The following is a 52,997-nucleotide window of genomic DNA, read 5'->3' on the forward strand; positions in this document are numbered from 1 at the left end:
GCTGGTGGGCACGCTGCAGGGGACGTACCAGGTACAGTGTGCAGCCGACCGGCATTTGACAACATGTAAAATGAAATATTACAACCGACAACGACACCCTGATTATAATCAAGGCTGTGCAGATGTTCACAGACTGAAAGACAGAAGCAATGTATAGGAACACGAAGCAAATAAACCTGAGAGAGAATTTAAACAGAATTATCAGCATCAGCCTCTGAAGCAAATAGAGTAATGAAATAAACAACATGTTGGATAGCTTAAACATTTGGTTTTCATAGTAAATCATTGTCTTCTCCCTTTGTGTGAACATTTTCTTCATCTTTATCTTTATCTTTATCGCTGTGAACATCAGTGAAACTCCTCTGTTAACTTCTTCGATATCGATTCAGCCTGTCGATCTCTGCCATAGTCTGAAAAGACAATGTTAAAAACTGGCTGAAAAAACAATAAAATACATTTCACATTATGCGCAGTGAAAAATGATGATATCAATATAAAACGCACACACTGCTCAAGCACACAAACGTCTTAGAGGTAAACACATATGTTGCATTATGCCTGAAAGGGTTAATGGTGCCCATGGATCTATTCTCCATGTTTAGCTCCTGCCCATCACACACCACATGTAATGTGAGATCTCAGGCATAGGGGGCCTCAGTCCGACTCACAGTTCATCCCTTTTAACACAACTCCACACAGGACAGCTTTGTTCTCTCAGGTTTAAAGCAACAACAAATAAAAGCTGCTCTCGCTCAAATTGGCGAAGTGTGTTTACTGACCGACCTTCAAACGAGCTGTTCTCTCCTCTACAAACTGATTTCAGCATCACAAATTATTCACAAGCCAGTTATCCCGAGATATTGACTGAAGATCTATGAAATATGGAGTGGATCCTGTTAACTGCAGCTTACCTCGCGATAGCCCCAAAGTCCTGGGGACACGTCTAAGAATCGCACACAGGCCACGGAAGATACAAAACTGAAATGTGCACAGTTCATTCAAACTGCCGGAGTCGGTGCAAAAACTTTAGGAGATCAAGTTTGGATGGTACAAAGATAACCACTGGGAAATCTCTCTATCTGCACCATGGATTCTGGATGTTTAAAATGTGATCAAAGTGCAGCCTCGCTTGAATCATCAATTTCTGAAAGCATGGAGTCTGCCATCTATCTGCTCATCACCAGTGTCAGTCTGGTACGAGTGAGATGTTCCCTCTGATACACTCCACAGACGAGTCCTTTGCTGTGTTGTAAAGGAAACCAGACCCCCCCCCCCCCCCCCTCCACCTCCTGCAGCAATCGAATGGGGACACGTCCCAGTAGCCCCCCGCCGCCAACACAGTAACAGAACCATCCGCTACACAACGCGGCCGGGGAGACACACACTCCAGCAATCACCAAAGAGCCTCTCAGGCTAATGGTGGCACCTTTGCCTTCCTGCGCTTAATTAGCACAATGTCCTCAGGAGAAGTGATATCGGCCCGGCACTAAATGTCGGATTTTCACTTTCCGTCCCCCGTTATAATATTGTCCACTGAACAAATAGACGAAATTCTTCTGCACAGCTCATTGACTTCGGAGAATTGATTTGATTCTGTTTGACTTGAGGGACCGGGTTCTGCTGGTAAATGGAGGCCGGTGTTGGAAGTGAATTTTGCGTTACATTGGAGGGGATAAAAAAAAAAAACACCACAACTGTGTAGCCTCGAATAATGTCCTGCAGTGTGTGTGTGCTTGTGTGTGTGGTTGTTTCTCAGTCCGCGTGTGAGACCATTAACAAGGGAGTGCATCTACAGAGGAGCCCCGCGCTCAGTATGCATGTCATGTGCTTGTGTTTCTGCTCGGCGACCAGGATTTAACTGTGTGTGTGTTTTCTCCCCCGTCAAAGAACCTGAACACCACTGTGGCCCAGGACTGGTGCCTGGCTCTGCAGAGGCTCATTCGCATGAAAGAGGAGCAGATCCAGAGCGCCAACAAGTGTCGCCTGCGCCTGCAGGTGCCCGGCAGGCCAGACAAGTGAGTGCTAGCATCTCACACTCAGACACAAAGAAAGAGGTGAAATCGGCTGCGAGTGTTTGGCCAAGACACAAATGAGCAGAGAAGCAAAAACACAAAAAGTTAACAACTACAACACGAAAAAACATTTCCCTGTGCGCGTAACTTCCTTTAGAAACAAATCTGACTATTATTTTGAGCCCTTAAACTAAAATAGAGAAATAAAAAACACTCATCTCTCATCGTTGTACAATCAGAATCAAAAACTGACTTTTAAGAAATGTTTTCAAACTACTCAAAACTCAAATCTCCTCCAAGGCTGAACAGTCCTCTTATGAAACCACTTTTTAAATTCACTCCATCCAAATTTTTTATTGGATCTGCAACAAATTGCACATCTGACTATTATCTTAGAAATGAATGAAATTGTTGAAGAAATCAGAAAAAGGAAAAACACTTGAACTGAATCCGCATCAAAATGTGATGGGTTCTTCAAGGTCACATCCTTTTACCTTGAATACGTTTGTGATATTTCTGGGATAGAAATCTGTTTCTGAAACTAAGCCCTGCCATAGAGGGAGCAGCTCAGAGGAACAGGCACAGATCTGGGGACAGCTACAGAAAGATCCCGCTGCACTGAGGCTTCCCGAGAGCACAGTTCTCCTGATGGTCTCACTGGCTGAGCTCCAGAGATCCTGGTTAGAAAAGGCCGAACCTTCCAAAGAGGACGGCCCTCAGTGAAGTGCCTCACTCCCTGGATCAGGGCTTCACGGCCGAGCACATGAAATATCCTGAAGGACTCTCACTGTGAGAATCAAGATCCTCCGCTCTGATGAAACCACGACTGAACTGTCTGGCCTCAATTCTAAGAGTCGTGTCCGGGGGGGGGACATGAGACATGAAGCCTGGGACTGGTCTCAGTCAGGACACGGGATCTCTGGAGCTCAGACAAAGTGAGGTTCTTGGTCACTCGTCTGTCTGAGTCCTGGTTGGTCCAGACTTCTTCCATTTCAGGATTATGGAGCCCACTGTGCTCTTGGGAAACTTCAATACCACAGATTTCATTTGCAGATCTGTGCCTCGACACAATGTCCTCTCTGAGCTCTGATGTTGGATCAGTGGAAAGTAGAGAAGGTCGACTCCGATCCGGGTTTAGAAACATCTCAAAGATGACGAGAAGAACTGAGAGAGATCAAAGCACAATCTTAAGTGGGTGTGGTATTCTAGTAATGGGTTATTCTGTGTAGACTAATCAGGAAAACGATTTAATAATGTATTTTGGCAGAAAGCTGCAATCAAACAAGACGCCAGGCTTTTTAAATGCAATGTATACATAAAAAAAAACATGTTCTTACTGTTTTGGTATTTTGCCTTTTTTAGACAGTGGAAAAAATAGTACAATGAAATATAGGAGAAGGGGAATTAAAGTCCAGGACACTGTGGTTATATACATGCACTTCTATCACTGGTCCTACAGGACACCCTGACCTTTAGCAAATCAGAGGCGAGGACAGTTTATTCTGTCACGAGCCGGTAATTACCCCGACTCAAATAATTCATTTCCCTTCCGTCCATGGATGGAATAATTATCACCGCTCAGAAAATGTTCCTTTGGCTGGATTCAGATGAGACACACGTTGTTCCATTGTGTTTCTGAACCGCTCGACTTTGATCCTTATAGTTTCACCTGTACTATTGAACAATAAAGCATTTTGTCCTCTTTACTACACAAGAGAAACTTTAGATAAATAAGTTATTTGTTAATAGTTCTCTGTCATTCATAAGGCTGTACCTGGAATAAGCAATCACTTAATTCAGAGGTGTTGTTTTCTGACTGTTGCGTTATGTCGAGTTTTCACAGCATTTCCTGGATTTGAAGTAACGTAATGTTGACATGAGACATAATCAGACATCTGCTCTGTAACATTGAAATCAGAATATTGATGGAATATTCTACCAGAAGCTCATGATTTACTAATGTCTAAACAGAAATGCAGTCTATAGTCAGAATATTGCTGTTCATGTAAACATAGTCCAAACTAAAGAAGCTGGAGTGTTTCTCAGCTTCTCACATAATTACTGTTCAGGCAGGTGAGGCCTTCAGGCTGAGGATGTTAAAGTGCTCATCTTCACATGCTGAAGTGGATCCTGGTGGGTAAAGAGACTGAACACATACTCCAGAGGAACAAAGATGGAGAGAGGAGAGCGGAGAGCACCTCAGAGTACTCGGCTGGTACTGGAAATTGTAAATAATGGTAAATTATAATGGATCCCATTTTGCGGCTTCTGGTGTGGAGGGGATAAGAGAGAGAGAGAGGCAGGGGAGGACAAAAGAACGGGGACAGAAATAAGCCCGAGTCCTGCTGAGAGCCTGAGCAGGAGAAGGAGAGGATAAAAAAGAAAGAGAGTGAGGGTGATGATGGAGCTCCCCCATGAAAGAGCTGGCTCGGTGCCGGCAGGGCAGCGGCAGTCAGAGGAGTTGGCCTAATGCTTCAGAGCCAGGGAGAATCTGACGGTGCCAAGCCAAGCCAAAGTGACAGCTTGAGCAGCAGAGCTGTGCAGATCACTTCTCCCACATCTCCCAGCTTCCTCCTCGGCTGTCACACCGGGCCTGCAGGACCGATCTGCTTACTCAGATGTTTGGTGGAGCCAGATGTCCTGCTCACGTGAAAGTCCCCAAATTCCCCCTTCGAGGGGTACCCTGTTAGTTGGGTTTCTGTGATAATGTCATTAGCAGTGACAGGGGGGGGGTTCCGAGCCCCCTACGTCCAGGCAAAGATTTAAAAGTCAAATAATGCAGAGCAGCTTCTGTGGTGAAATCAGACTTGGAGATGAGGGTTTTTTTTCGTGGAGAGGTGAGCGATAACAATGTCAGCTGAGAGAGAGAAGGCTCCTGCAGGGACAATGAGTCAATCCTGCTCCTCGTGTGAGAGGAATCTAATTGAGGCCGGGCCCGGGAGTCGGGGGGGGGGGGGGGCTGACAGGTGGCACAGCGGGCGCCCAAACCATTCTGACACTACCCAGGGTGAAGAGGTGGCCGATTGAAGGAGAGATCAGCGGGCGGACTGGCTCCGGCGCTCTCAGCAACACACACAGACAAAAGCGAACACACAAACACACACTGGCCATCGTTCTCTGTTGTGTTACAAACATCAGTAAGTAGTGAATTGACGAGGGCACACGGGAGCTTCCACAAAGCCCAATGTGCACGTTACATGTTGTCACACATGCTTCGTGCTGACATCCACCTGCACATGAGTAAACATGCATTTCAGACAAAGAGGAAACACACACACACACACAGGCGAGCACACAAACACACACTGGCCATCGTTCTCTGTTGTGTTACAAACATCAGTAAGTAGTGAATTGTCGAGGGCACAAGGAGCTTCCACAAACCCCAATGTGCACGTTAAAAATAGTCACACATGTTTCGTGCTGACATCCATCTGCACATGAGTGAACATGCATCGCAGACAAAGAGGAAAACACACACAGACACACACACACAGACCCACACACACACACACTGATCTGAGCCTTTGCCCTGCCTGTGCGAGTGGGACCGCAGCAGGGACCCCCAGCACTGAGTCGCTCCTCTCCTGTCTGGCCCTGAGCGACTCTCTGCAGTCAGGCAGCACATCACAGCCTCCACTCTGCACACACACTGGATACGTGGGGGGAATCCTGACTGCTGCCTCAAAGGCACCGGCCCCCGTGTGACAGCAGTTCATTAACATCCTCTCTCACTGCGTCTCCTGGAGCAGCCACGAACACACGGGGCCACACCAGCAAGTGATAGATACACAGTTCAAATTTCATAGTTTAACCAAATGTGTGTTGTTGCTTCATCCTCGTCTCACACTAGCACGGCACACATGAAGGGACAGGGTTGTGAGCCTGGAGCCTGGAGCCTTGTTTTGTTTTTTTGTGCCCGGCCTTTTCCACGGAGCCTGCGAGGCGAATGGCAACCATTAAAGTTTCAGTGGTACGACTGGTTTGGAATCCGTTTCTGGTTTTGTTCTGATGAAGAGTCCAAACAGACGTGCTCCCTGAGCCGCTCCGGAGAATCCCTATGACCTCAGGTCAGTGCCTGGACTGCAGAGGGGCTTCTCTGATCATCACTTATGTATGAGCAGGGCTGTGCTGTGGACAGGTGCATGGTGGGATACCACTTCAAAGGTTGGTCCTCCCGAAATCAGGGAGAAATGATTTCCTGCGATGTCCAGCCATGCACACAGTTGTCTGGTTGTGTTACCTCCACCCAGGAGGTTGTGTTTCCCCCGCCCTTGTCAGTTTGTGTATTTGTGGTCAAGATTGCACAAAAAGAACTGGACGGATCAGCAGGAAACTGGCAAAGCTAGATACGTTTCCTTTTGACAATTTAAAAGAACTCTCTGACACTTGCATTCCACATCTTCTCACGGTGGGACTGCAAAGTGCTCTTCTCAAGAAGTTCCTTATAACATCCATCACATTCTGGTGCTGTAGTCTCTGTGATATGCATCTGAATAGCACTGGGTACCCCCCCCCCCCCCCACCCCCACCTTAACACCACCTATATCTCTCAGACTTGGTGTTTTCTTTGTGCTCTCACGTTCCTCGACTTTTACCCAATTCTCAGGTGCAGTGAGCCTGAGACTGAACGGCACCCGCGACACATTTCCTTTGGTCGACTGGAAAAGTTTGTGTTCCTGCTCCAGGAATCAAAACTAATTGGGAAACTCAGCCCCTTTAGTTTGTTCACTGAGGAGGTGTATAATGGTATATCCCTACATGCTGTTGTCCCTATATTCATTTTAATACAGCGAGCTGATTTATGGTTATGTCCTCTTTCTGTCTGTCTGTAGGGTGCCGATACTCTGAACCTCATAAAGCAAAATAGAATAAAAATAAACCTTTGTACTTTGAATTTAATGGAATTATTTTTTTTTTTTTTACTGCACTTTGTTTTTTACAAGACCACAAAAAAAAACAAGCCCGGGTCAAAACCTTGTAGAGGTGCTAGAGTGTTAATGGACGATGTGTGGAATGGAGGAGGTAGTTGAAAACTCTCGACTCTCTTGAACAGAAAGACTTTCACCTTCTCTCACATGAGGAACACAGCGGGGGGGGCGGGGGGGGCGGGGGGGGGTCCACCGGGTCAGACCGACTGCAGCACATGTCTGAAAGCAGCTTATGTTGCCAGATTAACTGCTGGTGGCGTTTTTTTTGTGAGGAAAAAGTTGCTAACGATGTTTGCAAAGATGGTGAAAGTATCGACGGAGATGCTGAGTTTACATTACTTATCTGTTGAGGCCCCTGATGTCCTTATAGAAGATGTTCATGGGGTATTTATGAACGATACTGCAGCCGGCCACCAGGGGGCGATCAAGACACTTCTGGGAAGCAGTCATGTCATCCATCTTTATCTGTATCAGTGAGTCTGTGTTTGTGTAGCGGTTCAGTCTTGTGTTATTTCCAGGGCTCGTTGTTGTGCCACCTGAGGAGATCCTTGTTTGTTCCCTCCATGAATCAAACTCAGTCCTGAATCCACTTTAGCTCCGTCACCTGTGACATTTGTCAAATCTGTCCGGGACGGGACGACCAAACTCTCAGAGGAGACGCCGAAGTGTGTCCTTCACCTCGTCTCACTTTTCTGCAGAGCACTCGTTTGCTTGTGCCGAGGGTTGGAGGTTGAGCCGGAGGATGAGATGCTTGACAGGCTGCCACTCAGCGCTCGCTGCTGGATCTGCCTCGTCCTTGTGCATTAGCGTGACGCGTGTTCTACTCGGCACTGACCCGCTCGCGTTTCTCAACCGGGGGCCTGGCTCCTCGCTTCGCCTCCTTGTCCCTTTCTGCCCTTTCTCCTCCTACCTCCTTCCCTCACTCGTTACAATCCCTCCTTTACTCTCGTCTCTCCTCGTCTCCCCTCTGCCAGCCAGTCTAGTTCACCACACCACACCTGCACTGCGGCTGTCAGTCAGCGGACGGGGGGGAGGGTGGTGGACGGGGGGGGGGTTCCTCTGTCTTCGGCAAATTGCCTCTGCTTATATTTAAGCAGTGAATGGTTTGAATTACACCTCTTTGAGAAATCCACACTTTTTCAGCACGTCAAGGAAGTTTGAGATCTTACTTTATTCTGTTCCTGTCAGCAATCCCTCTCTCTCTCTCTCTCCCGCTCTCCCTCTCTCTTTTGCTCTCTCTCTCTCTCTCTCTTTTCTCTCTCTCTCTCTCTCTCTCTCTCTCTCTCTCTCTCTCTCTCTCTCCCCCTCCCTCCCTCTCTCTCTCCCTCCCTCTCTCCCTCTCTCCCTCCCTCTCTCCCTCTCTCGCTCTCTCTCTCTCTCTCTCTCTCTCTCTCTCTCTCTCTCTCCCCCTCCTTCCCTCTCTCTCCCTCCCTCCCTCTCTCCCTCTCTCTCTCTGTGTGTCTGTCTCAGCCGTTTTCTTTTTCTTCCTCCATGAAAGGAAAATGAATTTGCAGTGGCAGAACTCCAGGCTGTTCAGCGCTCTCCGTCTCAGTTACCTTCTAATGATGTCTGATGAGGTCTGATTGTTACGTACATACATTACATGTGTCTGCAGACCCCCCCCCCCCCTTCCCTTCGACTTCCCTTGTCTCTCTACTACCCCCCCCTTGAATCCCCGCGGAACAGGTGACTGAGAAATGGCCGTTATTTCAGAAAGCTACTTAGTGCTTGAAGAGGACAGCTCGTCCTTGACTCGACAGCTTGCTGGTAGTTCCGATGGAGGCTGATCAATCCGGACAGCGGAGTGCTGCTGTCGATGCAGAGACACCGGCTGAGTCACCGCTGACGCCGGGGCCACGCTGCCCGTCTCACTTTAGCCTGTTAATCTTTAAGAGGTTATTTTTTTACTTCAGTCGACAGCAGAGAGTCAGATATTTAAACACCGCTGGTCGAACGAGGCGACTCACAGCCGGCAAATGTTGAGACAAGGATTTAACAAGCAGGACATTGGTTTATATGTTTCTATATAGCCTCTTTCTAGGCAACTTAACCCAAGCATCTGTTCTTGCTCTATGTATCTGTGGTGACCGGGTGTGATCTCCACTGAGAAGTGTGTAACAGATTCCTGCAACAGGTTGGACACACGACCTGCACAAACCGTTGTGTAACGGGTAAAATACAAAAGGGTACAATTGAGTAAACCTAAAATGGACAAAAACTTTCTGTAGTTAATATATTTTCAGTAGCTTTTACTTCTTAAAAAAAGTATTAACTTTTGAAAAACCCCAAGCTGGGCACGTCGCTGAGTTAAATACAATGTTTATCTCCAGGAAACATTTCAAATAATAAGAATTCTGAACAAAGTTTGGTAAAATTTGTTGCAGCAGCCGCTCTTTTTTGTTCAGGCAGCCGAGGATCATGGGTAATTTCCACCTTTCAGTTGTGTTTCACAGTGGGACGATGCAGTCAGAGCTCTGCACGATGCATTGAAAGGCTTTTTATATTCTCTACATGAAAGCCAAGCAATCACTCACAGCACCCATTAGAATTACAGGTATACTGGTGTTTCATTAAAAGTTACACAGTGATGCTTCAACAGAGTCTTGTTGGTTTAAAGTGACGGCTGAGACCTTGAATTCTTAGACCCTTTAATTATTGACTCTGGTATTGGTGGAAGTTGAGTTTTTATTTTGTGTCTCATGTAACACTTTATGTGTTGGCCATCCCTTGTGATATTCAGGTTGTGTAACCTTTTCTTGAAGAATAACTGTAAGAGCTGGTTGGATCTTTATTATAGGAATTTATTAGACAGGAATTTATTAGACAGGAAATAAGACAAAATAATAATTGCAGAGGAAATAGCATTGGATTTGACCTGAGTACTGTCACATATGAACAAACAAATAAACCAATAGCTTGTTTGTACACAAAAAAATGTATTCGCTCATCAATGCATCACAAATATTGTCTCACAGATTTTGTGCTTCACAGCAGCAGCGTTGGCCAAGTCTCATTTCATGTTGGCACGTAGTGAGACCTGAGCTAAATCTGTCTCAGACAGCTGAGTGTTTGAGGAGGGGGGGGGGGGCTGCTTGGAAGGATCAGGCTATAAAAACACACTGTGTGTGTGTGTGTGTGTGTGTGTGTGACATTTATTTGTTTACATCTTGGCTTTGTGGCCCAGCACCGGTTACTGAGGGGATGAAGTAGACACAACACCCGGTGGCCTGTGATAGATTCCGTGAGCCAATCACAGTTGATTGTGTGCTTCTCTAACGAACAGTCTGGGCCAATGAAGTCACTCGTATCTGGAAATTGATTTAATAATTGACTGAACTGTCAAAACCCTGAAGAATATCTGAACAATTATCAGTTAACGATAAATCACCTTGACTTAAAAAACATTCAATTAAAAATGTCAATAATTCTGATAGAAGTGAACGGAAGTCTCTGGTCAGTTTTATATTCAAATCAATTTTATTTTATATTCTTTATTACTTCACATCCTGAATGAATACACGCCAAAAATGAATTAGATATTGTTCTGAGGCTTTATGCACAAATAAAAACATCAACAAAGGTAAAATCATTTTCAGTTGTTTTCAATAGTTTTAATTGTTCAGTTCACGATTAGAAACAAATCAACACTTTTGTTTAATTTTTGTGACACATTTTCTACACAAGCTGGAACAAAGAAACAATCATTAATACACAACATAGGGGAAAATGCTAATCCCAGCACCGAGATGTGTGATCCAACATGTTGTAAGGCCTTGAGCAAACTGTGTTCCCTTCATGATTTACATTGAAGAGGACGGATACCCCCCCCCCCCCCCCCCCCGGTGAAACAATAACTCACTGGATCGTGATGGAAACACAAGCATAGATTAATCAGTGTGAATGAAACAACATCTGTCTTTTGAGAACTGTAACAGGTAACCTGTTAAGTTGTATTTATATTAGTTTGATTATGGTTAATGCATGAATCAATATTTCAGAATATCAGACATCACGGATTATCAGGAGCAGTGGGATTGAACTGGTGGCTTTTTGCACTGGATCCCAGTTTCTAGCTGGAGAAGGTTCACAGAAAGTTTTCACGTAATCTCACACTTCTCTCTCTGTGTTTGATATTTATCAAGAACTTTCTCAGGTCTTGTCAACACTGTTATTCACAACATAAGCCAATAAGTTTTGACCATTACAGGGGGACTCAACCCTCCCTGAGGCCTGCTAGTTCACCCAGTAGAGGCTCGAGTCCTCCTGCAGCAGCCACTGGTTCTGCTTCCTGGTAACCGCCTCAACCACTGACCCACAAATCTACTTTTTCCCCGACTGAGAGCACTGCTTTTGTCGCTAAATGGACAAAAAATCCATAACTACTGTCTTCTTGTTACCAATGATGATGCTTTACACACACACACACACACACACACACACACACACACACACACGCTCAGTTCTGTCCTCCCACTCTGTCTGAGCTCGAACCAGCATAGGAAAGCTCTCACTTATCAGAGCCTGTACTGTTTGTGCCTGATCCCAGCAGAACTCGCACATTAGTGGCATTCTAAGCATGGGAGCCCATCAAGAAGCAATTTGCTGTGACCCCGCTGTGTAATCATCACAACCCACCGACGTACGGGCTGGAATCACAAAGCCTCGGATTAGAACACTGAACCTCGGTGAGGCTACCAGCAGACAGGACCCTGGTCTGACGGAGGACGTCTTGCTGGTTGAAGAGGAAGCGTTCTCCTCCCTGTTGGTTCCCAGCTTGTCTGACGGTTGTGTACTCTTTTGTTTTAATGCAGCACATCCAGAGTTTGTGTCAGAAATACAATTTTCCTTTTGTGTGTGGCTGGACTGCAACAGCAAGACCTAGAAACATGTGTGAGACTGAGTGAGTGATGGAGTTTCCTCAGTTGTCAGTTAGTTGGTTGATTGTCGGTCGATCAGTGTCAGTAGCCGCTGATTCGGCTCAAACACTTTCTATGACATCATCATGGAGCGTTTACCATGGAGCATTAATTAAGATGGACGATGTGACTGCTCCCCTGAAGTGAAGCCAAAGCATCTTGATCGCCACCTGGTGGCCGGCTGCAGTATAGCTCGTAAATCCTGCCTCAAATTTGTCTTTGGTTTTAATTTGTTATTTGCCAGAAAAACCTCATGATTGACAGCTCAGACTGACTCACGATTGGTCAAGCAAGCGTCTCAGCAGGACCTCGCTACCATAGCTCCGCCCCCCCCATTGTTACAGCGCAGACACTGGCTCCAAACGTGCAAGATGGCAGCATTTGTATCACGATATTTCGGCTTCATTGCTGGCTAATGGGAACGGGAAGGGGTGGAGCTCCGTTATATATCTGTGTGTACAGTTCCTCGGTAGAGTTGTTGCTAGTTTGCCAAATTTCAGAACTTTTTCTTTTCTACTTTCTGAAGAAGAACATCACCAACACCGCCCCCCCCCCCCCCCCTCCATCCTCCCTGTTGATAGAGAAGTCAATGAGCTTCCAAACTTCCTTCACTCCTTCATTTAAAGTAAATAAAACCAAAACCGTGGTCGCTGTTTTTAATACCTGTTGCGAATGAATATAAAAACATAAATGTGAGGAGTGGAGAAGGAAACAAATAAGATAACGAGGAGGAATAATAGAGATACGGCTCAATGACGTACTGAATATGATAATAAACATATTACATGATCTAATGACATGTGCTGACCTTTCCAGCAGGTTTTTTCCACAATGATCCGAACAATGACCATAAACACTGCAGCAGTACACTCATTACCAACCATTTTGATTCTCTGGACTCTATCTGCAGACACAGGAGCAGAGACGGGAGAAGTTTTAATATGAAAACTTGCAGGAGAGAAAGAACTGCAGCCTGGACGTAGAGTTCTGAGTTTCTGTTCCAGTGAGCAGGGCGGACTGAGGTTTACCTGAGTCCAGCTGATCTCCTAATGACGGAGCTCAGCAGGCAGGCAGTCAAACTACTGCGGTTTCCAATCCAGACGTCTGATAAAGAGTTGGGCTGGAAGTGTCAGAGCAGGGCGGCGGGGGGGGTGCACGGACTTTAAGAATTGCAGGAAAAGAAAAAAGAGACCCGGTGAAGTAGAATCTATCATAAGAGGCAAGAGGCAGAGAGCAGCCGCATTGCTGGGACCACAGACTGTGACTGGGCGACCTGGGGGAACTGGTGGGTTGAACCGGGGTCACACGGTGAATCAGGCTTGTTGATTGGAATGGAAGCTGAGTCACAGGTGTGTGTGTGTGTGTGTGTGAGTCGTCCTGAAGCCGCGTCCAGCCAGGAAGACACACACATGCTGTTGACTCATTCAGACTGGTGTCCTCTCCGGCTGATATCAGAACAGTGGTGTCCTTGTAAATGTTTCTGTTGATTCACTCATGAAAACCAGTTCTGTAAAATGCCACAATCACACTTTAACATTCTCCATTCAAATAGAAATCACCTGTAATGAATAAACACATAATTATCTGACCCTGAAATATAAGACAAAAAGAAAAAAACATTATTATTATTATAATAAACGTATTATTATCTTTTACTCGCGTCCTTCCTCTTCAAATCATGGAAACTCCAGTGTTCTCTTCATCTCCTCTGATTTGTGTTGAATCCTCTGACCTGTTGAAACACGTGTTGTGTGTTTGCACCTGATCCTGAGTGTGTTTGTGTTTCCATCGGTGTTTACCTGCAGGTCAGGGCGTCCTGTTAGTTTCATGATGGTCTTCAACACTCCCAACCCCCTGAGTAAGATCTCCTGGGTCAACCGGCTGCACCTGACCAAGATCGCACTACGTAAGTACACACACACACACATACAACAGAAACACACACACACACACATTCACACCCAGAGAGGATAACCAAGTGTTTTTCTATTTAAACAGCCTGATGTAACGCAGTGAAACACAATAACAATGTTTAAGTGAGAGGCTCAGACACGTCATCGCTGTTTGCTTCACCATTCATCTGTTCCACCTTTTATATAATCTCAATGGAGCAGAAACTCTCAACTGGGTCACGTGGAGTTGATGCGCTGGAGAAAGAGGCAAAAAAAAAAAAACTGTGTTGAATTAATAACCTCGAGTCTCTGATGTGTGAAAACAAACTTAACATTCAGGAAAACTCGAGTTGCGTCACAGACGAGGTCGTCAGTTCAATACCTTCACTCACTCGGCCTCAGCAGCCTCACCCAGTTCATCATGGAGGAGGTGGAAGTGGCCAGACGCTGCCCAGCAGGGAGCAGCACAGTTCTCTTTACTATCCGCCCCCCCCCCCCCCCCCCCCCCCGCCCTGCTCCGCCCGGGCCTCAGTCTGACCACGCTGCAGCACGGGAGGTCGTCCTCTCCTGGGCTCATCAATGCACGCTGTCATCCCGTGGCGAGAAGCAGAGACGGCACAACCGAGGACATTCATCTGCTGATTCGGCCATGATGGCACGCACACTCAGCCCCCCCCTCACCCCACCCCGGCCCCCTTTCCCCCATCCCTTTGCCTCTCCCTGTGTCGCCTGGAGCCCTCTTCCTTGTCACACACATTTTATTCTGGGTTTGTTGTTCATGCACTATAGGTCTCTCAACGCTGCGCTTGTGTGTGTGTGTGTGTGCAGCTCCTAGTTGTGTTGTTGTGGCTCTTTGCATCCCAGAGGCCATCGACGAGAGCAGCAGCGCAGAAACATTCGATATCTCACAGGAAGTTATTGTAGTAGATTAAAGGACACAATTAAATGTTTGTGTATGTCTTTGAACACTCGAGCTCAACCCGGAGAACCTCAAGGAGGTTTTAAGCGTTTCAGGCATTAAAGAACATTTTCCTTATACATTTGCCCAATGCAGATATATTTCCCCCACTGTCCTCACAGAATTTGTATCTCGAGGATCTCTATCCCTGCACGCTACTGTAAGAGAGGAAGACAAACAATGTGTTCTTCCCCCCCCCCCCCCCCGCTCTGTGTTTACCAGCTAGGTCACAGAGGTGTGTGAAGCATTCAGTGCATCTGTCGAGTCTTCAATAGAGAACGCTGTATACGGTGTGTGTGTGTGTGTGTGTGTGTGTGTGTGTGTGTGTGTGTGTGTCACTTTCTTACCACATTACACATGTGGAAAACATTTATCACCTTAAGACACGGGTTAAAATTCTGCTAAAGTTTAGATCAGAGGTCTTCAACAGGGGGTCCGCGACCCCTAGGGGGTCCGCAGAGGTACTGCAGGGGGGTCGCAAAATGTTTGGTTGATTAGACAAATTTTTGATTTATTTTCTAACAAATTTAAATGTCTTTCAATACACATTAAAATGCATCCAACATATTGAGAGGCTGATTTGACCCCCTGCCTGACAACCTCCATCCGTCCAAGGTTAGATAAGTTGTGTGAAACCCATCAGGGTCCGACATCTCACTAATGTGGGAGCATATGTGTCATCCACAGATGGCTTGAGGATTCACCGTCTCTTCTACATGTATGTTTAAAATTAAAACATGAATATATGAACCCGTATTATATTTGAATAGCTTAGTATTGAATGCACAATAACAGGGTAGCTATGAGAGAAAACCAACAGAAATCATATCCTGCAATTCCTTCATCAACATCATGATGAGCAGCAAAGCGTGAGGAGAGCAAACTTTGAGGTGCGAAGAAAGGTGATAAAATAAAGAAACACAACGAGAACTGTCAGAAGAAATAGAGAGAAGAGTTTGAGGGGAAGTGAAGCGAAAGAGAGGAAGAGGGGAGAGATCACAGAGAAACACCCACTGTAGCCAGGACATAAATAATTTCTATACATTCACAGGAATCCAGAGGCTTTGCTCCTGTTGGGTTCGGACCTGACACTTTGCTGTGTGTCTCCAGCAAATCAACAAATGCTGCTGAGAGAATAAGAACCATCTTTACCCTTTTAATCTTTGTTAGAATGATGGACAGCGTGTATTTAAACGTGGAGATGTTTCTGTTAAATCTGGATTATGTGGACCAATTGAATATCAAAGTTCGTTTTAGAGTGAAATCCCAGAGGAAAGATATTTAAACATGTATTGCATGATAGAGTGAAATTCATTATTTGCCAGTCCTACGTCTACACAATATTAAAACATGAAAAACACATAAATAAGTTTAAAGAAATCGAGATTTAAATGAATCGAAGTACAGAGAATTTAAGTATCGATCACAACACACACATGTATTCATCTAACGCACCAAACAGTAGAATATGTAGACGTGGAGCAGCAGCAGTCATAAAAGGAGCAGGTGCATAAAAGTAATTCACACACTCTCACAACAGGTTACCAGTGTAAGAAATGGCAATAAAGAGTAAATAGAGCTTTAAAATGAATACCTGCCTCTTTAACGTCCTCACAGTTACTTCCCAGCTGCCAAGGCAGGTGTAGAGCTCCACTTCACACCAGTACACAGTCAAATCATGAGTACACAAAGGGGATTTTCTGTATCCCCCCCCCCCCCACCACCAGTATCTTCTGTGAGGAGGAGACGGGAAAGATTAAAAAAAGCAAACAAACAAAGTCCCACAGCGAGAGCAGCTAATGGTCTACTGGTGTTCTAGTGGAATAAAAACACCAATATTTAAAATAAATACCAATTAAATGATTAAAACTACACGACTAATATTTAATATACAAACCGCTGCTGTCTACAGGGAAACTGGGAAACGCAGCTTCTGTTTTCACACCCCCACGTTCTCTCTACTGGTTCACAGGGGAGCTGACGTCCCAGCATGCATTGGGAAAGGGACCTCATACAGTGGTTAATGCAAATAATAGATTATGATGTCAAATTTGACAACTGCTCTCGTTAAAATATTGATAATCAATTACACATAAACTTCATTACAGCTTGTGGGACGATATAATTCACACTGGAAGTTTGATTCATATCTTCAATCCCAATTTTAAATGCGTCAGATCATTATGGCAGTTTTTTTGTCAAACACGTCTTTTGTAATAACATTTTTGTGATAAGATATTTTGTGTATTTGATGGGTTTGACAGACTTTGTTTGTGTTTTAAACAGCTTTAATAGAGTCAGGGCATTCAAAGAGAAGAGACATTAATTTAATAAAATTAAATATTGCAGATGAACTGGGTGCAGGCGCCTACACATCCCATTTAAAATACAGGTTTTAAAATTAAATGATTGCATAATGGGACTTGTAGTAAATGTGATAAACTTTGCTCTGTTCCACAATATTTAACTTCAATATCCGCTCCAATTTAAATGATTTTCCTGAAAATACAGTAAAAAACATATTCATATTCAGTCTTCAACCATCATCACGTGTTACTCTGCGGTCGCGGCTGCACGGTGACACCACCACCATGCCACCATCACCACACCACAGTACTCTGTGATCCATTTAAAACCAAGTGGGAGAGATGAGGGCGTCCTGATGGATCTGGTTGAATCCCCGGGGAAAACAGATCAGCACCAACCTGGTCAGGATGACAATTACATGTTAATTGTTTTACACCCACACTTTGCCTTCCCATTTAACCAAATGTAATTACAATAAGGGAGTTGTTGATTTAATTTCACGCATGGCGTGCCGTCGCGGAGGTTTCCTCGTCGGTGCAGGCGGGGGCGGGCCTGCCCTGTGTGTGTGTGTGTGTGGGGGGGGGACCCACAGCCGAGTCAGCATTTCCAACGCACCCGACCGTGGCCTTGTTTGGTTTGAAATGGGTGCCGCGCTCCCGAAATGTCCCTAAATGGTGGACGGCACAAATAGCTAATGTACTCATGCATGATTTACTGAGTGATTAGACATTACAGAGCTCATTTTCCAGACTCATCTTCACACCAGTGTTTATCCTGCATGTGCCCTCGGTTCAGGGGAAACACAGATATGTCTCTGTGCTGGAGTTCGGCCCCGTGTGTGAATATCAGGATCAGATGAGACGTGTGCTCTGTCTGCGTTTCCTCCCTCTGGTGTGTTTTATAGATTTGTATGTTTTCATGTTCGTCCATATGTATGTTTGTAGGTCTGTTTCTCTTCCTGTGTGTGTACGTCACATTCTCATGAACATGATGACTCAAGAATGCTTTGAAGGAATTTTCCCCAAATTTGGTTCAAACGTCAAGTTGGACTCAAAGATCCACTGATTGGATTTCGGTGGTCGAAGGTCAAGGTCACTGTGACCTTATGCACACATGTTGGATCTTTAGGAAAGCAACAGCTCCGGAACACTTTGAGGAAAGTTTGCTGGTCAAAGGTCACGGTCACAGGGAACTCATGTTTTTGATAACGCGCTGTAGTTTGAACCCACAAAGGGAATTTCATTACACGGCACAAGCATTCACTTGGACTCAAGGATGACGTGATTAGATTTGGAGGTCAAAGGTCACTGTGAACTTACTAAAGTATGGTGAAAGTCACGATGGATTCACAAAACATATTTATAGCCTTTTGAACGTGATATCTAAAGTCTGCCTCTGGGGAACTTCTTAAAAATGTTGAACTGTTGTCACTCGGACTCAAAGATGAACTGATTACATGTCAGGGGTCAAACGTCAAAGTGACCTCACCTTGAGATCAGTAAGAGGAACATTCCCTCCTCAAGTCATCACACAAAATGAAAAAGAAGAACCTGAATACGAGCTCCTCCTTCAGCAAAATACTGAAGCTGCACTGGTTTACATCATTCCATACGATAGCCAAGCCCAGTGAGGCATGTTTCCAGTAAATAGCATGTGTCACTGTGTGAGTGGACGTGTTGGTCACAAGGCCTCGACACAGAGAGGGAGAATCAGCCCTCAGCGGTGCTCTGCCAGGAGTCCTGGGGTCCATTAATAACCCGGTGTGCCGGTGCATCTTTTATGTCTCTCCGAGTGGCCCTACCGCTTGTGAAGGCTCTTTCGTGCAATAGCCAGAAGCGATGGCTAATTAATGGGGCTTTCTGGCCGTGGAATTAATTGCTTCCTACCATGCAGTCCCAGCGCCTTCACACGGGGTTACGGCTCTGGACTTTGATGGCCCCTCACAAGAAGAGCGGGGGGGGCCGTCCAATCGTGAGAGATGGCCGCCCGAGACCGAGGAGGGAATGAGCCGCGGCGAGAGAGAGAGAGAGAGAGGCGGATGTCGAGGGGTGTGTGGGAGTGTGTGTCTATACGAGTGTGTGTTTGTGTGGGAGTGATGGTGGTGGAGGGATGGAGGGAGGTGGGTGGGGGTAGGGGGGTGAAAGGATGATTGAGACAAGCAATCAGTCCCACTGCAGGGAACAGAGGGCAGGCGGGGGGGCTGCTGCCTGCGGTTACACTGCTAAGTGTGCCGCTCTCTCGCTCACCCCCCCCCAACCACCCCCCCCCCACCCACCCCATTCCCTCACTCCCCCCCCGACCCTCGCACACGGATCAATAGATGAGTGGAGTGCGGCTTCAGGGAAGTTCTGGCACACACTCTGACACGTCTTCTTAATCCACTGTGTGATAACCTGTGCCATGATGATGTGCGCCACACAAAAGGCATCAAACAGGCCGGGGGGGAGGGGAGGGGGTGTGGTGGGGGTTGCGGGTGCTGCATTTTTATTAAGCCACGGATTCCGATTGTTTGGTTGCAATGCTGACTGATTTCTCTGCCTCCGTTAGCTTCACCTCACGTTCAGGTGTTTATCTCTTGAGTTGTGTGTCGTTGAGATGTTTAATACACACACACAAACACACACATTCACTCCCAATGTGCTTTTGATTTTCCCCTTAGTCCCTTAAAATGAATCTGTCATTCTGTCGGACAGTGGAGATCATCTGCCCGTCTCTCTCCGTGCTCAAACATGGGAGATGTTTATGATGAGTAAACATTATCTCAGATTTAATTAACAGATCCCACGCTCGCATTGATCCGTGGGAAATATAAATTGCACTGGTGTATTTAATTAGTTTATATCTGTGCCCCTGCGTGTCACCGGGGGTGGATGGAGCGCCCTGCTCTGCAAATTAATCTTCATCTGTAAAAAAAAAGAGACTTGAAACAAAAGCATGATTGGAATGAGGAGAGCGAGGAGCGGAGTCCGCCCACTTGTTATCCTGACCCCCCCCCCCCCCCCCCCACAGTTCAGACGCAGTCATCGTACAGTAGCTGCGATTTGAGTTCACAGATTTGTAGATGGAACCCGACCTTCACCTTTGACCCCGGAGGAATCTCATCTTTCATATTGATTGCCTCTAATTAACACTGCGGATGAATAAACCGCGGCTCGGGCGGAACTCACCACGTCGGGGGGGGGGTTATTATTTACAACATTAAAAACAGTCTTAACTGTCGGGATCTGACCTGCTTCTGGACTTTGTGGACTTTCTGCTTGGCCTTGTTTTTTTTTTTTTAAATGTGTTTTTGATTTCTACATTTGCATTTCAGTTCTTTGGACTTTGGCCTCGTTCTGTTTTCATCGTGTTTGGTCTTTGATTTGGATTTTTCAATTTAAGCCTTGGCTCCGGTTTGTCTTTGTCTGTTAAACATTCAATCGCACAACATTTGACACCATTTTTCCATGTTTACCAATTTGAATGACGTTGACCTTTTTTGCTTGAATCCTTCTGCGCCGGGCTTCGATTCATAATTCATCTCGTTTGGTGGGTGTGGCCTATCAGTGTGTATTTGAACCCAGTCGTATTTAACGCTGACGCTTTTGTCCAAAGCCATTTACAATTGGTACACTCAACATCTATGAGGGGCCAGTTAGGGGTTCAGTATCTTGCCAAGGACACTTCGGCATGCCGATGGGGAAGAGTGGGGATTGAACTGGCAACCTCTTGTTGGAGAACGACCACTCTACCCCCTAGGCCACACCGCCCAACATCAGGTCAGGAGATTAATTCGTTGGGAACATTGATGCTGAAAAGACCACAGCTCTGGATTAGTGGGAATCTCACTCCCTGTTTGTCCACTGGCGTTTGTTTCTGAGGCAAAAAACTGATCCTGGAACTGTTGATGCGTAACTTCTGTCTCTACTCTGATGGTTTGGCACATTGTCAACAGCACTGATACCACATGGGCCGACACCACTTTTAGCTTTAGCACTTTCTGCTATTTCAGCCTCTCCACTTTCCCGCTGATGAGTTTTCATGCCCTCTTCAACCTGAACGGTGTGTTCAGGTGCTGCAGCTCACTCAGACTGGGATTATCATATCTGGTAGTTTACCTCTCGCCAATTAGAAACAGTGCCTGTGCGTTCGTTTTGCTCTTCAACACAATTAAGTGGATGTAAAAAAAAAAAAGAGTTAACTTTTACAAAATAAGTTATAGTTTTTATTTTTCCAGCTGAGTTGCTTTACAGCCCTTTTTCCCCTGGCAGCTGCAGAAGCACCTCGGGGGGAAACATACACCTCCGGCTTGGAGGCGCTGCACTAATCTACTCGTCGGTCGTTCTCGTGCAATGCATCCATGCAGCAACTGGTATTCCCTCAGTGTAGATCCACTTTTATTAGGCAAGGCTAACAAACTGTGGAAGTTGGAAGTGGATCCTAACTCGCCGGACTCTTCTCCCGTGGACCTCCAGGGGGGGAAAGGGGCTGGTTGAGCATGTTCTTAGAGAGCTCTGCACATACCAGCAGTTACATGCAGGCAAGTGTGATTCAATGTTTACCTCAGTGTGCAGGATTCCCAGGTGATGTCGTGTTGAAGCCAAGCTGACGTGTGTGTGCCTGTGGGAATGTGTGTGTGTGTCCGTGTGTGTGTCCGTGTGTGTGTGAGAGCATTTGTCCATAAACAGTGAAATGACAGCAGCATTCCCAGTCACGTTCATCGAGTGGTTTTTCCGATCGATGTGTCCAGGTGTGTCTCTCGCTGCGGAGGATCAGGTTCACCGGTCAATAGGGATGTGTTTTTGTTTACTCGGCTACAGCGAGGCCAGCCGTTGCACATGACTCAGGACATGACAGGGGTTGAGTGAAGCTGTGGACGGCTGGAGGTGAACTGGTTGTGGGGGGGGGTCGAGCAGGTTAACAGGCAAACGTGAGGTGTTCCTGGAGCTTAAGAAAAATTGTTGAATGGCACCAGGTGAAGCACATCTCTCTATTAAAGATGAATATTAACTGTTGATGAATCTAGATTATCTCATTGGCACATTGGTGGCATTTACTGGTTTCTATTCCCACTCGATACCGTGCAGTGGCTGAAAGGATCTTTTCCCAGTATGAAACCACATTTGGATCCACTAAATCCGTAATTACATTTTTGTTATCTTGCATCAAATTGCTCTCAATCGTCGATGTCAATATCAAGAGCCATGAATTATTTGTGAAAAAATGCAAAGTTCAAGACGTGGAATATTAAAAACTCCCGGATCTGCACCAACATTTGAATCGGTTAATTCCCGGTTCATGTTTTGTGAAAATCCATTCAGCAGTTTTTGTGTCATCCTGCTGACAAACAAATAAACCAACAAACAAACAGACAGTGGTGATTACAAATCCCCTTTTAACTACCCCATGATGTAACTGATGATGTCCTTCCATCGGTCCAATGCTTTATAAATCAAATGTTACACAACTGCCCCGGTTTTGCGATTATTTCTAATACGCTGTCATAGATTAAAGTATAAAATACATGTTGAATCCATATTCCTACTTTTTATTTCCATAATAAACCAATGATATGTAAGAATAACCAGTTCCCTGCATCTGTAATATAGCGATTTAATGATAACGTGGTTTTGATTCTTATTAAGTCGGACTGGCTGCTGGCTCCTGTGACCTCCCTGCACTCTGCTGCCGGCCATGTGACACTAATTGGTGGATATCGGAAGCCACAGCAAGTCGCATGTCCTCGGCCCCTGCTTGTAATCACCATTATGCAGCTGACGTGAACCCCTGGCCTGTGTAAGTCCTGTTAGTGGTAAATGCAACACGATGTGAATCTTGTATGAATCACAGCTCGCCGGGCCACGAGACCAGGGAGAAACTCGGAGTATACACAGGAAATAGAAATGTTGTCGGTGAGATCTTCGTTTTTTTTACCACAGTCACTTTAACGTCATCAAAATGAAAGAGTGATGGATTCAACTTCTATATCAGGAAGAGAGGAGCCCGTGCACCTGAGTCAACGTCATAAATATCACGTTTTTTTGTTATTTTCGGGAAAGTTACGACTGAAAAATAACCTGGAGAGTGATGGATCCTTCTGACATAGATGAGGAATGTGGTTTATTTACACCTCCTGAATGTTATGGCTCCTGTGTTTAGAGGTGCAAAGGACGCAAACACATTCATAAATGAGATGTGTGTGTGTGTGTGTGTGTGTGTGTCCCAATTTGATGCCGGTTTCAATTTAGATCCGTGCTTATCATTTGTTCATTGTTATTCATCATCACGACTCGGTGGCAGAGACTGAAGGTGAAGAAGGCCAGTGTGTGTCCTCTCATCCTTCCATCTCCCCACGCGTCTGATTCTTTTATTAAACCCAGCATTCCCGAGCGGAACATTATTTTAGCTAATGTATTAATTAACTGATGAAAGTTGATCGGGTGTAAAAGGAAACCGCTACACCTCCCGTTCCCCACCTGCAGCGATCTGGCTGCGATTCAAGTCTTTTAGTTTTAGTCAGTGACCTCACAACCTCCCTTATATCCTCGCAGGGAATCACTGAGGGGTGGTCAGCCCACTGGGCCAAAACTCCACCGCCCCACCACGCCCCCCCCACCTCCTCAAAAGTAATTATTAAAGAACACGCCGCACCTCTACATGGCTGAATAATATAAATGACCGTTTTTTAAAAAAAACATATAATTATCTGCCCCCTTCTCCGCAGTGACCTTCCTCTGAGCAGGACTGTGTTAGTCACGATGTTGAGCCAGAGATGGAGTTTGTGTACTTAAGTGTATTTTTCATATATCCGTACTTTGTTTCCAGGTACATTTCAGTTTTACTATATGACATGTATCAGCAAAAATCAGTGCATTCTACAGCAAATACTTTTAATACTTCAAACCAGGTATCTTCTTACTCGAACTAAGGTAGAAAAGGTAATGTTGTACTTTAACTTGAGTATGTGTATTTATTTGTTCTTGAACTTAGATTCACTGCATAAATTATGCAATATCCAGCCATTTTATGAATTTCATATAAATCAGATTAAGTATCTCTTGAAAAATGTCTTACATCTCGTCCTGAAAAACATATTTTCCTCAAATGTATTATTCTCCTCTATTCTATTGGTGAATACAAAATCAAAATATAATTTTTTATTTCCTGCATCTCGACTGGTGTAGGCACGCAGACACTTGGATTTGTTTACCAATGCTTGGAGGATACAATGGAGGTGGTGCTCACAAGGTTAAAAAACAGATGTGAGAGAAAATCAACAGCAAACCATCACAGAAAGGAAAAAGTCATTGAAAGTTCTGAAAAGAAGCAGCGCTCTCATTCCTGTCCTTGATCACTGTTGCAGCAGCTCCTGTATTTTATTCAAATGTACTCAAGCTTTGAGAGCGATGACACTTTTTTATAATTTCACTAATTCAATAAGGAGCTGCTTAAATTGTTAAGATGCATTTATCTGTGTGGCCAAAACCGGATGAATGGAATCATTCAATTAACCTCTGGTGTCAACCAACATTGTTCCTTTGTGAAAAACAGACTCTGAAATAAACCAATGCAAATACATCTGACATGACAGTGATGCCTGGGAGACACAGCGCAGGTAACAGGCAGCTGGTGCCAATGGAAACGTATGCAGGCAATTTTTTTTTGCAAGCTGTTGAATTTCATGCACAATTTACTCTCTTTGTAAATTGAAATTGATGATGATCGCAAAATTACACAGTGGGGTTCGGTTTGGTGAGATTTGCCCGGTGCCTTGTCGGGGGGGGTGCACCTGTTGTAGAGCCCACGAGATGTTTTGCAGCAAACAGCCGGACCCATTATTACAACTCAAATCCAGCAGTTGTGTGTTTTTCCTGCCGGGACCGAGTCTCACTGTTGATTAAGTGCAGGTTTCATCACTGCCGAGGACCCGTGTTGGCAGCACAGCCTGGCCTTGCCTCCTACATCAGGGGAATAGGCCTCCAGCTGATTATATTATTCACATGCTAATAACGCTGTTCATTTCACATAATAGAGGTAGAGAAATGTCCTTCCTCTTTTTCCCTTGGATTCCGACTTGTTGAAGGAGAGTGTACAGCCGATGTGAGCTTCATTCAGTCGGTGTGTGTCAATAAAACAAGCCGCTGAAGGATAACGACATTAACATAGATCCACCTTCCAGAGAGGAAATGAAAAAGTCTCTCTTTTCTCTCTCTCTCTCTCTCTCAGGTGAGGAGAATTCACCGGGCTGGCTGTACGGAGAAGACGAGGGGAAGACGAAGGCCCCGCTCTGGTGTCCGCTGCTGTCCTGTCACATGCCCGTCTTCGCCACGAAGTCACCGGAGAGAAAGGTAAAAAAACAAACTGTGACAGACATCTGTTCTTATAGAGCACAGGTTTTAACTGGGTTCTATGTACGTGTAAGAGGGGGCGAGGATTAAAGGTGAAAGGGATCTATAGGTAGAAATTGAATATAAAATATATTTTTTAACCTGTGTGGCTCATAGCTTCTTTACAAGCTCATTAATCTTTGACACTACATCTGGTCTCAGCTCGGATCAAAACATCACAGGAGAAATATTAGTTTATACGTGAAATGCAAAACCAAAGTGTATCCTTTGAAGGCATAAACAAAAGTCAATATGTAAGTATAAAAACAAACAATGTCAACTCATGACATAAAACATGACTCCCCGTGGTGAAGTACAAAGGAATGTAGCTTTTTAATTTTTTATTAAATCATGAATTATTATTGGAGAAATCAAACCGGGTGCACAAGACATTATACTTCCTCTTTCTTATGAGGATATATGATTATGATAATAATAGTTTTCACTAGAACATAAGTTGTAATTGATTAAGAGGAATAATGTTGAGCTTTTTCAATGTTTATGGGTGTTTTGAATTGATTTTGGTGGTAAAAGGCCAAAGGTCAAGGTCACAGTGACCTTGTGTTCTTGTGAATATGATATCTCAGTAACACACACAGGGGATTTCATTACAGCTGGGACAACAATACACAAGGACACAAAGCTGACCTGATTCTACTTTGAAGGTCACAGGTCAAAACCGTTGTTTGCCTGTTGAACGTGTTCTAAACCTTCTCAAGTAATAACCCCATTAAGTATTATGAATAACATGTCTCTTTTAAACAGAACATTTTAATTACTGCATCTTTTCTAACTTGAACCTCGTCTGTGTTCGATGTTTACAAACTGGCAGTGTTGATGCTCAGGAAGCCAAGTGCCTCCCTGAGAGTCGGAGCAATTTGACTTTCACTGCTGCTAACTTCTCCTTCGCCCACAGCAAAGTCGGAATCTTTATTTTCACAGAGATTCGTGTCGACAGATCATTTTGCCAATTACTGCCGTGGTTTTTTTTCTTCAATTAAATGCAATCAAAGTGCTGATGCTTTGCCCCCGCGGCTAAAAATACATTGTCTCGGTGATGATCTCACTCAAAAGTAACCCCCAGACTATTAGAATTACAAGGTGACACCGGAGCATCCCCTCAAGATGCCGGAGGAAGGATCCGGATCGATACGAGCTGTTAAGTTCTGGAAGCCTCTGATAGATCAGGTGGTCAGCGAAGGTGAGAGAACGACTAAAAGGGTTTATTCAGAGGAAATGGTTTGAGATCAATCTGCGAGGGGTTGAGAGATAATATTTCCAACCGCATTTTATAACACCGTAATGTGGTTACGGGTCCTTCTGAGCCAGGCTGGTGGAGTGAGGTGGAGGGGGGGGGGGGAGCCAAATTATGAGGGTGTTATAAAGTGATCATGCAATTATCTTAATGGCTGTGGGACACCCAAGCATAAATCAATGCTCCCGACATTAGATTAAGACCTATACGCCATTCCCGGAGTCTGCCAGCCGTGTGGACGAGTCGGCGAGGGGGGGGGGGAGAGAGAGAGGCAGCAGTGGGAGGTGCAGGAAAGTGAAGCTCCGACACGGCAGGTGGGGATTTCCCTGAAGATCTCGCCCCGAAAGTTCTGGAGCGTTCTGCAAAAGTGTGTTACACCTGGCTGGAAGCGGAGCCAAGTCAATTAATATATTTAGAGGCGGTGGGAGCCTGAGGTGTCTCCGAGGAGCCGCTCGTATTCTCCACCTCTCGCACACAAACAAATGAGGCACCTGAGCACAGGGGCGGGGGGGGGGCGGGGGGGCACGACGGCCGTGTCAGTCACAAATGTGGTTCGCCATGAAAATTGTTTCACGTGGCTTGTGTGCATGTGTGTTACTGCTGTTAATGTTCAGGCTAATGTGAGAGAGGGAAACATTCATTGCTCTCATTGCTGTGGGGTTTTCTTAAAGTCTGTTTCAGACATGAGCTCCAGAAAATATCTGGAAAAACTGGCCCCTGGACATTTTCTGGAGCTTGCCTTGCACATATGAAGAATGCAGCAGTAGGGCGTGAGGGTCACACATGTTCAAGAGGAGCTGGAGGCCGGACATGATCTATAAATTCAAAAAACAGCATCGGACCTCATTGTGAAATGCTCTCGAATCTCCTATTTCAAAGTTGAAGTGTCTTTTAAATGTATAACACCTCTTTTTTTTCATATATTCATATTCTTAAATCAGATTTTTGGGTGATTTGCGTCTGTCGACATTAATACGCCCCCCCCCCCCTCCACCTCGTTCACTGTGAATTTTCCTGACATCGCTTTATCCTCACACGGGCTCACCTTGGATATTTTAACAGGGAGCTGGAAGGAAAAGTTCAGGAGCAACTAACTTAGACGTTTGCAGCCCTTCTGGAAAACTCCGGGAAAAGGTCCAGACTTCAGCTCTGCAGCTTATGTATGTGCTTGGTTTGCACGTTTCCCTGTATTTGTTTGTGATTACTTTAATGCATCGTATGAAATGTTGCGTGATAGGAACCGGGGCCTAGGTTTCAGAAAGCCGAGGAGGTAAGCAGGAGTATTTCTCTCCCCGTTTTTTTGGGGACTAAAGAGAAGGTAGCATTAAATGGAGTGACTTTAAGTCCTTCATGCAGAGCAGACTGTGATTAGGGGCTTAGCTCGGCAGCAGCCCTTCTCCCTCTCTGTGTCTCCATCTTCGCCTCAGCCGCCGCCTCTGGGACACACACGCCTCTCTGTGCCAAAGCTCCGCAGCTTCTCTTTCTCCAGCTCCCGCAGCTTCTCTTGGCAGTCTGAGTTACAGTGAGTAGAAAGGATGAAGAAAAGGAGGCGAGAAAAAAAAATAAAAAAAATACCCGAAATCCCAGATTAAAAAAGATGTGGCCGAAGGGGGCCGACGCCATCTCCTGCAGGAAATAAAGTTCTAAAGCGGCGTAGCATGAGCAACATGTGCAGGTCACCTGAAGGGAGCTCAACCCCACAGCTGGTCCCGGTCCACTCAGGAGCCGGGCCGGGGCTACTGGGCGAACTCGTTAGGCACCGGAGATAAACCTTATCACAAGTCCGCTGAGAGAGAACAGCGGGGCAGACTGACTCCCCTCAATTTATCTCTTTCATTTTCTCCCTCTCTCTCTCACACACAGACACACACACACACACACACACACACACACACACACACAATCCTGGGCTATCGTGGTCAATAGACAATCCACGTCTCGATGGCCCGTTGTTTAAAGAGTCAGCGCACACCCTGTCTGTTGGAAGATGAAACAGGGCAGGTCTGCCAGTCGGCCCCCTAGGGACCGTGTGAGGTGCTGGAGTTAACGGATTAATATGATGCTTTAGCAGATGAACCACATTTCCATACGGGAGAATCAGCTGTTAAATGGCACGGCTAATGACTGAATACGAAGATGGACGATGTGTCTCTACTTCCTCCACATGTGCAGATTTGAAGCCGAGATATCACAGAAGCTGGTGCAGCCATCTTGAGTCTGCACAGTGGTGATTGTGGAGTGGAGCCGCCCATCAAAAAATGAATCAATACCAAACGTACCAGAACTTCCTCATATGACAGAAACTCATTTTACACATGCTCTGTTTGATAACATGGAGGAGGCAAGGGTTATGACCTATACTGCAGCCAGCCACAAGGGGGCGATTGAGATATTTGGGCTTCACGTTCAGGGAGCTGTCGTGTCGTCCATCTTTAAACCTTTAAGGAGAAACAATAGAAAGCTTGTGTCATCCAGCTTGTATGACACTGAACTGTCCCCAAGGTAATACCTGAATTGAGGAATATTTAAATTAATTTACATCCCAAAAACGTGTTAGCATGGATTGTTACCTTTTGATTTATATAATGTAATTTCTATTATGCCCTTAAACCTTATATAAAGGTATTCAATCAGCATGGATAGCAGATGTTGATGGTTTTTCCACTGAGTGATATCTGGAACTCAGTTCTTCCTCCATCTCCCTGTGTGACTCTGAGCCTCACCGAGTTTATCAGCCATTTATTTTCAAGTCCGTCCCGCAGGCCTTGTTCGCCTGAAGCCTGCCGACCAGTAATGGATGTATTTATGAAACGCTATAATGTGACAGCTCAGCGCGCTGTATAACAACCGCGTCACACAGTGCATTGAGAACTGAACGACTTGAACTACGTGCTTTTCTCAATGTAGGACACATTTATTCTCCGTGCACTGTGTTGCTCCACAACTGCTCGTTCAGCAAAGCTCAGAAGGCGATCGATGCCGGGTTCCTTCCCCCGATCCAGCCGCTGTGAACGAGGTGCTCGTGCATACTGTGTGTGCAGGGTCTCTACAGTGCAGGGACTGGAATCCCTCGGCTGCATAATGACTCACAAACGCCTCATATCTCCGTCTTCTCCTTCCTCTGCAACTCTAAAAGGTTCTTAAAGATCCAGGACTACAAAGACGTTAGAAATGGTAAAGGGACATGTTTCCAGACTCCATTTATGAGGCATTAGGGCTAGGACAGGTTTGAGGATGGCTGCTCTGCCAGAGCTCTTATAATACCTTGGGGGATTTCATCATGTATGCTTTGAAGTGCAGAATGACAAACTGGGGATGGGGGTTCGGGCTGCGTCGGGGGGGTTAGCTTCCCTTCTCTTTCTCTGAGAGGATTAGCTTCTGTGTCTCCGCTCGTGGGGAAAAAAACGGCAACGCTTGCACACGTCTTACTCCTAATACACAGCACTAGTTTACACAGATCACACAGATCATCATAATTCCATATTTACTTCATTTTGAAGGTGTTAACGTGTTTTTTTTTCCTTTTTGAAAAGTCTTGTTATTCAGTCTGGAAATCCATCAAACCCGTTGTAGGTCATCTCTGTCTGTCATCCAGTACAATTACACTGTACTGGGGGTCACTGGGGTCCGTGCTTGTTTACTGGACTGGCTGGTGCTTTTTGGGACATGTTGTGCGTTTCCCTTTCACTCGCGTGGTCATCCATCTTCCCCCGCTGATGGAGTGATAAGAGAGCAGGACTGTGTGTATTCAGTTTGCCACATGAAAGTGAGGAAAATGTGGAGCAGCCTCCCTGGCAGCGGCGAGCAGGCTACTTGTTGTCTGGTGAATGACTGATTTACAGACATAATGACTCCGAGCTCCCACAGCCAAGACGAGGGAGCGGGTTCAGTGTGAAGGCTGCCGGGACGCCATGTTATGAAATATGGATTAAAAAGGGAGAAGGACAAAAAGGGTGGCCTTCCCCCTGATGATTTATTTCCTCTCCCTCCTTTAGACTGTTTATGTTATCGCTTTTTTAAAAGGCAAGTCATCAAATTAACACCTTTCCGAATATACCCTCGCCGTTAGTTTTTTTTTAATTCTTCTTCTTGAAGGTTGTTTGCCACACTTTCAGACGAGCAGCCACCTCTCTGATTTGTGGAGACAAGATGCCACAGCATGGATTAAAAGGTCGTCCTGGCCACATGTCCACCCGAGGTGCGGCAGCTCTTCTTTCCCACTCTGCAGTAATATCCTTCTGGCAGACGGAAAAACACAAACAGCTGGATGCACGATGGCTTGAGAGGAGAGCACATGATTCTCCTCCCTGACCTGATCGTCATCAAGACCAGTTTTCTTCCCCCCCCCCCCCCCCCTCCACCCCCCCCAGGGATGCTTATTAGAAATAGTAATCTACAGCACGCAGGCTTTTCTGTGACTATCAGGGCCAAATGAATCACGATGATGACCGACTGTACGGGGGTGCTCCGTCGCTCTATTTGGCTGCGTTCGCTTCATTATCGTTTTCCACAAATGATGCTGGAATATGCCATCAGTGGCAGCCCACCAGCTTCTTAATTTGGGAGTCGTGGCAAAAAAAAAAAAAAACGTGATGTCTAGCTCCCTTCAATTTGGACCCCGCAAAGTACCGCATGTCCATGAACGCAGCACGAGCTCCAGCCTGGTGGTTGATTTGCTTTGTTTTTTTACAGCACATTTTAATGCATTGGAAGCTCAACAAATATCCAGTTTTTCAGAACGTGAAGCAGAAGCGAATGTGGCATCTACATTAAATCCAAAAATCAACAGCTGCTGTCGGTAATATCAAATGCATGGAAACCAGCACATTTCAATGTTCTGTCAAATCGTTCTGCTGGTTTCTTTTAAAGCGTCCATCTGCAGAGACGTGGTTATTGTGGAAATTCAGTATACCATGCCCCCCCCCCCCCCCGATCAATTTGTATTTATTGAACTGTGTTTGTTTGAAGAGTTTCACTCAGAGGAAAATAACTCGCCTCGAATTCAGTTGTAAATTTCGGAGGCACTTGAGAGCTCGGTAAACACGTCAGCCCAGTTCCCTCCAGAATACAGACCCACTGCTGCTTGTCATCCGAGTTCCAAGCTCGTGGCGTGCAGGATGCTGTGATGCAGGAGGAGGTGTCAATCGAATCTCTCTGTTTTTTGAAAGCCTGGAAGCTTCTGGCTGTCGCGGCTCGGCTCAGAAAAGCCCAAATCCAGACGCACCGGACGTGTCACTGTCACAAACACAGGGGGCAGTGACAGCACACGAGCTCTGAGTGCTCAAGGCTGCGGATCAGAGAGGGACCTCGCTCAGAGGTCAGGGCACGAGTCAAACTTTTAGCATTCGCGCAGAACAACTCTGAGAGACTCGTGACGCTCTCCAACATTTGGGCTAATGTTCCAGGAGTGTGTTCTGGGGTCTGACCCTCTCTGTAGATCCTGATCTGCACTCTGCCGGGCGATAGAGGCCCCAGCAGGCGGGTTTATTGAATTTAAGCGATAAATTTAAGTTCGATGTCGGAAGCAAAACAAAGATGCACGACCCACAGAGGCAGAAGAGAAGATGTGGTGGGTGGACACTGCTGGTGTGAATATTGACCACATCCTAACAGGAGGTGGAATCTTCGACTTGTTTTTCATAATTTTTAACAAACTGCCGGAGAAGAAAATGTAGGGTTCAGAGATTATTAGTCATATTTTATTTTATTACGGATTTCTGTTCTAATCTTTTATGAAACAGAAGTCGTGTTGTTCCAATTGGCCTGAAGTGTTCCTAACAGCGTGAGAGTGTGGAGGTACATTATGAATGGATGTCATGCTTGCCAATAGTACAGCCTTTTATCCCTGCACCGCATTGGCCAAGACAGGAACACTGGATTTGCTGCCAGCTTAGGCTCACAAAGTTGTTTCTGTGTGTGTGTGTGTTTGTGTGTGTGTGTAGTGAAGTGAAAATATACGAGCATTAATAAAATAACTATTCAGGGGGGAAATGCTAATCGAGTGAAGTCGTCATTACTTCCTGTCTGCCTCGGCTTTTAATGAATTTAATAAACAGCTGTGTTGTTTAAAAAAGGGTTTGGGAATTTTAATTTGTGTCTTAACGAACAAGATCCAGGCGGCACGGTGGTGCAGCGGGCGAGCACTGTGGCAGTAACAAGGTTCTGGGAGTCTGCATGTGTGTGTGAGTGTTTTCTCAGCTCCTCTCTCACAGTCCAAAGACTTGCAGGTAATTGGTATCTATGTATAAGCCCTGTAGGTGTGAATGTGAGCGTGGAGGGTTGTCGGCCCCGTGATGGACTGGCGACAAGTCCAGGCTGTACGCCGCCTCTCACCCAATGTCAGCTGGGATTAGCTCCAGTCGCCTGTGACCCTCAGAGGATGGATGGATGGATGACAGGATCAAGGTGGTGGATTTCTGTAACCCAGAGTCTGGTTTTCACAGCAAACGTCTACAGAAACTTCCCCAGTCTGGTTATTTTCTAACATAAATGTCTTGTTGTACAATTCCTCTCGTCTTCATCGCTCTCCCCGCCACTAGAGGGCAGTGTGACGCCCTGATACGCATAAACGGGGGTCGCCACACCCACAGCTTGACAGCGAGGTCATTTGCAGAGGGCTCTGATGGGTTGCTGTGACAGTTAACATACTAATTACAGGGAATCACAGACACTCGAGCACAGCCCCAGACTCGAGTTCTCCTCTGGCCCTGGGTTTCTTTTTTTCTTTCTTCACTCACTCTGTACTTGTCAAGATAGCATGCAGAAACAAATTATGCACCCAGAGGGGGAAATCCTGCAGATCTGCTAAATGCGGTAATTCGGTCGCATTCTCCCGCTGTGACTATACATCAATGTGGAGAGGGCGATAGGCAAAAAAACAGCATTAACTCAGAGGAAAGGGGGAGGAAAGCTCTCTCTCTCTCTCTCTCTCTCTCGCTCTCTCTCTCTCTCTCTCTCTCTCTCTCTTCTTTGATTTCCTATTGTGCCGAACCAGTCGTTTCTGTTGCAGTGAAACGTCCTCTCTGTATTTTTCCACCTATACCACTCTGGATGCTCCCTCTCTTTACTGCTCCTGGCCACTTTTCCGATATTTAAGGACAGTAAATCTCTACCTCCTGCTCTAATTTAAAATTGGTGCAAATGTTAACTTTCCATTCAGCTCTCATGCAATTCAGAAAAAAAGTGTCTCCACTCAGTTTAATTGCTGTATTTTTTCCAGATCGGTCATGAAAGACAAAAAATTCTTCGATTGATCCATAAAAGACGTTTAAATCATGTCCAACGTTTAAAAATGGTGATAAACAGGCTTGAGACGAGGGCCCGGGAACGTGGCATCTGAATAACCAGATTAGTATTTGTGAACAGTTGTGATTCGCGCTCGTCTCATGTTGTGCCAAACAGGCCACCGCACAAGAAGGATCCAAGGATTGTGAGGGGCAGATTCAGAATTCGGGAGGTGCTCCTTGATGTGCAGAGTTTCCACTGGCACGAGCCGAGCTGGCACCGGCGCCGCCTTTGTTCTGCTTGTTCCTGCCATCTGATATTAAGCATTGTGGGAAGTCTGGTCTACTCCCGTGCCCAGGGTTTCATCTCAGACCCCATGTTGACAAACAGTTGTGTTACTTTGTGTCTCTGAGGTGGGCAGGGATGGCTCATCCGAAGCTTGTCGGTGCCGTGTACAGATGTCTGGCAACAGAGGAGGGAAGATGGAGGAAGTGATTGACTACACAGAGAAGTTTTGGCCCCTAGTCCTCTTTTGAACCCATTAATGCAGGGGTAGTGCACTGCTTTCATCCAGAGCTGGAACTGCCATGGCCCCAGGAGTTTGCAGTGCGTGTGTGTGTGTGTGTCTGTCTGTGTGTGCGTGCGTTTCTCTCTCTCTCCCTCTGTGTGTGTGTGTGTGAAGAGAGGATACAGCGACACAGCGAATTTGCATCACATTTGTCGGGCGTGTAGCAGCCGCCCGGCGAGGAGCGGTGAAGGGCGCGGGGGAGCAAATCTCAGTCGAGTCATGAATATGAGTTTGTGATGTCCTACCAATGTCAGACTGTGGCTCTCGGCAGACAGAGATATGCAAACCCAACTCCAACTTCATTCCACTTGTTGCTGATAGGATCTGTGGCACAGCCGGGGGGGGGAATCGTTACTGTACAGACCAGGGTTATTAAATTGATGGGAAATGTCCTGAGCCAGTTTTAATAAGCTGATAGCCGTATATGCTTTCTGCCATCACCTGATACAGGCCGATCAGGAGTTAACAATCAGGCCGTCCATGCACCCCTCTCGTGCAGATGGTTTAATCTTATTGTCTCCAAATGACTTTGGATATATTCCGAGTGCAGAAGGTGCCGGGTCCTTTGATCTGCGGCTGTAGATGCCGGCTGAATTTAAAATGTCCGGGTGTCATCGAGCTCGTGAAATCCTGACACGAGGTCTCCACTTTGATCCTGTTGTCCTTTTGTATTAACTTCATCTGAGAGTGTGATGTATCTGAAAAAACAGATGCTGAGCAAACACGTTGTTTTCCCCGGGAGTCACAGGAGCAGCTTCACAACCGATGTGTCAATGTTACACACTGTGTGACGCCTGTTGTTTACTTCAGGTTCCTCCACACTGAAGACTTCATTGCTTTACATTAACTTCATGGTGCTGGTGCTTCAGAGGTTCATAGTTTCTGGAGCACAGGAAACAAAGTTGTGTTATGTTACCTTCTCTGCAAACAACCACAGCTACAGTTCACTCAAACGGGTGATTGACAGGAACAAATGATAATTACCAAACCGTAAAGTAAAGGTTCTGTTGATAAGTTAAGATTCTTCGATCTTATAAGTTAGTGAGTCTTGTAAAAAGTTGACTTCTAGCAGCTGCATGTGTTCATATGGACGGAGCTTTAAGGAAAGGGCTGATGGGGGGGGTGCCTGGTTTATTCAGGATGACCAACCCTACCTTTAACAGATAATGTATTGTATGTGTATGCGAGCACATACAATACATTCAAGTTATTAGTTTAACATATGGTGCCACGGTGGGAAAATATGTTCACACTGCATATTTCACAGTGTTAGTACAGTTTACATTTACTTATTTATACTCGCTTACCTCTTTAGATGAAACTGTCTAGGTGTATCATCCAAACATTCATCTAGTATATTTCGCCATTTTTAGAGATTCTAAAGTGTAAAATAAGTAGTAACTCAGCTACCGGCCACAAAACACCTTTCAGTTTGTCATAGACGTCGAGAACCAAGACTGAGCACTGATAACAAACTCCTGCCTCCTTCCAGAAGGTCTCCCTGAAGAACCGTCACTCACCAGGAGCAGAGGCGGTAATGCCAGGAGCTTGTTAAGCGTGTGTTACCTGTAGCAGAGCTCTGGATGTGGCTAATTTCTGACTGACCGACCTCCACCTCCATCCTGCCTGCAGCCCGAGGCGGAGGAGACCTCACTTCTGTTTCACCCATTTCGATTGAAGCCGACCCTGCCCTCCGAAGGGCAATTGATTGACAAGCAGGGATTTAATAATTTACCCGGCTATATGCAGACTTATTGGAGAAGAAGCCATCGCGGTACAGAGCCCGGCAATTTTTCTTTATTTTATAGCGAGGATTGAACTACTTATCATTTCAGACGCACAATAAAATTTAACAGACCTCTTTAGAACTCTGGACACAGATTACGGAGTTCATTGTGTCGAGTAAATTTGAAGCTGAGGAGCTGTCGGGGGTGCGGCGGGTCTCTGCCCCCCCCCCCCCCCCCCCCCCTCTCGTCTGGCAGTAATATGTGGGGGGTGCACACCAGGTTCCCCCCCACACACACACACAGGTCTTTCTCTCTATGTAATGGTAACTCTGCTGGGAGATCTCCCTCGTCTTCTTCCTCCTGTCGATCACTGGCTGATTATCTTCTGTGTGCTGCTGCAGTTGTGTGTTTATCTTTCCCGTTTTGTACAACAACAAATTGTCGAGATGTGAAAACCAAATGAAGCTCAACAAATGTCTTATATTATATTTAGCTACACTTCTGAAAAGTAAAAAATTATCGGTTTCTCTCGTTTTTACTATTTTGAAGATATGTGTTCAAATAAAATGAATGTTTTTGTTCTATTTCAAATTGCAAATTCACCTGACACTGGAAATTGTTGTTCAACAACCAAACAAAACAATTTAAATGCAAATAAAGAAATCTCAAATCTGGACTGAAAATGAGCAGAAAGAAGAAGAATCTTCTGTAATCTGCCGCTCTTTCACAACCTTTATTAAAAAAGCAGATTCAATACAATTAAATAATTTACAACACTTCATAAGGCTTATACAAAATGGTTTATTGTAGAAATAATGTAGCCCAAACACAGTTTAAACCATACATATGTTGCCTTGGCACATTTGGACTGTGGTGGCTGCAGTGGTTCACTTTCCAGTCCACTCTTGCTTTCGGAGTTTCCTAAATTGGAGGGAATTGTTTTTATTCTCTGTCTGTCAGCAATAAAAAATAGTCTGTGCAGAGAAAGGTGAGTCCTCTCCTCACTTTCTAACCTTCGTTTTTAGGGCTGCTTAAATTCCAGAGTCCCAACACCGACCATTATTGATGCAAACTCATTTCACTCCCTGCATTTTGTCTGTTTTCTAAACGTAACCCCAGATGCTCCAGGGCAGCTCCGGCCTCAGCCAGTGCACAGCTGCAGTCGGGGAGAGGGAGCACCAGCACCAGTCAATTACCAGTTAATAAACAGAGGAAGTTTTCTATTAGTGCTTGTTAGTGCGTGTAAAAGATTGTTGGTATGTGGAATTGGGGGAAGTCACTGTGACTGTGGAATTAGAAAAAAAAAAAAAAACACAAAGTACAGGCGTATTTTCCGTGCCTGGGTCTAATATCCAGCTCTCTGTGCACACTGGAGATAATATTTGTTATTTGATTTTCATCCGGCCATACAGTCCAATATATTGTATTTGCAAACTCATTTCTCTCGGTGCAGAGATGTGTGCTCAGTGGTTTCACAGGATGCAGTATATATTTCAAAAAGCGACTACAGAGCTCACTCGCCAATAAAGAGAATCCATTACGTAAGCACGGCGCAGGCCAAACAATGCAAAGCTGGCGGCTGATAACAGTGTGGGGGGGCCCTGATGAATGTGATGCCTCCTTGGATAGCGGCTGTCCCCCCCCCCCCCCCCCCCAGGCGGCTGGGAGCAGACTCCACTGAGGTGTAGAGCGCTGGAAGGAAGCAGCACCTGAGAAGGAAGTACAACATGAATTGGATTTGGGGGGGGGGGGGGGGGGGGGGGAGTCATCCTCACTAAGCCATTGAGGAGTGTGAATCATTAAAACCCTGTCACATTAGACCAGGACCCAATAACCACTGCTTCTTACCTTTGTTGACATCCGGAGCGTAGAGCTGCTCACGGTAGATAAGTCACAGTAAACGTCCCCATTCTATTCTGTAGGAACAGCTTTTAATTTTAAAGTTTATCTTCCGGGGGAAAGCGATGGATGCTCCTCTGGTTCGCCACCACCACCTGGAGCCGGCATATGGGCCCGGCGCCCTCTCGGGGTAATGGGTGGGGCGGCCTCGCTGTCGACCACTGGGTCACTGGTAACCAGCAGCTGGGAGGCCGCCCTCTCGTCACAGCGACAAATCTGGCTTTAATTAGCTCAGCCGCCCGTTTCCTCCCCTCACTCCCCACAGTCCTCCATCCAGCCTCCGTCAGACGGCTTACAGGCTCACCTTCGCCTCTCAGCCTGGCTCCACTCACGGGAACAGCTCAGGCTCCTGAACATCTCACACACACACAGACACACACACACACACACTGGGCTATAACAGAGACTGACAATTGACTTTCAGAAAGCTTGGATCTCATTGATTTTTAAACTGCTTCTCACTGATATACCTTATTAGCTCCGGGATGGCCACTGATGCGCTCATCGTTATAGACCCACGTTTCCTTAGTGCCTGTAAATATGATTTGCACATTCACAGGTAGGAAATGATCTCACAGGCTTCCTTATTATATGCTCACCCGAGCTCCCTTCCACTGGCCAGTTAGAGAGATGTTCAGTAAGTGGACCAGGGGCTTTTTACTGGATCGATCCCAGTGCTTTAATGGGAACACAATCTGTCCCCGGCTCAGGATCATAGAACACGTTCAGCCCTATGAGCCGCTAACACAGAGAAATGTTGCTTGATGTAACAGTCCAAGAGTTTTAATCCGAAATTTATAACATGGAGATTATGTCTCGTGCTAATCATTGCACGATTGTTTGGAATTTAAATAATTGGTCGAGATGGAATGAAGTGCTCTTTGGAATTTTTTTAAAGCATAATGGGCTGTTATTAGCAAATAGCTAATTACTTTAACATTGTTCCAAAATGAGATCTCCTCTTTACACCTGCAGTCATTTCACAGGAAGTGGGCGTCACATTGTTCAAATGGCCGGATTTTCATCATTAAGGACAAAACTCTTCATTAAAACACCGGCTGTGTATCTGAATCGTCCTCGTGCACATTCCTGTCTTTGACTCCTCGTCTGATAGACTCAGACTCAGAGGACACATCCCAGTTGTGTTGCCCTGCTGACTCTGGTGAGCGCTAATAGACAAAGCAATCTTGACCCCGGTGAAGATTGGCCTACAACACCTCCCCGTCTCAGGTGACTGATAACAATCCAACCACCATTGAAGCACCTGCAGAGTCCAGTATGGAGAGTCAGTCCCTCTGGTCCACAGCCACTCTTCCTCTCTCCACCAGGGGGCCTCGACATTATGGCTTCTGCTTAATTACCTATCTAAAAAAAAACCTTTTTATTACACCTGATGGAGGGAGGGGGAGACAGGGAGAGGGAGGACAAAAAGTCACAGGGGGAAGAGGAGGAGAGGAGAAGAGGAGAAGAGGAGGAGAGGAGCGGGGCGTAAAGCAGATTGAGAAATGGGAAGGAGAAATGGGAAAGTGGGACTGAGAGATTGAGACCGGGGACGAGCCGTGCATCTGAATCTGAATAGAGGCGAACGGGGGAGGGAGGGAGGGAGAGGGAATAGCTGTGTTGTGCAGATGGGGCGGGCGGGCGGGGGGGCAGCGATCTGGCCAGCATCCTTTATTATATTTGTTTATTGTTTACAAACACACCCAGTGGAGATATAAAAGGGGGAGGGTCCTGGTCAACAGAGGCTGTGAATTACCCGTGATTGATGCTCGCTGACCCCCCCCTCCGCTCCCCCCCCCCGTCCCCTTCTCCACCCACCAACTCCACAACTCACCCACTGCCCCCCCCGCCACCCCCCACCGACCCAACAACACACAATTAGCTGTTCCGTCTGTCACACGGCCCACCCTCAGCGGGGACAGACCAAAATAATAATAATCATTCCCGACCAGAAAGACTGTGGTTTCAGACTAGCAGCTCTCACCCCGGGGGTTTGATGCCACAGCTCCTATACTGTAAATGTCAACCTCCATCGTTCCTGTTCAGGCAAACACCTGTTTGTCCGAGGGAAAATAGATTTCACATATATATTCAGCTTTAGATTATATGGATTTATTCCTTCGCCGAGAAGGTTACTTTATTTAACTCTTTTTGAAAATGTCTTTGATTGCTCGGAAATGAATTCAAAATCAAATAAGAATCTTAATACTGTGAATTTAAATGTGGTTTCATCTTTGGGACATTTCTGCATTTCCAGTGTTTGATGAATGTGACTTCTAACAGTAAATTTACCAGTTACACTAATCCTCCTGTGTCGATTTAAGTAAATATTATTTATGTGCATCTCAGAGCTTTAGGAATATAATTTTATTCAAACTGTATAATCACAAACTAAGTCTTTATGCATTTGGAAATAACTCTGTTCATTTATGGTGTTTCAAAGCTTAGGGGGACAATCCTAGATATAACTTTAATAAGAACTATTGAAATCACAGAAACATAAAAAATCTTGAATACAAAAAAAACCTAAAGCTGTAAATATCAATTACATAGAGAAACATAAAGCTGAATGTTTTCCTCCAATAATAAGCTGTTTGTATTGTCAGTGTTTTAATGTTGGCATCGGTAGAATAAAGAAGTTTAACACCTACTGGTTACACACTGATAAGAGTGTCGCTGGGTGTGTTTGCCATTTGTGTTTATATAATTGTTTTCTATAGAGAATGGCTGTTTTAGATAAAGTGTTCACACATCAAAACAAAAATGCATTGAAGGCTCACTGCAAAAGTGATTTTACATATTGCATAAAAATGTCTGAAGGTGTGAAAATCCAATCCCTCAATTCACAAGCTCATATAACGTGGGCGTGGAACCATCAACCTCCACGTGAAGTGACAAAGTTCCCGTTGATGGCAGAGCGGAGAGTTTCGATTTCTCGTGCCTCCACATAATAAAAAAAAAAAAGACAAGCCTGCTCTTTGTTGTGGTTACTTAGAAAGTGTGTTTTTATTTTGTGACTCACATCAAAAATATTGCTTGCAGTATTGAGCCGTGATATGTGTATTTAATCAATATTCATTTTGTCTCTCTCAGCTCGAAGCTGCCCTCCATAATCCTGTGCACTGTGGACTGCTGGGCTTCTCTGCAGCGAGCACCTCCTTACCTCAAGGCTACCTCTGGGTAATGTGTTGCACGCACACACACACACACACACACACACACACACAAACTGAACCATTGACAAGGCAAAGACAAATACACAGTTTCTGAAGTTCTTTAGCTTTTAACACAATTACCGTGTCACTTTTAAACCTCCTCTCTATGATCTGCTCTCTTTAATTAGTGAAATGAATATAAACATATATATATCTCAAGGCTAAAAAAGTTCCTTGCTCCATTTTTCACTGTAAAATGTCACCAGGATGCTATGAATTCATATAAAGGCAGTGGGTTGGTAGGTAACTGCTGTGTTTTATGATGAGTAGGGCAAATGGTGCTGCCAGACCTTCACAGCACAATCCCCGGACTAGGGGGGATTTAGTGGATCTGGGGTAGAGGGGTAAAGGGGGGGGTGGGGGGGAACTGAGGGACCAAAAAACTGAGTGCAGAGAATCTGCTATTAATCTTTATGTTTCAGTTTTAGTTCCCTCTCCCTCTTTTTCCAGAAGGTGGGCAATTTATCAGGTAATCCCATTCTGACCTACAGGGCGTCTGAATCAAGCGTAGGTCCTCCAGGACAAAGAGGACGGCTCAGTGTCTCCGTCTTAATTGCTTTTGTGGGGCTATTCCAAAGAGGAGTGCGATGCTCTCTCAGATGGAGGGAAAGGAAATACAGGTGGAGCTGGATTTCAGGGGCACTGTGGTATCAATGCTTGAAGGGGCACAGGCCACACTGCCCCATTAGAGATGACTTAAATACCCCTGACCGAGAGGCGGAGGTGGAGAAATGTCCACATGAGTGACTGAAGGCTCAATGAATCACTGCGTATGGTTATGTGCAGTGTAAGATATCAGAGGGGACCTCACCACGACATGCACCTTCAGCCTTGTGCTGTGATTGGCTGTCTTGTCTCAGAGTCTTCTATTAGTCATCTAGAAGTGTCTTCAGAGTCTGTGACGTTTTAGCGAGTCCCTCAAATTGCGTCTTTGAGTTCAAACCCCTGTCGGCCTCCAGTCTGAAGCATTTGTCTTTTAAAAAACTCTTTCACGACTGAGCGAAGGGAATTGAAAGGAATCCAAAGCTCATGGACCAAGTCACTTCACATTCGATTCCTGCTTGTGCAGATGTTCTTGAAACAAACTTTGCAAACAAGACGTTGGACCTTCTCCCGGCGAATTGTTTCCACTCGGCTCCGTTCAACTTCTAATCGAACGCCAAAAAACAAACTTGTATCCACTTTTAAAAAAACACATAATAGTGAAGGTCTGCAGATGAATAATCAGTGGCTGAGTGTTCCCGCCCCCAGTTGGTTCTACCTCCCTGGCAGGCTTGTCAAATATGGGATGACACTAATCATGTTAAAGTGAGTTGGGCGATGGGGATTTCTGTGTGCTTTGATCAGAGTGATGTCATTGTGTCTAATCAGGTTGATAACCCAGTGTTTCCCTTTACACCCTCCTTGTCCCACTTTCCACAAACATCCTACTTCTTATATTTCAGATAAAGTCTTTGTTAACTCAGTATTTAGAAAAGACTTAAAATGCATTTTTTAAGTAGATGGACATTCTGGTGGTCCGTGGTTCTGGCTTCGTAACGTGGTAAACACTGTAGAGAGCAGTTTGCCATCATGACCGCTCTCCCCAGGCTTCCCTCACTGTGTCCAGAGCAATGTGTAATTAACGCTGGCAGAGCATTCACTGTTTGGGGGGGAAGTTTCTGCTTCCTCTCAAACTGGGAGGAGGAATCTGTCCAGGGCACAACTCCAGACATCTATTCCTTCAAATGAGTAGTGATGACTTTGTCAGGACTGTGTGTCTGCACTGGATGTGGGGGGGGGGGCTGAGGGATGATTAGTAGGGATGGGGGTTTGTGTGGAAGGGCTTGGGAAGGCACAGATAGACGTGTAAGGAGGATTCTGGGTGAGCGGGGGGGGCCTTGCCTCTGGCTCTGGTTACACAAAGTCGCTTGAAACTGTGTTTTTTTTTTTCCGGCTCCTCGCTGAAAGATAAGTCCTCCCTATCTCCCTTCACCCTGTGCAACAGACCATTATTTGTTCTGGCTCGTTCTCAAGAGCCCACAGGATCGCTCCCGTCCAGATCCTGCACGCTGATACAAATCAAACAAATGATTGCATGCAAATAAGGGTGAGCAGCAGTGAGGAGAGGAGCTAAAGACTATATTTAGCTCATGTCACATTCACACGATGTGATTCATACAGAGTATAAATCTTCGCTGTCGAGCGGCGAGCAGCCGGGCATCTGTTCCGGGAAGGGCTTTGTTCTTTGTCTGGACATCCACCTCGGACTCACACAGGAATAATGAATGAGATTATATTGAAAAACCCACAGCGGCAATTTAATTGTTTTGGAATAGAAGCAGCGCCACCTTAATTGGAATTGCATCAGAGATAGGTTGGAGGGCTCCTGCTGTCTTTGTTTTCTCAGCATTGGCATTGACAGGCTTACACAAAGGCCAATATAAATGTAGGACATAGGAAATCAAGTCTCTATTGAGGCAGACAGTCGGCCTGTGGGGTGTGAATTACCTTGGGAGGCTTGTTGTGATTGGTGCACCTGTTTTGATGAGGTTACTTTCTGGTTTGTTTGAGTCGTTGTTTCTCAACTTGTGTTTTCCTGAAAAAGGGAGAGACATGGAGGACAGGGACGAGGAGACTCTCTCTCTAACAGCTCGGATTCTGTGAACGTCTTTATTTCTTCTGAGAATAGTGTCTTCAAGTGTTATACGCAACCTTGGACATGCTAGAAATCAGATGTCGGCTCAGATGATTGTTTGATTGATGGGTTGTACCAGAGAAAGAATTGTCAGATGAATAAAGAGGAGGGAGCACTCACTCTGCAGCTTCTTCTGGAGACAGAAAATGGGTCTTTTAGTTTGAAAATGATGATTCCACACTATCACAAGCCGATATTCAACTTCATTGTAAGGACTCCAGATTAATAACGTTATCGTTGCAACTGCTCAAAGACCAAAGACCAAACCATCTGGAGGTTTGATGACATTATACTTAATAATAAATACTTAAAAATACCAAGTTTAAACAAATTCAACTTGAACAATCAATCATTCATATTGCAATTATTTTTTATAATGGGGATAGCATTCAGTTTTAGTCAATATTGATATTGAAAAAAGGCTTAAAACAATATGAGAACAATTTCTCAACAAAAATCCAAATTGGGTTTGCCCATATCCCACATACTTGCAATCAGAGACACATGTAACTTATGAATTGTATTAATATCTATGACCATACAGCCTAAAGGTTTTATGATTAAACATGGGAACGTCCCAAAAGTACAAGGCAAACTGAATGACCCACAAAAAGCTCAACTTGAAGAACTCAACTTGATTGATGGGTGTCATAAAGTGACCTCTCAATATGTAGAGACATCATCATTAAACAGATTCTTGAGGGCCACGCTTCTTAGTGAACAAAGGAATCAAGAGTTTTTAGAAATGTCTGATGTTCTTATTGTGAATCCATCACTTAATGTCTTCTCTTATTGAAAGTGAGGAGGGACATTGACAAGGTCTGAAAGAATCATTGATTTGAACAAATTAAAAATCCAAACTGCTGACAGGCAAAGGAGCTTTAACCCCAAACAATCATTCTCAGTCTTGACCTTTTTTAACTCTCCTGTCTTTCCCTCCACACAGGTGTCAGGCAGAGGTGAAGGGTCACAGGGGCAGATCGAGATCTTCTCCCTCAACAGGCCTCTGCCTCGGGCTGTGAAGAGCCTGCAGGTGGACTCTGCTGTCCGGTGTCTGGAGTACGTTCCTGAACCTCCTCCGGTGGACGAGGTGGAGGCTGCAGGTCACAAAGCACCTTCAGGGAGCGGCGCCAACATCTGTGTTGGACTGGACGACGGCCGGTGAGAGAATAATATCTAACAATTCTTCATCAAAATGTCCGTTAACGACTTTATCCACATTTTTCAAACTACAATGGGACCAGCAGAGTTTCCAAACTACCACTGTGGCTTCTTTCTGTGCTCCGGAGTATAAATGGATGTGTTTTGAGACTAAACACTTTCCTGTAGATGCGGCTCGATATTACAGAATTAATCAGATCCCTTGTGAAGAAAGCCTTCTGTGTAGAACTCGAAAAAACAAATAGTGAAATCAAATGTATTGGAGTTTCCATCATCAAATAAGAAGCACAGATATCAACCTAAGAACACAAATGCTTCTCAACATGCTCCACATCTTCCTTGGTACATTATGGTCCTATATTACCCGGTGCTCCGCTCCCTCCAGCTTTTCTACCTGTATAGATTTGCTTGTCAATATTTCATCAAAGCAAGAAATCAGAGCCGAGGCCTCGACGCAGCGTCGATACTGCCACTGCCACCGAGATCAGTTTCATTTTTCAAATCCAATAAACCCCCTCTGATCCCTGCTGTGTGTGGTAGACCAGCGGCCTCCTGTCAGGGTAACAGTGAATAAATTGTTTTCTCTTTCAGGCGGAGAATATTCTTGGATTTTCAGACGTAGCCATTATGTTTCTGGAACTCTCATTAACTGTAGTGTTCGGTCATTAGTGTGAGAAACGCATGTCAGCAGTTTTTTTTTTTTTTTTTAACGCTGACTCGTTCTCTTCCAATGGGAATGAAAAAAAAACGTACAGTTGAAAGAAAGAAACAAATATAATGTCAGCACGCTTAAAAAAAGAAAACGACATTTCCACTTCTACTTGACATTTTCTCCTCAGACTGACAGAAACAAACAAGCAGCATTTTTTGTGTATTTGTCATCTGGAGAACACAGAAAGATGTAGCTGCGTTCAGATGGGATTTCAAACATGAGAGAGACAGAGTGGCTGCACACACACACACACACACACACACACACACACACACACACGAGGCTCTGCTCCAAAGTGAACTGTTAAATCAAACCGCATGAACACGAGCCGCTCTGTCATTTTAAATGATGCTCATTTGTCACGTTGGCTCTTGCCGCTCTGGTTCCTCCAGCATCCTGGTGTACGGCAGCGTGGACACCGCGGCTCAATGCCTGCTGACCCTGCGGACCCCGGAGGGCTGCCCCGTGTTGTGCCTGAAGCAGTCGTCCCGCTTCCTGTTTGCGGGCCTGAGGGACGGCACCATGATGGTTTATGGAAGAAGTAACAGTGGTGAGATGTTTGTTGTCTTGTTTTCAGCCTGGTTGTTGTGGTGCGGATGTTGTGTCTCTTTCTGTGTGAGGCGTCTGGCGGTGGAAGTGACAACGTGTCGTCCTATAAACTAATTTAAAGTACAAAAAACATGCTGTAGATAAGTCAAGACAAGTTAAGTTAGACTTATACACACAAAGGAAGGTCTGTCAACTTCTAGTCATTGAAGAACAACACTGATCAAACCTTATAGCGCCCTCTATCTGTATTTGCCAGTAGTGATGCATTTTGTAAACGGAAAGAAGGAGCAACTAAAGCAGTTTGGAGAATAGTGGAAAATCTGAGAATGCATCCGAGAAAACTAGGTTGACGTCAAGTTCTTTAAAAAAAATAGAAAAATTCTCACTGCCAGAAGAGAAAGACAAAAGTTCCACATTGTATTTTGTATAATTTTAATGTTTCTATTGTTGCAAACCTATTTTTAAATTCACATTCACGCTTTATACTTGTGTTTACAACACAGAAGGGATAAAGAAGGGAAAGTGGCGCCTTGGAGAGAGACACACAATAGGAATCCCCACTGTCACTATATATTTGTATTATAAATATTGATTTGCATGTGAACATCTGGTTTCTGAGTCTCCCACATAGACAGAAAATGCCTTTACAGAATGGGTATTACTAAAATTATTTTACAAAAACACGATAACCCAGAATCACTGTTATCTTTTATGCTGTACTTCCGATTCCTGGTGATTCTCCCACCTGGTGTAAGCATGAACATAACGCCCCCCCCCCATGTGGTGGATGGCGTGCCATGTCCAGTCAGGCGTCGCACGAGGCCAGGAGGGCTTAACAGCATCTCAGCAGTAGTTCTCTGTCCCCGCAGCCAGCGGGAGCACAATGCCTCCATCACCAGGTTCTCTTTCACCTGGCTCCAGTAAATCAACGGGGCGGCCGTCCACACTGTGCTCCTTTCTCCTCCCAAGCAGAAAGGATGATTAATTACACCAAGCTGCTGCATGCCGATTAAATATTACTATCCATGCTTTGTATGTAAAAAGAAACAGGACAGGAGAAAAGCTTTGGATGGTGCCAGGGAATGTTTGTAGATTCTGCACATCTGTTAAAGATGGATCTGCCTTCGACTTAGCATGTTACTAAAACACAAGTCTGCAACCACCAGGAAATGCAGAAGCTGGAATTGAGAGCCGCTCTCGCTGAGATGCACGTCGGACTTCTTGCTTAATGTAAATGAAAATACTCCACGAGGCGGAGAAGGTTGATGTGATGCAATGTTAACCAGAGAGAAGCATCAGCGCCGTGTGCACGAGGCCGGAGGGACATTTACAAGAGTAACATTTGAAACGCTGGAAAAGTGACCTTTACAACACACCAGGCAATTAACCTGTGGGAGTCCGAAGCCATTGTAAAGCTATTCTGCTATGAAAGGCAGAAATAAACAACTCAAAATGTTAATTAAATGGCTGGATGCACTCCCTTCTGTAATTTTGCTTCATTAAGGCATAGCAAAGGAAAAGCTTATGTAATTCTCTCCGTAATGTTCTTCTGTCGTCGCTGCAACGTGATTAAAACTGAGAGAAAGAAGGGCCCTGCTCCATTTTCACAATGATGAGGCAAAAAAATAAAAAAAGGAGCGAGCGAGCGAGACGGAGAGGGAGCGAGGGAAGAAGTTGGAAAGTGGATTAAAGTGTACACCGGAGTTATTAGCATGTGGGTGGCGAGCGCTGTGCAGCTCAGTGTGTGGTGCTGGGACTGGAGGTCCACACTCTTCATTCACTCAACCTGTAGTTCACTTTCTCTCACATATTTGTTTTTTAATTAAAGTGAAATAAAAGGAGCCTCCGCTGTGAGCCGCCTTCGCTGATGCTTCAGTAATTGCTTAATAACATTTAACTGCTTTGAGAGTATTTTTCAAAATAAAAAACCGAAGGTGTCTCGCTGTAATACAAGTGGGGGGGGGGAATTGAATGTAATTGCCTCACTCGATGTGACGGGGTTGGAGCAGAAGCAGGGTTTATTAATATGATTTTAAGCCAGCTGTGATAATAGCCATTGATTATTTTTTCTTTCTTTCAGTATCTCTTTGTCGTTCACTGTTGTTTTTGTGTTGTGTTGTTTTTGTGTTGTGTTTGTCTCAGACGATCTTTGGGATCCCGACTCGGGCCGATGTGTGAACCTGGGCTCGGAGCCCGTGAGGACGCTGCTGGTTCTGGACGACTCGGTGTGGGCGAGCTGCGGGAACTCCGTCACCGCCGTGGACGTGTCCAGCCTCAACACTCAGGTGAGGAACCAGTTCACTGCTGGGCACACGTCACCGGCACCATCACCCTGTTACTGGGAAGAGTCCATGTGCTTCACAAGAACTGGATTTTAGGATCGTTTATCTGGATTATCCTTCTTTATTTCCTTCTAAATAGATAGATGGATGGATAGATGGATAGATAGATAGATAGAAAAATAGATAGATAGATAGATGGATGGATAGATGGATAGATAGATAGATAGATGGATGGATATATGGATAGATGGATAGATGGATGGATAGATGGATGGATAGATGGATGGATGGATAGATAGATAGATAGATAGAGAGAAAAATAGATGGATAGATATCAGTGATGCCGGTAACGCGCTACTTAGTAACGCGTTACTCTAATCTGACCGCTTTTTTCAGTAACGAGTAATCTAACGCGTTACTATTTCCAAACCAGTAATCAGATTAAAGTTACTTGTCCAAGTCACCTTACGTTACTATTTCGGTATTTGTGGTTAACCCGCTGGGCACGTCCTGCGGCTGGGGGAGCAGTCGCCCCTCCTCACCACGCCGCCGGAGGCTCGGTGTGCGGCACTCCTCGACGTTTTTTTAGGGGGGGAGGTGCTCGTCCGCGGTGCGGGGGCTTTCCTTATAGTATGCCGCGGGGCGGTGTCCGTCGGCGCTGCGGAAGGCGGGGACCGGTTGGAGGGGACCGGGTACGGCGGTCGGCGACAGCGACTCTGGACGTGTGTCGGGCTCTTCTCGCGGATCACCTCAGCTACAGCGCCCGTTAGGGGAACCCTCCGTTCGCGCGGGGGGGGGGGCCTCCGGCGGTGTCTAATAAAGTTAGTGTTGGCCAAACCGGTTGTCATTTTTATGTTGAGGCGGCGGGGGTGTTGTCGGCAGCTGCTGAATGTAACTAATAAAGTAACTTGTAATCTAACTTAGTTACTTTTAAAATCAAGTAACTTGTAATCTAACTTAGTTACTTTTAAAATCAAGTAACTTGTAAAGTAACTAAGTTACTTTTTCAAAGTAACTATGGCAACACTGATAGATATATGTATATGGATGGATAGATAGATAGATGGATAGATGGATAGATATATAGATGGATAGATGGATGGATGGATGGATAGATGGATGGATGGAGGATAGATAGATAGATAGATAGATAGATAGATAGGGTTAGGGTTAGCTTTTGTGTGTTATACAGCACACAAAAGCTGTATTTCATTTGAATAAGTGTTTCAAGAATATTACAAAAAAACACGACGACTATCAGATTCATCTTTTCAAAAGCTCTTGTTTGAAACAACTCTTTCAAGGTCGACTCCTCCGACGTCTCCAGCAGATAAATATTCTCATTCTTTGCTGAAACATGGTGTTGAAGACCATGAGTCAAACTGCAACACAAGGTCTTCTTTATTTTATTTGTTTAGTGCGTGGTATTTTTTTTTTTTTTTGCAGCTTTGAGGAAAATTTCCTCTCCTCTCATTTTGTGAAAAGATTTATGCCGACAGCCGCAGAGAGCCAGCTTTTGTAATCTGTGATGTCATCAAGATTTACTGCCTGCAGCCGCCGCCTGGACAGCCGAGTCAAACCTGTGTGGGTTCATACAGTGTGTGTTACGGGGCTTCCACACACTAATACACTTCATTTTGCTGAGGAGCTCTGAGTTATTGGGCAGGAATTCACACCATTATCTCCCAGAAGATCCTCCTGGGTCTCGTCTCTGTCCTGCTTTCCTTTCCCTTTTCTTTTTTGTTGTTGTTGTTGTTGTTGTTGTTGTGTAGTGTTTCTCCAAGGTGTTCATCTGTACCGTGTGTCATTAGATCTGTACAGGGGGATGACTTCCCCAGCTGCGGTGGACGATAATGAATGGCAGAAAACACAAACTCTTCTGGGTGATGTTAATGTGGTATTCAGATGCTGCGCTGCAAACCATTACCATTTAATTATGTATCCCAGATGTGAGCGTGAGTAGCTGGAGAAACGGGTGGAGGCTTCTGGAGGAAACGAGCTTGTGCGCTGAGCAGACCTTCCCTGGTCAAATAAAAGTTGTTGACTGATATAAATATGATGCTGAATTTGAATTCGAACAACCTAACAAACTGAAACACTAAAAATAAACAAGATACACGTGTCTCTTGGAGCATTCCCAAAGCGGAAAACAGATGAGTTACATTTCAGGTGAAAAGGGGAACGAGCAAAGTGGCTAAATGCTACAGTGGTACAGTGGTACTGTCGTCTCATAGAGAAAAGGTTCTGAGTTCGAATCCTGCTGCAATGTCAGCTGGGATAATATCTCCAGCGAGCCTTAAAGGTTCTGTGTGTGGCATTTAGTGACATCTAGTGGTAAAGGTGCATGTTGCAGCTGGACACCCCTCACCTCACCCTCCCCTTCCGGACATGACAGAGAACCTGTGGCAGCCTTCAGTTGTGATAGGTGTTAAGTTTGTCCAGTTTGGGCTACTGTATAAAACATGGCGGCCTCCGTAGAGAGGACCAGCTGATGTAAATATAAAGTATTTAAATATAAACGGCAATTCTCGGGTAAAGAAAACAACAATTTGTACAATTTAGATGAAACACAGTAGAGAAAACATCTCTAAGATTATTTTTATTTTAAATTTCTGCCAATAGATCCCTTTGACCTTAAATCTTACACACTGAACTTTTAAAGATTAGCAGTTTAGCCACAGAATGGATGGATGCATACATTTTATTTTGAAATTATAGATATTTAGCCTTGTCAAATATAAAATCTGCATTAACATGTAAGAGACATTTTTGTTTTGATAATGTAATATCCAAAGTTAATAGGTATTAAAATGTTCTATTTTAGAAGAAGCAACAGACTAAAAGAAGCAGCTGGTGAATTTGGCCGATCAATCCGGCGACAGATGCTCCTCCAGTCGGCCTCAGGAGCCTCGTGTTTCAGAGCTGAGCCGGGGATGTCTCCTTTTATTCCTTCACCTCCTTTGCCTACCGCAGTCCTCCAGAGACAGGAGCCTAATCAGCTGAATAGCCGTGCAGGAGAGCCACGGTTCCGGTTCACTGTGTCTCCCACGGAGCTCCACGGGTCGGCCCTGGTTACTTCTTTGCTAACCTTGTCTTCCTCACTAATGTGGACTCGCGAGGCCTGACTTCACAGGGGCGGCGGTGCATATCCCCGGATCTGGAGAAGCACCACTTGGCACCTGTAGCGAGAGATATGACTGGGAGCGAGGCCAGAGGGTCACAGATTCTCACTCGCTTCCTGCCTTCCTTGTTTTCCCCAGCGGATGTTTGCCGTTTTGTCCGATTTGCAGCACTTTGGAATCATTTGTCCGTGACTCCTGGTGGAGGCCGCGTCTCGCCTGACGCCACCGGTCCCTGCACACGGCTGCTCGGCCGTGTGCAGGGCCAGAACAGACTGAACCCTCTTCAGTCTGTTCTGGGTAAACCTGGTGCAAACATAAAACGCTGGTTAAATTGGCTTCATATGAAACACAAAGGATCCTCGCGACTGAAAGAGTTGTGCCTAGTCCCTGCTTTGTGCTATTCAATTATTGTAAACTGTGTTGGGGATTGAGGAAAATTATAGGGCTGAGAAAACCTCAGCAACACAATGAGGTAGAGGAAGACGGACAAATAGAGCAGCAGGTGTGTGGGGACATAGGAGACGTCTCATCTGTCTTAACACGCCTTTGACAGTTTTGACTTTTAGATATTACCACAGGGGTTTGACAAAGGAAACGTTTTGGAAGTAAGACTTCACAGCATCAGGAGTTCAAGGCCGTGCCTGCAGTTTGCCTGGGGGGGGGGGGGGTCCTTTGAAACACGATTGCTTTTAGTATCTCTTGTTTACCACCATTTTATGTAAGTGTTGTGGCCAAACAAGGTACTGCAACTAAATAATCAAAAGCATCCCCAGGGACCCAAATAGCAGCGTCTCCAGCTCTAACTCCTTCTCCCCCATCTTTTCATTTGAGATCATCACAGACATTGAGAGAAACTCGCCTCACCACCACTTTTTGTTGGAATTGTTGAGTAATAGTGACGACACTGACAACACTTGTGAAAATGATCAGTTGATACCAATTCTTTTCTTCCCAAAAAATCAATAAATTGTCGAGCATTAACCTGAAGTGGAGAGAAAATGAGAAAAAAAGCTATAATTATGTATTTTGCTTTGTAGTCACACACTAGGGGCTGATTCGATTGACTATCGATAATGCTTTTGTTGAAATCCACCAACACATCAGGATTTCAGACGCGTCTCAGCCTCGGTTTAGAACTTTCTAACGGTCGATCTCCGGACCTGCAGATACTAAAGAACCCTGAGCAGTGTCTGTAATTGAACCCGAGTCTTAACGAGGCAGGACATG

The 52,997-nt window shown here is 45.3% G+C and overlaps 1 protein-coding gene across 1 annotated transcript; it reads left to right on the plus strand.

The window, feature by feature from the left end:
* Nucleotides 1–1,152: 1,152 nt before the first annotated feature.
* Nucleotides 1,153–45,105, plus strand: LOC128459815 (rho guanine nucleotide exchange factor 10-like protein; the record flags this gene model as incomplete). Its single annotated transcript, XM_053444723.1, is given in 6 exon segments — nt 1,153–1,194; nt 1,888–2,015; nt 13,662–13,762; nt 25,219–25,340; nt 41,146–41,232; nt 44,891–45,105. Coding segments are annotated over 6 exon segments (695 nt in total), but the record flags the coding sequence as incomplete, so codon positions are not given.
* Between the last annotated feature and the right edge of the window lie 7,892 nt (nt 45,106–52,997).

Source organism: Pleuronectes platessa, chromosome 2 (genome assembly GCF_947347685.1).
Source record: "Pleuronectes platessa chromosome 2, fPlePla1.1, whole genome shotgun sequence".
In the NCBI taxonomy this organism is placed as follows: Eukaryota; Metazoa; Chordata; class Actinopteri; order Pleuronectiformes; family Pleuronectidae; genus Pleuronectes; species Pleuronectes platessa.